General features: G+C 32.8%; 1 protein-coding gene and 1 long non-coding RNA gene across 3 annotated transcripts; both read left to right on the top strand.

Annotated features, from left to right (window-relative positions):
- Positions 1-38159: 38159 nt before the first annotated feature.
- Positions 38160-65652, top strand: LOC127728090 (uncharacterized). 2 transcript variants are annotated; one of them, XM_052235308.1, is made up of 9 exons: positions 38173-38368; positions 53710-53895; positions 56784-56929; positions 58286-58412; positions 59169-59297; positions 60913-61083; positions 62106-62261; positions 64157-64235; positions 65096-65652. In XM_052235308.1, exons 1-9 carry the CDS (start codon positions 38320-38322, stop codon positions 65496-65498), a joined length of 1446 nt encoding a protein of 481 aa, XP_052091268.1. In that variant the 5' UTR covers positions 38173-38319; the 3' UTR covers positions 65499-65652. The 2 variants fall into 2 exon arrangements, with proteins under 2 accessions (XP_052091269.1, XP_052091268.1); XM_052235309.1 differs by lacking the exon at positions 59169-59297 and having other exon boundaries at positions 38160-38368.
- LOC127728173 (uncharacterized) lies at positions 41584-46051 on the top strand. The gene is made up of 3 exons (XR_007994007.1): positions 41584-41738; positions 43312-43458; positions 45813-46051. It is a non-coding gene; the product is annotated as an uncharacterized LOC127728173 (long non-coding RNA).
- Positions 65653-72089: the final 6437 nt, after the last annotated feature.

Raw genomic sequence — 72089 nt, 5'->3', positions numbered from 1 at the left:
CCACATGTGGTACAGGATCTGCTTATCCTTTCAGCACCTGAACTTTTTAAATGTATGGAAACTGTGTAGAATATCGGAAAACATTTTCAGCTCTGCATCGGATTTTGTCCAAATGATAAGGCAGTCGTCTAGATATCTTTTTTAAGAAGTTTCAAATTGCCTGGCCATTTCTATACCGGACTTGTTCTTAATCTCCTGATACAGTTTCTGTTAAAAAAAATACCATCACTAGAGTAAAGATCACCCCTAGTTTTGTTTAAAAGAGGCTCATGTTGCTTTAGCTTTAGTTTTAAGTGTTTTGCTTTTGAGTTTAGAATGTTAATGTCTTTGTTGTTAATTCCGAAATCAGGCTCATCTATCTTTGGTAATGGAAAACGTGTTTCAATTTCAAAATTTCAATACATCTAACCGATGTTGATGTCTTATAGTTAGATAAGAAACAATTACTAATCGGCTACTGCGTCATGCCTTATCACTTGATATAACTTATCAATGTGTTTTATAGGAGTAACACGACGGTTATCACATGTGGAGCAGAATCTGGAGTGGAGTTGGAACCATAGTTTCTTCATAATTCTAATTTTTCTCTTTTTGCTCTATTTGATCCCATGTTTTATTTTAGTTTCAGTTATATAGATGTTGCAGGTGTAGATATTGCTTATTCCTGAGCCTAATCCCTTTCGAGGTGTTAGAAATTAAAGACAGAACTCCCGCCACCAAACGTATCTCATGCTAATTAATTGTAAAATAGTTTGACGCATAACTGTTTAATTATCGTGATGGTTTCTATAAATCAACTTTCCTTTGTAGTAATCAACTTAAAACTCGTGAATTCGAATCCCTATACATCTGAATTGAAATGCGAACCGAAAATAATTTTTATATTTTGCATACGATTTCTGACAAATAAAAGATGTTATTGAAATCCATTGCAGTTGATAAAGCCGTTTAGAATAACTACGTTATTCAACATGTGAGCAAATCTGTAATACTAAAGGAACAAATTTGCCGTGTTATGAATACACATGGATCAATCTGAAAGAGATTTGGTATAGATGGCTAATTAAGGTTGTTCTGACATTTGGAATTTCCCTCTTACTGGAATAAACTGTTTTCGTGTTTATTTGTAAATATATTTTGAATGCAAAATTCTCTTCACAATATACCTGTAAGCATTTCATCTTATTAGTTGCATTTTTCTTTTCTTTTTCAGTTCATTATGAAACTCAACTGACATTATCAATATTTTTATTATGTAACAGAGCATGTAGTTTTGATTTATTTGTGTATATTGTTAACAAGGAGACAGATTAACATAAGCACTTGTTGCTTGTTTCTGAATCCTATTTGTGAATGTGAATATATATTGTATATATTGTCTTGTACTTTTTTTTAAATTTTAGTTAATTTATATGATTTGGAGTTTAGTGTGACGTCCATTTTCATTGAACTAGTACACATTTTTGTTTAGGGGCCAGCTGAAGCCCGACTCCGGGTGCGGGATTTTCTCGCTGTGTTGAAGACCCATTGGTGGCCTTCGGCTGTTTTCTGCTCTTTGGTCGGGTTGTTGTCTATTTGACACATTCCCCATTTCCATTCTCAATTTTATGTATTGTAATTTGTATAATTCATAATAAAATATTGTTTACACTAAAATTCTCGCAACAATTATGGATACTCTTGAATTATGTGACATCGCAAATGGTTCATAGTAGGTACTAAGATGCAAAGATGTATCTAATGGTGTATTTAATTGCAGTGAATAAGTTAATAAATATTTTAACATAATAAAAGTTGTTCTCAGCAAGAAACTGTATTGGTTTTGTTTTTATGAAATGAATAACATATGCAAATTCTCCACAACATATGCATTGTCATGTGATCTGTAGCAATCCGGATCGTTTATTGTAAATATAAATCTGATTAATGTCTTGTATTGTATTATGCTCCTTGTGAGCCCATTTAATGGAAATAAAACATCTTCTTCTTCTTCTATAAATAATGGTACTTGCAGTTTGTCTGCTGAGAACACAAAGTCCCATACAGTAGAAGAAGGATAAGTGATCATGCTAAATATTTAGATTCATTAACACTCTAGTTTTTAAATAGATAGCCTCCTGTTTGGTTGTATATATGAATTACAGTTGACCCTATTGAAATGACCAGCCTCGAATTTTGTCAAAACTGTCAAAGTAATGGCGAAATAGTGGTAACGTGCCAAACTTGCCAACACCTTTCTTCACTTACGGTTTTGAAAAATAATGCACTGAAGAGCATGACAATCCAGTAGACTTAATAGACATCAAAGGTAATAAAGCTCGTTGAGTATTTGCCAAATTCGCCATATTTAGAATGAACCGTTACTATAATTCAATTAATTTAAATGTACATTACATAAAGTGCATTGAAAATCAAGAAAAAGTCGGCTATTTCAAAAGTTTTATGGACCGACATATCTCACGGTTAAAAATCCACTTTAGGATAGAGATTCCGTTATAATACCATTTTATCCGTCTCGTAGACTTTTCCCGTGGTGCAGATTTTTTAAAATTGCGATTAAGTGTGTCTTTCCGATTTGTCATTTTTCATTATCTAACCCAGGAATGGTCATATATAATTTGCTTTACAATGAAACCACAATCTATCACCTCTTATTAAACATCGAATTGAAAATCATACAAATGTACATGTTGAATGATTTGGACGATTTTTAAATGCATGTGCTATTTTTTTTCTTCGATCTTACCGTCTGTCAAAGTATATTTAATTTCTTTCATAACGATCCATGGTCGAACTTGACCAAAAATAGCAGAACAACCAATGCTCTCAAGGTTTTATATTAAGAAAAGTTTAACAGAACTTACAAATCAAATTTTAACGACAATTTTTGACAATACTCAGTTTAACTGTTCATCAAGCGTATGTGTCACAAAATTAATTTAAACAACATTTCACTAGCGTTATTCTAATGAATATATTATTACTTATTATGATGATTTCCAAGCAAATTGTGAAAAATGTTAAAAAAAGATATTTGAAAATTCCCCCTTCTGACCTTAGACCACAATTTAAAAAAAATTGGAACAATTTTAGCACTTAACGACAGGATTTAATCGAAGAGCATAATATTTATCTTCAAAATAAGACCAATATCAGCCATTAGGTTTGTATATTTTTGATTGAAGTTAAAAAAAATTGTCCCAAGAGACAGGATTTAATCGAAGAGCATAATATTTATCTTCAAAATAAGACCAATATCAGCCATGAGGTTTGTATATTTTTGATTGAAGTATAAAACAATTGTCCCAAGAAATAAACATGATCCCCTTAGACGGATAAAAGGGGCTTATGGAAACCGTTCTTCTTTATAGTAATTTGATAATTGTTATGATGTTACGATTACGAACGTCATAAAAAGCATGCTTCGTCAGTGTTAAAATAGGTGAAAAAGGAAAGAAATGTCCAGGTTATTTCAGCAACGCAGAGTTACTGCATTAAATTTAAACATTTTATATTTTTTCCCTGCTCATACTATTAAATTGTTTCTACACATGGTCATGCGGTCATAAATTTATTAATGCCCCAGTTTCCTGATGACTCCACTCAATTCGGTAGACATTTTCGTATTAGAAAGACTAAATAAACTTTTTTTTTATAACTGGGCTATATTTTGAGTTTGGACAAATAATTGGTATATAAATTAATTCATAATTATATTTTTCTTTAACTAATGTTTCTTCCTAAAAATATTCATACTAAAATTCACGTTTTGAATATATATATATATAGTTTTACGTAAACGTAACGCACGTGCCTACATTGACTATCGACTGCATGTAATCAAAACCTAATTTAAACTGCATGTAAACATTGATTTTAATCAATTGGAACTTTGCGTGTTGAGGACACGAACAAAACACCGAGTTTAGCTCAATGTGAACACGACCTTGCTTTGTGAAAAGCCACTCTGATTCAAACAAAAAATTCTTAGAAACTGACATTATCAAAGTGCTTGATTTTTCTTGATAAACAACATATTCATTACGTTCGGACGACGTGTTTTTCAACAAACAATCGGCATTCCAGTTGAAACCGACAGTGCTCCTCTTCTTGCCGACTTGTTTCTTTATTCATATGAGACGAGAGTTTCTAAGGAAGAATGAAAAGAAGTTAGCATTATCCTTAAAGAGGATCAGTTAAGAACAAAACTTTACGACAAAAGAGATGATTTTAGCTTCCCCATTTGGAACGTTCTATTTCTATGTAGCAACATGTCAGCAGCGCCTGCATATGGAGTATATCCAAGTTGATACAATATTGCAGATCTTGCATTTACTATCAATACTTCCTTGATAGAGGGTTGTTAATTACAATGACATTAAACATCACGAGTTGGTTGATCGTAATGGAATATCTGTTTTACAGATGACGACGGATATGCTCTAATTTTTTAACCACTATCTCGTCCTCTTTTCCTCGAATGTGACCTACCGAATTAGACTTATTACCGTGTTTGTACTACATGAGCAACGCGACGGGTGCCACATGTGGTACAGGATCTGCTTATCCTTTCAGCACCTGAACTTTTTAAATGTATGGAAACTGTGTAGAATATCGGAAAACATTTTCAGCTCTGCATCGGATTTTGTCCAAATGATAAGGCAGTCGTCTAGATATCTTTTTTAAGAAGTTTCAAATTGCCTGGCCATTTCTATACCGGACTTGTTCTTAATCTCCTGATACAGTTTCTGTTAAAAAAAATACCATCACTAGAGTAAAGATCACCCCTAGTTTTGTTTAAAAGAGGCTCATGTTGCTTTAGCTTTAGTTTTAAGTGTTTTGCTTTTGAGTTTAGAATGTTAATGTCTTTGTTGTTAATTCCGAAATCAGGCTCATCTATCTTTGGTAATGGAAAACGTGTTTCAATTTCAAAATTTCAATACATCTAACCGATGTTGATGTCTTATAGTTAGATAAGAAACAATTACTAATCGGCTACTGCGTCATGCCTTATCACTTGATATAACTTATCAATGTGTTTTATAGGAGTAACACGACGGTTATCACATGTGGAGCAGAATCTGCTTATCCTTTCGGAGCACATGAGATCACCCAGGTTTCGGCTTTGATCGTGTTGCTCAGTCTTTAGTTTTCTTTGTTGTGTTTTGTAGACTATTGTTTGTCTGTTGGCTTTTTTTTTGTTTTTTTGTCATGACACTGTCAATTTGTTTTCGACTTATGAGTTTGACTACCCCTTTGGTATATCCCGTCTCTCTTTAAAAAAAAGAAGGGCTTAGAAAAGATATTCATATCCACGAACCTCAAACCGTAGAGGAGATATGCCTCTCTCCGAAACAATTAACAGGCACTATAAATAATTCCAAAAATCCTATGAGAGGAAGATTGCTTACATGGTAAAATCGAAGTCGAATGGCTCATAGAGACGATACATGTAGGTAGGCTTAAGTCTTGAATAATTATTTTAAAGTAATGTCTTTACTCGTATTGATTAATTAAATGAAAGTTATGAACACATACTAAGTAAATTTTGTTATTTGACAGTATTGACCAAACAAAAAATAGACAAATCAGCGGTAACCCGAAAAAACTTTATGAAACCCGACATATGTTAAACTATCCTTTTTTTCATATATTTTTCAATTTTTTTTCCGATGGAATTTTACACAAAAGAAACCTGGAAAACTGCAATTGTTATATCCATTTTCAAGAACCACTGTTTTAAAAACAAACAGATAAGAAACGTGCACGTAGTTATCGACTAGTAAGCTGAAATGATATATAATTACAGTAACTGTGAGTACTTTTAGATTAGTACGTTTTATGTCTTGTCAATTTCTAATTTATTTCTGCGACTGGTACCGATCTGATGAATCAAGTGCTTTACAGTTTGTTCTAATGGTGCACTGTTACATAAAAAAATAAAATAACACTCCATAAATCGTATGCGTCCAAAGTAATTGTCTGGATTTACCTTCATTATGAACACTAAAAGCCGAATATTTGAAAGCCGAGGATGTATCAGAACCGAAGCAGGTGAAGCTATATGACAAAAAAAGACTTAAAAATCATAACTAAACCCATCTTAGAGTAATTTGCCTGTGAGATTTGAAACCTAGTTTCTTAATAATTTCTAAATTTTTAAACGGACAATTCAAGAAAGATATGTTATAAATCACGTCATCACCAAAGAACTAGTTGCTGGGCTAATGACAGTGTTATTACCCTCGGGGAGTGAAAGTCCACTAGCAGTGGCATCTATCCAGTGCTTTAAACAATTAAAACGACACTATAGGTATAAATAGTATGCGTCTGAAGCGCTTTTCTAGATTTACCTTCATTATGAACACGTAATGTCACGTCGTTTACATCCTGATCCTTTCATCTTTGTTGGATAGTTATGCAATTGTCATTATTCCATGTCTTCTTATTATATAATACATCTTTCATAATAAACAGATAACATGCATAAGTTCCCAAGAATAAAATGAATAAAATTTAACGCGATTAAAACGAACGATAATTTTTAAATTAGATATTCACATTCCAATGACCAACGGGTTGATTCGGATTTTAATGTCGTTATTTCCAACATAAAACCTTTATCATTTAAACATTTTTGTCATCTTATTATTAAACCTTTTGGTCTACAACCTTGAAAAAATAACGGCCTTTTGATTGGCTAGCAACATCTGACGTTACTTTATCACAAAAATATAGTAAACATCGACCAATTTCATAAGCGATTACTCAATAGGTACATGTATCATCTGGCATTTTTCGAATTTTCGTCTTTGAGCAAAAATAACGTAAGTTCTGAGAATATGCAAGAATGTAATCATCAATAATTGTCGCAAAAAGGTATAATGCATTGTATATGGAAAACCCACCTAGAAGCCACTCTGTTTTTCAATGAAATAGAACAATTTAGTAGAACTGGAAGGCGTAAGAAAATTAATGCTTGATTTGACGAACTTCGTTATGTGATTTTTATGTTTTATTAATTATTTGCTTTTTATTCATAAATTGTAATTCATGAAATGCAGCTCACTATCTTATATCTCATGGCTTATAAAGATATGTATAAATTGCACCCTGATTGATTCCCCACTCATTAATTTACGCGCCAGGTAAATCATGTGACAGGCAGCACATGGTTTTCAAGTTTATACAGGTACTGTAAAGTGGTTAGGCAGAGCACACCTAGATTTTGATGTGAAATGTATTTATAAAGGTTACTCGGGAACACGTGTATTTGTTTACTTTTAACACGTGTGTTTAAATCAAAACATGTTTATGTTTAATTTGATTGGACCATCAGTAAGTTATTACCGGTTTAAGTTATATCAATCATGATAACTTCATGCTAGAATTTTAGCGCTAAAATTAAAATAAGATATCTAGAATTGTCATTCGAGGTTCGCCTATCCGACAGAAAGGTTCGTTTTTTCTTAAATCGCCACTTGGTAAAATGTCCGAATCTTCTCCACGTCTGGAATTGAATGAAGACATACTACTCGAAGGAGATAATAGTTTACCGCCACCTAATATTCATAAAGCAGCTGATAAGTCGTCTGATTTGGTAGATACTGTAGAGCTTTTTAAGACAATTTTAGACAGCAAGTTAGGTGAGTTGAAATCTGAACTCATACAAGAACAAGATTGCCTTAAGAGAAAAATTAAGGAGGACGTCACTCTAAAATTTAAGGGGGAAGGAAACAGAATTCAGTACACCTTTAACGAGGAATTATTAGACACTGTTAATAAACTTTCAAAATTCATCCCTAACTCCAATACTCAAGCCTATAGATTAGTTCTTGACATAACTGATAAGATCAAAAGCCGTAATAAGAAAATACGCATAGCTGATGCTTCCCCTGCTGGTTGGGGAACCGTTAGGGAATACGAATCCAATGCCGTGGCTTCAGATTCTGAAGATGAGAGAAAGATACGACAAGCTGAGACCAGAGCTATCCGTACCTCCAAGGAGAAGTCAAAATCTCGCCAGCAACCTTACCCAAAAAATCCGCCTCGTCAACAACCTGCGGAATCTTATGGTAACCCTGCTTACGCTCAGCATTATCAACGTAATCAGCAACAGCCCTTTCGTGGGAGCTTCGCAAGGCGTGAGCCTTGCTCAATCGACACGTGCCACTACTGCAAGCAACAAGGCCACTGGAGAAAAAACTGTCCTCTTCTCGCCAGTCTCAGGTCATCCAACAGCAACTCCACAACCTACCAGAAGTAGTAAAGTAGGGCCTGAACGTCACTCTCCAGTCATTGTGAATGATAAGTATTTAGACACTATTAATGACCAATTTTCTACATGTTTTGTTGATAACGATTATACAGAATCTTTTTTAGATCAAGTTCAATATTTTGAAAATTGTCAGTCATATGATAAATTTAAAGGGGTGAAAGGTAGATTAGCTTGTCATGTAAAGTATTGGGAAAATATAGGTGCTTGTCCTTTTGTGCTTGATACAATAAAAAATGGTTATGTTATTCCATTTATAGATACACCTTTTAAAATGTACCACAGAAATAATAGATCAGCACGGCAGAATACTGAATTTGTCACAAAGTCAATTGAAGATTTAGTTCAAATAGGTTGCGTAATTAAAGTGCCTTTTCAACCATATGTGGTAAATCCATTGAGTGTTGCTACTCAAAAGTCCGGTAAGAAACGACTTATTTTAGATATGAGTCAATTGAATAAACACATAAAGCGCGAAAAAATAAAATTTGAGGATTGGAAGTTAGCTATACAATATTTTGACAAAGATATGTATCTGTTTAAGTTTGATTTAAAATCTGGTTATTTTCACTTAGACATATGCTCACAGCAACAGACTTTCTTAGGTTTTCAGTGGGAAGGTCAATTTTATTGCTATACTGTTTTAGCTTTCGGAATTACTACCGGTCCGTACATTTTTACTAAATGTTTGAGGCCACTAGTAAAATTTTGGCGTGGAAACGGTATAAAAGTTGTTTTGTATTTAGATGATGGATTTGGCATGAGTCCAGATGAAAATACATGTAATGAGCAATCGTCCTTCGTAAAAAGGTCTTTGATTGATGCTGGTTTCCTTATTAACGAGGAGAAGTCTGTTTTTAAACCTGTTACCGAGTTAGAATGGTTGGGAATAGTTTGGAACTCGAAAGAATACAAATTATCTATTACTCAACGTCGAGTTGACGATTTGATTTTCTCATTGAATGTAATTTTGGCTAAATTTCCCTATGTTACAGCTAGATCTTTAGCTCAGGTTGTAGGTAGAATTATTTCTATGACTCCCGTAATCGGAAATGTGGCTAGAATTATGTCAAAGTTCTGTTACATGGAAATTGAAAGTAGAATTGGGTGGGATATTCCCATTACAGGGTACAAACCCGTCGAGGTTTTATCAGAGTTAAAGTTCTGGTTAGAAAATGTCACCATGATTAACTATCGTAATTTATGTCATTACAGTAAATCTTCTGTTGTCATATACTCAGATGCTAGTAATATTGCCGCTGGTGCATACACCGTTGAATTAGAAAATAAGATTTTCCATAAGATGTGGACATGTAGTGAAACGGTACAAAGCTCCACATGGAGAGAGCTGAAAGCTATAGAGTTGGCCCTTTTTTCTTTTAAGAATAGTTTCACAGGAAAAACTATAAAGTGGTTTACTGACAATCAAAATTGTGTCAAAATTGTTAATTCGGGAAGTATGAAAGAAAATCTTCATGTTATAGCAAAATCTATTTTTTCATTTTGCATTCAAAAAGGAATATCAATTGACATTCAATGGATTCCCAGAAAAGAAAATGAAAAGGCTGATTATATCAGCAAAATGGTTGATTTCGAGGACTGGGGAGTCACACATATATTTTTCAATTTTTTAAATGATATGTGGGGTCCTTATTCGATTGACAGGTTTGCAAGTGTCGAAAATAGAAAAGTTATGAGATTTAACTCCTTATTTTGGCAACCTGATTCTGAAGCAGTTGATGCATTTTCTCAAGTTTGGACCAATGAAAATAATTGGCTAGTTCCACCAATTAATCTTGTGATACGATCGATTAAACACATTATAGCTTGTAAAGCTCGAGGCACGTTAGTTGTGCCTAAGTGGATTTCTGCTGCATTCTGGCCTTTGATATTCGATAAACATCTGATTTATCAAGATTACGTAAAAGATGTTATTGTGTTTAAAAATACTGATGGTATTTATAAGCAAGGTTCGAATAAGAATACGATATTCGGAATTGAACCGTTTGGTTCGCCAGTTTTGGCTGTTTTGCTAGATGCATCTTAGACATGGCCCTAATATATATAGATATATTTTAGCAGGCATGGTCTGTTTGTGACATGGCCCTAATATATATATAGATATATTGTAGCAGTCATGGTCTGTTTGTGACATGGCCCTAGTATATGTATATTGTAGCAGGCATGGGTGTTTATGTTGACATGGCCCTAGTATCGGTAATGATATTGTAGCAGGCTTGGTTTTTTATTTGACATGGCCCTAGTATCTATAATGATATTTTAGCAGGCATGGTAATTTGTTTTACAGTTTATGGCCCTAGTATCTATAAAGATATTGTAGCTGGCGTTGAAATATTTGAATATATATTATATTTTACTGTGTATAGAAATCTGAAATATGCTAATAATTCGTCCTCTGTATATGTATATAAAATGTTATTGCAATTTTACGTTTTTCAGATATTTTTTCAGTAGGACATTGGTCAGACTTTAATTCACAAGTTGCATCTAATAATGATCTCAGCAGTTTGTTCAAACAGTTACCAGAATTCCTTCTTTCGTCCAAGGCTGCGAGTACTCAGAAGAAATATAGATATGCCTTCAATTCATGGTGTAAGTGGACTAGTCAATATTCTTTTTCACAATTGCCAGCATCTCATTTACATATTTCTTTATATTTAATTCATTTGTCTGAAACTGCAAAATCGGTTTCAAAATTAAATGATGCTTTTTACGCCATAAAATGGGCACATAAATTAGCTGGCGTTGCTGATCCCAGTGAAAATAATCTAGTTGCATCTGTTCTTGAAGGGGCTCATAGAAAAATAGGTCATTCAGTTGTCAAAAAAGAACCTATCACACCGCATATTTTGAAAAATATTGTATGTAAATATGCTAATAATACTTGTAATTTAAAAGATGTAAGAATAGCATGTATGTGTTTATTAGCCTATGCTGGCTTTTTAAGATTCTCCGAGTTAGCTAACTTGAGAAGGTCTGATATACAGTTTTCCCCTACTTACCTTACACTTCATTTAGTCAAGAGTAAAACTGATGTATATAGGGAAGGGAAAGATGTTGTCATTTCAAAAACAGGGAATATTACATGCCCGGTAGATGTACTTCAGCGTTATCTAAAGTTAGCTAACATTCCTGAAGAATCGAATGATTTTATTTTTAGATCTATTTGTTATTGTAAATCTTTGAATATATACAAACTTAGAAAGAGTAGTCATATTTCTTACACCAGAGCCAGAGAGTTATTGTTATCTGCACTTGACAGTTTAGGTCTTGATAAAAAACAGTTTGGCTTACATAGTTTGAGGTCAGGAGGAGCTACTGCCGCGGCAGAAGCTGGAATAGATGACCGGTTGTTTAAGAAACACGGGAGATGGAAAAGTGATAAAGCCAAAGATGGTTATGTTAAAGAGAGTATACTCAACAGATTGTCAGTATCTAAGAATTTAGGATTGTAATTTATATTGTTTGTCCCCCCTTTTTCTTTATGTCCCTTTCTTTATCAATCGAAGCTTTCTGTGCTGTCGGGGCGAGCTGATAACCAAAAACTGTGTTGAGTTTTTACTTTGTAAATGCTTTATGTTCGTTTGAAGTATTGAATAAGAACATAAATGTATTTATAAAGGTTACTCGGGAACACGTGTATTTGTTTACTTTTAACACGTGTGTTTAAATCAAAACATGTTTATGTTTAATTTGATTGGACCATCAGTAAGTTATTACCGGTTTAAGTTATATCAATCATGATAACTTCATGCTAGAATTTTAGCGCTAAAATTAAAATAAGATATCTAGAATTGTCATTCGAGGTTCGCCTATCCGACAGAAAGGTTCGTTTTCCCACCCACCCACCCCTTTTATTAAGACTTCATAGGAATGTGAATCAGTATGTTATGTAGAAAATAGTTGATAAAATACATGTATGTAAATCGAAATGATTTTTTCTTCAACTTATAGAACATTTTTCTATTGTAGATTGTGTTTATATGTGATGGCAGCGGTCGATGACAGCAAATTGGACATTTGTTTATTGTTTATAATAAAATAAGCTTTCTGTGCTGTCGGGGCGAGCTGATAACCAAAAACTGTGTTGAGTTTTTACTTTGTAAATGCTTTATGTTCGTTTGAAGTATTGAATAAGAACATAATAGTATTTATGTTATGTTGCGTATACAGAAGTTGGTGTTAGTTTTGCCGGAAGTTGGTGTTTGATTTACCGGAAGTTTGTGTAAATTGTTTGGTAGTTCCGTTTGATCTGAGAAACCGGAAGATATTGGTGAAATATACACCCATCATCATGACAGTGGTTGCAAAGATACTTGTTAATTTCAACTTTATTTTGAATTAGGCTTACACAATTGTGATTATGTAGTAGCCCCTTTTGTTGTTTATACAACATTGTCATTCATTTATGACAATTTCATTCGATGTGTTTGAGCAGCACCGCTCTTCAACACTTTGTACAGTGGACAATTCATTGGATACCAATGACCGTTTGCCCCGCCTTCTTAAATTGATTGACAACCGTCTTTTAAACGTCATCTGGAGACAACTTAAATGAAAACATTTTGAAAATAAAATTAAATTAAAAATAATTTTCAGTAGAAATAAACCACTTCTTCCATTCCATTTCAAAACAAGCAATGCATTTTTCAAGACAATTAGTCAAACACTTTATTTTTTTTAAAATGCATCCCTCTTAAAAAAAAACGAAAAAAAAGTCGGTGCATAAGAAAGAAAATTCCAGCATGATATATTTAGTACTGATCCATTGATTTCATTTAAATATGAAAACAGAGTAGTTGTATGAATGTAAGATTACATTGTACTTGCTTGAAAATATTGCATAAAAGTCTGTAAAAACGTGCCTTTCTTTGTCGATAGAAATTTATACATTTTCGCTACGTGCGTGAATAAACATTTGTAAAAGAGGCAATGCATTTCACACACTAGTCTTAAATGTCAATCTTTACTAAAAACTCACGATGTCTTTTATGAACAAAAATGTGATAGATAAAAAAAAATATGGTTTTTGCCGGATGTTCTTCGATGCAAAAAGATGCGGCCAATTTCCCCTGTATTTTTTTTTAACTTGCAAGGTAAATATCTAAAAGTTGCAAAATCCTACTAAACACTGATTATTAAACAGTCTTTATCATTTTCTTAAATATTGTTTCCCAATTTAAACATCATCTGTCGTTGATAAAGGCATATTTTGTTACAAAACTGCCAATTTTATGTGTTTTTGTAATATTTCGCTAACTAAATTTAATTAATTTGAATCCGAAAGACATTACATTATAAACCTTCTTTATCATGGTGAATTGGTAATAATTATGAACTTTGAACTTATTCTTTGAATAAAGAAAGTCTGTGGTGTTATTTATAACGCAAATAAATATATTTGACTCGCATCGGTCAAACAGATGTTGGGATGTAGGAATTAAGTTTTTTTCGCAAAAATTGTTTGATTTTAAAGAAATATTGGAAGAGAGAAATACATAAACATCCAGTTGCAAGACATTTTTTTTTTACAATCCTTGGGGGGAAAGGATTCGATTTCAAATAATTAGCTGCACATGGTATAAGCATTTTATTTAACTGTTTGTTGTATAAAGTTTAAAGATTTTTCAGAAAGCTTATTGAATTTTAAACAATCATTTTATGATTTAGTATAAGTACAATATAAAATAAGGTGATATGGTATGATTGCCAATGAGACAACTTTCCACCAGGGACCAAATGACCTGATGACCAAAAACGGCCTTCACCAATAAGCAAAACCCATACCAGAATAAGCAAGCCATAGAAGGCCCAGACATAACATAATGTAAAGCATTCAAAAAGAGAAAACAAAATCCTGAATTATGTACAAAACAACAAACGAATAACAAATATGATACACAGCAACGAACGATAACCACTAAATTACAATCTCCTGACTTGGGACAGGCACATAAATAATCAGGCGAGGCTAAACATGTTAGTGGGCGCCCAAATGTAGAATGATGAGGTCACATGTTGAAGAAATTAAAATTAACCTGTGAGAACAAAAACAACAGATAAAAGAAACAGCTATCTAATTATGCAATGCAATCGTGTAGACCAAATATGAAATATCGACAATGACAAATATAACAAGGAAAGTTAACAATCAATCAAAATAAGGATGAATATTTTCATTTGCCTATGCATGATAAAGAGGTGTGTACCTTCATAGTGATGATATATTTCCAGTTCATTTTTCTTAGTATCAAGCAGACTTTTGAAGATTCCGCCTTTCCAAAACTTTTTCATGGTAAAACAATTTGCAATACAAATCAATTTTTTAAACAGAATCATTACATTAGCAAAATTCTTTCATACATACATTTATTATTGATATCACAAAAAATATATATTTTAAATTGCTCTTAAAGAAAATACAAAATTTAAAATTGTATTTCAAGTTATCGCCAATGCCGCTTTCTGATTTCAGACCATTAGAAAATTTGCCTTAAAACAATGAAAAGTTCTGATAACATCACTATTTGCTATATATATGCACAATTCTGAGTGCAAAATTTTCTATTTTCATAATAAAATAAATTTGATGTACAAATGTTTTTCATGGGCTTTAACAATTATCACTTTTTCAGTACATATTTTAAGCTCCTTTTCTGATCCGAAATACAGGATATGCTTCCTCTCTGTGCAATAATTTTTCTGACAATAGTTGTATGGCAAGCAACTGAACTGTAAATCACTGTAAGATTGAATTATCGGACAACAGCGAGTTATGATTTTTCACAAAATATGAAATTATTTTTCACAAACACTGCCGAAATTATTCTTGCAAGTGTTGGACATGTCGATTCATAAACGTTGACTCTTTATAAATACCAGCAGTAACTAACAGGTCAATCTTTCCAGTCCAGTGGTGTTTCGTGCAATAAAGGAAAAACAATATCTTCTTCACCCTAAAAAATCAATTTTAATTTCTTACAAAATGTATCATTACATTCATCTCTAAAGCTGTGGTCACACATTCACGATTTTTACTGCCGTCCTTGACAGGACCATTCCCGATTAAAATATGTCAAAAGTCTGATCAAGATCCTGTGAATCGTGGCTTGAAATTCAAACTTTTAATTAAAATTTGCAAAAACATTTATTGAATCCCGACAACAATCAGATATTGTTCAGGAAGCGTCCAAATTCAGCCGTTTCTAACCGAATTTGTCCCAATTATCCCGTTCTCAATCCGATTCTAATCCGATTTGTATCTTTCGCATGGTACTAAACGACCGAATATGTCCCAACAGCGTCCGATTCTACCGAATGTGATCCGATAGAGATCAGACAGTGAACCGACACTGACGGAAAATATCCGTTAGAAAACTGTTGCCATATTCGGGATGATCAGGTACTGTCGGAACGCAATCCTATCACAATCGGCTGTACCGCATCGCAAACGGCTTTGTCTGGACTCGGTCGTATTGTGATCTGTAATTGTCGGGACTCTGACGTGGGTATCATTGCCTGAATTTCGAATTAAAAACGGGACTATTCCTTAACGGTTTCGGCAAAAACGGTTCGCATTCGGGAAGATCTGGATGCAATCTGGACTCATTTGGCAAAAAACAGCGATGACAAATTTCTCCAGATCATGCACGTCCCAGAGGACAACGTCCAGAAAACACAGAACATTGTTACGATTTTAAAACGATACATCAGAATCTGTCACGACAAAGTCACGCTTATAATCCGACTAGACAAAATCGGCTGAGTTTCCCCGAATGTTACGGGACGCACCTAACTGTCGGGGTGCTTGTCCGACCTCTCCGGATCATTCCTGATCCGTAGGTATCTGTTACGAACGTATACGACTTCGTTAAGACAATGTTAGGACATTCCAGATCAATGAGGATAGTAATCCGACTTTTTAACTTTTCGTGTCTTAGCGCTGTCTGATCTCAAACAGGAGCCTTAATCGGCACTGTTTGAACGCCGCATTACACAAAAGAAAATTCTAAAATAATGCGAAATGTTTTGAATAAATATGAAAAGGAACCTAATATTGTATCTATCAATTTGTATTTTTTATTTAAATTTGGTGGAGGTTTTATGCACTCGGTAGCTGGACATTTCATTATTTATTTTCTTTCAGAGCTGTGCCAAATCATTAACATATGACGACCCCGGGAATAAATCGTTGATATATAGAATGTGTTGCGAGTTACTATTGCCTTGCCAGGCATCACCCCCAAAAAAAACCAACAGAACACTGCAAAGTATATGGTTTTTTTTACAATTTGTTTGCCACGTTTTTAAAATATTTTTTATTGATTTTAAATTTCTTGTAGAAGAATAATTAATTTCAGGGGTGGGGGAGTGAATTTTTTTTATAAAACAATAAAATATATACATAATTGAGTTTAAATCAAGTTGAAATGACAGCAAAAATTTTACACAGATAATATTTTTATTCAAATGTTACATACCTCGAACCCTTAAATCGTCATTTCTCGGTACGGTAGACCCAACATTGCTTTAAGTCGGTGCTACTTTATCCACCAGCAACATATGTCCACAAACAAAACTTCAGGTACATGAGTATTGCTTTAAGACGGTTTACATTTTCTTCATTATGAGCTAGAGCTAGTTTCGACCTTGGTGTCTTATTTCTAAAATTACTTCATTGATGATCTTATCACTACAACGTACTTGTAATATCTTCGTTCCCGTGAAAATTAAGAGTTGTTTAAATTTCAAATTTCATCAAGGTCTCTTCTGTGGATATAAGCCAACTGTCTGACGGGCTTCAAAGTCGACAAGATAAGATGTCAATGTATTCGAGTGAATTTAAGTTCTGTGGTTCTGTGGTTCATTCTTATGTCCAATGGGTAAATGTCTGGTTAAAAATTAATCTTAATTTTGATGTGCCGCATAAGCATCCCTATAAAGTAAGAAAGTCCGTGCGTGACCCGTGACATAAGATATTTTATGCATTTCATTGACTAGTTTCTATTTAAATCCAGACAAGCTAGTAACCTATATCAATTTACGTGTCTGAAGACGAATTAGTGTAAAACATTTTTGTTTGATTTTAATTTCTTAAAATTCTTGGAATCTCTCTCTCTCTCTCTCAAATGTTGAGAAAAAAAAAGAAAAAACTCATTCTGTATGAGAATTTGAAAATTTTTAAATATTTTCAATTCTTATGAAATCACAAAACCTGCAGATTTTTTGTATTTCTTTATGTGGATTGACTAAAAAAGGGGGGTGTACACGACTTCCCAAACTTAATCTACAATTTCATGTTCAACGTTACTCAACACTTTTAATACTGAAACAATTAGAGATATCAATATATTTTTTTTTCAAATATCGAATACTAGTTGCCAACTAAATGTCTAAATATATCAGTTTGGAATATATTTGTCCCCATATTTACAGCTATCTGAACTTCTGAAGTCAGTTTATAGGACCTCAGTTAAATATAGGCGTGGCAATCCATCACTTTTATCCAATCAACTGTCCTTTATGATAAAGATTGGCGTGCGATTGTAGTTGAAACAATGTTATTTATATAATGACATTGTAATAGGTTTGGGACACAGTTACATCATGTACTTTATTGTCGAAGCTGTGGACTACTGTTCAAAATAGAATTGATTTCAACAAGTTGCTTTGTAACCACTGTCATGATGTTGGGTGTAAATTGCCAGAGTTATTATAGCGTAAATGCTATTTATATTCATGTTTCGAAATATGTTTAAAGGGTTGGTCATTGAAATGTGACGATGATATCAACCGGTAGTGCCATATCAGTAGAAAGCTGAAATTAGTGCAATATTAAACGAAGTGAATATATTGTGAGCCATACATCTTATTGATAATACAAGTGTTATACAAGTCCATATTACATCAGTGAAAAGTTTAATAAAGTGAAATTTTAGATTAATTCAATCTGAAAGTATTTGATGTTGCAAGCAACGTCCTAGATCTTGACAAAACAGAGTGTATGGTAGTAGCTGTGATGAGACATTTTGCTGATTTGTTTTAATTTTTACTAACTTACTTTTTAGTTGTGTGTATTATGTTTGAATTGTGACTTTTGTTTGATATTAATCATTCTTTCGTTTGCATGTCCATTTATTTGTGTTCATTTGCATGTTGTAATTGTGTTTAGTTTTGTTTGATTTTGTTCAGTTTAGTTTTAGTAAAATATTATTTTTACTTTTGTTTCTATGAATGTTGGCCAACTGACAATCCGATTATCCTAGTACGTCTTTACACTTGCCAAAGGAAAAATGGCAAACAAGACTAAATCGGAGACTACCTTGGATATGCCATAGTAATTGATATATTTCTATGTTAATATGAAAATGTTTTATTAGTCCCACTGTTAGTTGTATTTGAGGTTTATTGTGTCTTGTGTTGAAAAAAAAACCTAGCTAGTCACGGCCTTTGAAATTGGCAAACAAAAATTGAAAAGAAAACTAAATCAATCTAGACTGTGTGTAGTTAAGAAATTAGTATATTGTATAGCACATTGTTTATTGATGAAGACCGTACGTTAGCCTGTAGATGTATGCTTGTGTCGTCTCATTGACGTTTATCAAACATTTCTCTTGCACGTAAGAACATAAAAACTGCATTCTTAGTTGTTTTCGATTTCCTTACAATTTATTTATTTCTCCTTAGACAATTTCTTTGTTGTAACTGGCGTTTTACATTTTAAATTATACAGTTAATTACATATACAATTGAATTAAATAAATTAAAGATTCAAATTACACAAAGTATTTAATCAAGTCATTTATATTTGCTTTTAGATTCTATATAATTGAAAAGAGGAAACATTTAGTTGAATATCGACAGGAAACGGGAAACTGACACGAAGAATTTAACTGTAAGATGATATTATACAATTTAATTGTATTAAATGTTCAAATTATTCGACATTCGAAACACTTAAGTTTTTTTTCTAGGCTATTCACGAAACTCCATTACCGGATTCGGCAAAACATGTTAGAATTTTTAGTTTTCAATGCTCTTCAATTTTGTTATTGATTTAGCGGGTCGGAAGGGATTGTTCTTAATTATCATTTATTATAATTATATTGATGGCAGTTGACATGAGTTTGTCTTACTGCTTTTAATTGGTCTCGTTTGTGTATTGTCCTGTCCTGCAGGTTCCCAATTAGGTATACTAAAGAGTCTGCTGTCAATTTGATTGTGAAGAGGTCACTAAGGAAACAATTGTGCTCGGGAGAAATAGTGTAGTGGCATTATGCCATTTTTCTTTGAAATTATTGAGTCTACTGTTAAGGAAATATCAACAGTTCTTATTTTCCATCCGGTATTTAAAATATTGAGTCTTTAATTCCTACACTTAATGTGGTACTATCAACACCTTGATTAAAACTAATTTGGATCGTTTAATTTTCATAAATTTTGACAAAATATTAACTTTGACCCTTTGACAAAAATATAAAAATTTCAAAAAACTTGAACCACACACTTTATCGGAAAAATTTCATTGGATATATAGCAGTTTGAAACACTAATTTTGATCATTGAGAAGCTTAATATTTCCTGTAACAATAGAACGTGATTAAAACGTTCAGCTGATTTTTACAGAGTTATCTCCCTGTAGTGTTATGTACCACATATTTCCATTTTCAGGTATCTTTCTCTACAGGAAAACATTACATAAAGACATGTTCAAGGTAAGGAAAATTACAAATTTAGAAAATGAAACAGAAGTTTTACAGGGTAGAAACCGGATATGGAAGATAGTACCATTTGTGTGTTTGTGCACATCGATTATTTGTACCCTTTTGACGATTCTTCTGTACATGGAAAATAGAGACCTACGTATACAAGGTAAAATGTTTTAACCGTCATCTGTGTTTTAAATCAATTGAACAAATCCAAAGAGGTTTAACCTTTTATATTTTCCCTGAATTTATTTCACGTTTTCTAAATTTCTATAAATCTTTAATGAAATTTTCTTAGTATTGTCTTTCATATACGAATGATTTATTTTTGTAAATAATGAATGCCCTTCGATGCAATTATTATTCCTCAAAAATCTGTATTTGTAATGTTGTATAAAGATTGTTTTAAACAGAAGTGTATATAAAGCATTCGATAACAATCGAGCATTTCCATAAAGTATAGTTAGCTATAACTGAAAGTCTCGGGATGACAAAATATGAAACAATTCAAAGAAAAAACCAACGTCCTGATATATATTAAAACAATGAACGAAAAACAAGTATAATACTAGTAGACCGCAAAAAATGAACACTTCTTGATTATCGGTTTCTTGCTTTGGAGAGTAATATTAAGATTAGCGTATAAAACATGTTTGTGATAGCAGAACACCATAAAACGACTGTAAAATCAGTTGGAAAGGGTTCGACTCGTCAGATGGTACAACAGACACTAACAAAAAGACAAAACACACCAAGTACCCAAGATACTGAAAGGTAATTCATATTTAATTTCACCTAATAAATTAACAATATTTTACCATACTAAAGTATTATTTAGTACACATCCAACGGATTATGTGTTAAGGCGTCATGAGCAGGTTGAGAAAAGCATGCATGACCTTGTGCAATGCCAAAATTTAAGTATCGACAGAACGAATGACCCTAAAAGTTAATAATTGGCAAGCAATACATGTTATTCATGTAATCAGATATACATTCAATGTTTGTACACTGAATAGCAATATACAAAGATCTTACTACAATGTTAACCTTTAAGCTTTAATCATCTTGTACGGTTCTAGTAAGTATATCTTGCATATTTTCTTTTCTTTTTTTTTTTTAGAGAAATAAGCTTTATATGAGTTTCAGATACTGTACTACCAATCGGCAGTATAATAAATGTCATTTCTCATTATTTCTTGTTTGGTTTCCCCCTGTTTTCGGTATAATTTTGAAATATTTACATAAAATTAAAGTAATACAAGACAAACTTGGTATACTCCGTGCGTTCATCTGTCAAATATTAATGTGAATTAAGATTAAAATGTTCTCTCAACGACAGTTACGTTATATTCATTTAGATTAAAAGACAACATTAAATGAAATGAATTTAGAACATACAATACGCTTCGATAGACCAACCTCATAGGTTTGAGTAAATAAAAGAAAAACATTGATTTCAAAGATCATCCTAAACCGTCTAAGGTTAACTCTTCCTTAAGCAGTTGCAACCTAGAAGCTGTTTTCTAAAAATTACATTATTTCATGAACACATAAAAAATTAACAACTTGAATCGTTTAAATCATGCTTTTGCCGAAGAATTGTCTCCTGGTAGGATTGAAAACAGTAAAAACAATAAATGATCACGTTACCAATTTCAATGGTACATAACATGTGGCGGAGTTATCTTTCAGTCACATTTTAATTTCGATTAGTTAAAAAACAAAGTATTAGTAGAGGAACGAATTTATTTGTTCAATATGAAAATAAATCATTTGAGAAAAAAATTACGTTTAAGTTTCTAAGGAGGGGGATCGCCCACACTTTTCGTAAGCATGTTTAATGATCAGTCATCACCGAACAAGCAACACGAGAGGCGTAAGAACCAAGAGAAACTATAAAAGCCGAAAAATACAACTGTTTTTGATTGATTTTGAAGGTTTTTGTTTCTTTGTCATTTATAAAATGAAAACTGGCCTGTCTCTTTTTCGAATTTTTATGATGTGAAGAAGGGAGAACCCTGTAACAATAAAAGCTGTTTTAGAGCAGTGAAATCATATATGTGTTCCAGTCCGAATGGCGATAACGTGACTGACTCATCCTATCCAAAAGATTACGCTAACTCAAAAAGGTTTGGATAATGTCATATCTTTTTCAGCTTCCTTACCAACAGCGACTACTCCAAAAATATCTTTTGCCGGACAATTGTCAAATCATATACTTATCTTGGATCTTGCCAAACTATTCAATACGATAAAGTGTTATTGAATGACGGGAATGGTTATGATTTTCGCCATGGATATTTTACCGCAACAGTCACAGGTGTTTATCTCCTGTCAGTCATCCTTTATACCGACCACCTGGAGGAACTGGGTTTAGATTTTGTAAACAAATTTCAATCCGTCACCTTTTTGAACGTCAACGCTTTAATTTACTGATTATGCTTCCAGTAGCACCATACTACCCATTTTACTTGAACTAGGGGCATGGTATGGTTACGTACTCGTACAGGTGATGAAGGAAAGACACTTCTTGGGTTTGGTCCTTACAAGATGAATTCTTTTACAGGAGCACATTGTCAGTTGTACGACAATAAGTGATTAAATGTATCAATTGTCACTAAACAAATATTTACAAAACAATAAAAAAAAAAATTTCAAATATAGTTGTTTTGTTTCTTACTTATAACATTAAAAGACCATGGTTACCTGTTATTGATGTTCTAGCAAAGTCAATTACTACTGTATTTAGATATATGTAACTGAATTACTCAACAAAGTTTTTTGAAACATTTCAACTTTGCATCTGATGTTTTAAATTATAAACCTTGTATCTTTGATGAGTTTCTACCCCGGGAAAAAACGTAACAATGTGGCAACATTAGTTTTTCATTTTTGGACTCCAGCAAGTAGCTTATTAGCATAACGAAGATGTTACAAGACTCCCTCAGGCAAAGTTGAACTTGGATGGATTTGGTTATTTGTTTAGGTCCTTTTTGGTCATATAGCTCTTTAACTCTTTCGGTTCTTATGCATCCTTGGCTTTCAAATATTCGGCTTTGAGCGTTCCTGATGAAAATAAATCCAGAAAAGCGCTTCGGACGCATGCAATTTATAACATGTTGTTTTCAGTTTTTACAAAAGAGACGATTTTTAAACTATATTTTGTAGACAATAGAGACAGATGTTAAGAAAATAGAGGACACTAACGAAAAAATGTCATCGGTTGTGGCAAGAGTACAAGAACATGAAGATCTGCTAAATGATATACAAATTAACAGCAAGGTAATCGAAGAAAGTGTTGAAAGTATAGGGAAGCAGGAACACGGACACCATTGAGAACATCGAAAATAGACTCCTCGCTATAGAAACCGATGACCGATCAAACCACAAGGAAAAGGAAACAATCGAACAAGTGCAAGAAACAATCACAGATTTAAAATGCAGAAGCATGAAAAGCAACCTGATCTTTTCTGGTTTACATTTCCAGCAGAATGAAATATGTGAAGCTAAAATACAAGACTTTTTAGAATCTGAACTAGGGTTAAACTATCGAGTATCATTTGGAAATGTTCACCGCTTCGGCAAACCAGGTCTAAATGGCGTCCGTCCTATAGTGGCACGTTTTATTTACAGAAGAGAACTCGAACACGTCCTTGGCCAAACATATAAATTAAAAGGCAAGCGATTTGGTATTTTCGAACAGTTCCCACCAGAAATTGAAAATGAAAGAAAAGAACTCTATCCAGTTATGAAGAAGGCAAAAAGTGAAACTTGTCCGAGACAAACTTTGTATAAATGGAAGAATGGCAGAAGACAGAGATTTTATTTATGAAAACGAAAACGAAATATGCACTGATGTTGAGGGTGTAACTGTAAACAGTGTGTGTGAATTAGACTTACGTCAGAAAAGGAACAATAAAGACAAATACAAAAACCGTTTTGGGAATCAGGTATTATATTTTTGTAAAGGTAATAATCTTTTTATTATGAATTGCAGAACAACAAAAGATATGGAAGGTAAATTAACATGTCGAAATGCTAGCGTGGTCGATTATTGTATAAATAATATAGCTGTTTTACAAAATTTTTTAAATTTAGAAATACTAGATTTTCAAGTTTATATTCTGATGTTCACTCTCTTTTAATTATATCATTTCAGTGTTTAAATTTATATAAGGAAACATATGATTGAATTGATAATGTTCAAGATGAGAAAATACAGAAATGGGACCCGGCAAATATTGATACTGAAATGATCGCTAATTTAACGAAAGAAATTGAAGACACTAAGAACGTGTCTCAATTTAATATAGGTACATAAAATAGGAAAAAAAGACGTTCGATACTAAAAAAAACCCGTATCTAAAGCTATAGAAAAAAACCAACGAGATACGCAAAACAAACCTTGGTTTGATTTTGTTTGCTCAAAGGCAAGACAACAATTCAGGAAATTTAAACGCAGAAAATGCTTATCTGCACAGTATTGCAACCTCGCAAAGCAAGCGAAAAGCAATTTAGAAATGTTAAGAATAAAGCGCAAAAGAAATATAGAAAAAAAGTCAGAAAAAGAATGAAATTACTGAGAAATAATGATACAAAAAGAATACTGGAAAATTTTGAATAACCGTATTGGCACAAGACAACCAAATATAGATTTTGAAAATATGCTTACATTTTTCAAGGAACTAAATAAGTTAAAGACAGTGTAGCAGATACAATAGACACTCCTCAAGTTCATCGCGATTTCGTTAATAATATCAACGAAAGCCTTAATATGCTTATAACCGAAGATGAAATTTTAAAGTGCGTTAAAAAACTGAAAAACAACAAAGCCTGTTCAGATGATAAAACTATCAAAGCATACATAAAATCTTCCGCTAGTCAGTATATGGGGCTTTATGTCAAATTGTTCAATCGTATTTTTGAATCGGGGAAAATTCCTGAGCCATGGGTAATTGGGATCATTTAACCCTTTTATAAAAAAAAGGTGATAAGTACAACCTTAAAAAGAGCCGTCCGATTACAATTGCTAGCTGTTTTTGGAAAACTATGTACTTCAATGTTAAATGCAAGACTAAATAAATTTTCTGAAGAAACATTGTTGATTACGGAAAATCAATGCGGTTTTCGTGAAGGTTATGCGACAACTGATTGCATGTTTGTTTTGCATTCATTTTTTGAAATTATTAGAAATAAGAAAAAGAAGCTCTTTTGCGCATTTGTTGATTTTGAGAAGGCGTTCGACACTGTTCGACGAGATGCTCTGTGGTACAAAATGCTTTTAAGTAATTTAAATGGCAAAATGTACAACATCATTTTTAGTATGTATCAAAATATTAAATCATGTTTACTATATAATGGGCAAAAATCAGACTTTTTTTCCATGCAAAACTGGTGTTCGACAGGGAAAAATTCTATCCCCCTTTTTATTTTCTCTTTTTTTAAATGACTTAGAAGATTTTCTATGCAAAGAAAATGTTATTTGTCTAGAAACAATAAGCAAAGACATTGAAACAAAGTTAGATATTTATCTGAATCTATTTGCTATACTTTACGCTGATGACATGATCACACTTGAAGAAACTGCGACTGATCTCCAGGCATTTTTAATGAATGTGGTCTTTCTTACATATGGACATATCAAAACTTTTACAATTATGATTAGTTAAAACATGCGATTAAAACAAGTCTCCAATATCAATTTATTCAGACTTGGAGGTCAAATATTAATAACGGTCCCAAAACGGTTAACTATTGCATTTATATAGAAAGTTTCGCTTTTGAGAACTATTTCAATATGCTAGACGATAAAGACGTTTTCACTCTTTGCAAATTTAGAACTGTTAATCACAAGCTTCCAATTGAATCTGGTAGATGGAAAAACATACCCAGAGAAAATAAAACATGTAACTTGTGTAATAGAAATGAAACTGGAGATGAATTTCACTATACTTTGGATGTACATATTTTTCAGAAGAAAGGAGAGAAATACCTTGCCAACATTAACACTCTAAAGTTTAAAGCAGTTATGAAACAATCAAAACTCAAAAAGGTGGTCCAGTAACTTAGATATAAGAAGATGTGGTATGAGTGCCAATGAGACAACTCTCCATCCATATATTGCATTAGATTTTGAAGGAAGCAAGACGCATAACAATGGCAAATAGTAACCATTGATATATCCATGGAATGTGTATAACTTTGCAAAGTATTTAGGACAGTATATAAAGGTTCCATCAATGAAAATTTCGTCGACTTCGGAACACAACACAGAAATATTTGATGTACAAGAAAATATTATAATATTTGATTCCATGTCATTAACTAGGCACATTAGAAATTGCAGCATGGACATCCTCTATCGATTTGGGGAGCGCAGGGTGTATTTTCGGTCTTTCTTTGTAAATAGCCATCGACAAACTTTTAAAAAAATTTCCAACCAAGTGATGTTCATCTACGTTTTGAAGTGTTGATGGTCTTGCTACAATGTCGTTGCTCGCCTTTTAACCGCATGTCGGATTTATTGTATCTCGATTTTTCTTGCATTAGCCTCATGGTTATGATCAGTAATCCCAGACATAACGGTGTTAGAATGTTCATCAGTTCTAAATTTCTCCTTACACGATTTTGCCGTACAACTCCAAGAAATGTCTCCTGACCTTAACGTATTGTCAATTCCGTAAGTAAAGCCATTATACAGTAAGGACTTCTTCCCTTTATTTGTTAGCGATTGTTCTAGTCCTCGTTCCATTATAAACGTATTCGCGTCCAAATGAAACCAAACAATTGAATGGATATTTGCTCAGTAAAATATATGATACGACTTAACAGTGAGTTGTATTTACTAGCAGGGTAAATATACAGGTAGATTTAAAGGTAGAAGTCGCGCAAATGTAATATTTTTTTCTCGCAAATGTAATGTCCGTTAATCCCCAAATCTGCGCAGATGTAATACACCAGTTATAGTATATAAACTTGTATATATGTCTTTCATTTTGTTGAGGATAACCATTAGTAGCCATATGGATGTTGACAATCCTCGTTTAAATAAATAAACAAATAAATAAAGCATTATATAAATAATCAAATAATCTTTAGTTAAATTATTGATATGTATTTTTAAATTACTAATAACTAATTATAAAGAAAGCAAATGGAAATCTTGTGATGTCTATATTTCTACCCTCCACTTTTCCCCGACTGACCGGTACGACAACCCCCATCCCCACTCCCCAACTTACAAGTGGCGTCCGCCGTCGTCGTTAACTTTAAAAAAATTTGCTCTGACAAACAAATCAGTACACTCAAGCTATATTTAAAGGTGTTCTCATTATGGTGCCTAGAAACTCTTGATAAGAATTGATCAATGCTATGTTATATTAGAGGCACGTATTATAAAATTGAAAATGGAAATGGGGAATATGTCAAAGAGACAACAACCCGACCAAAGAATAAAAAACAGCCGAAGGCCACCAATGGGTCTTCAACACAGCGAGAAAATCCCGCACCCGGAGGCGGGCTTCAGCTGGCCCCTAAATAGAAATGTGTACTAGTTCAGTGAAAATGGACGTCATACTAAACTCGAAAACATATAAATGAACTAAAATTGAAAAAAACATACAAGACTAACAAAGGCCAGAGGCTACTGACTTGGGACAGGCGCAAAAATGCGGTGGGGGTTAACCATGTTTTGTGAGATCTCAACCTTTTTCTATACCTCTAGCAAATGTAGAATAAACCAACTCACAGCAATACGCACAGTTAAACTCAGTTTAAAAGAAGTCCGAGTCCGATGTCAGAATAGGTAACAAAAGAAACTAAGCAAAATGACAATGATACATAAATTAACAAAGGACTACTATCAGTTACTGACATGCCAGCTCCAGACTTCAATTAAACTGATTGAAAGATTATGTCTTCATCATATGAAAATCAAGCACAATACCTCCCGTTTGGGGTTTAGTATCATACCATCATAAAATATATGAGAAGAACATAACCCGTATCATGCCAACAACTGGTTTTAGAACAAATGTGTTTATTTCCGATGCAAAGACCCTATGAGTGAATCAATATTAATATCAAAATATGCCATCTTCAATGACCTGACAACAGTATCGTAACTATATCCCTTCTGAATAAGTCTGCTTAAAGGTTTGGTTAGCTTTTGAGGTGTATGCCGACATTTTTGTGCTTTGTAAAGAATAATACCATAAAAGATTGGATGTGAAATACTTGAACGTATAAGATGTTTGCATGTTGATTTATATTTACGAATAATGTCCTTGTACCGATGATAAAATTAAGTAAATGTTTTGACTAGTTTGTGATATCGAAAAACCTGGTGTAATAATTTTTCAGTAATACAGAGATTTCTTTCGTTAAAATCAAATACGTTGTTACATACACGAGCGAATCGAACAAGTTTAGATATATGAACACCATAAGATGGTGACAAGGGAACGTCACCATCTAAAAATGGATCATAATTAACAATAGGAAATGAAAATCATCTCTTTTATCATAAATTTTGGTATTAAGCTTCCCGTTAAAGATATAGATATCAAGATCCAGGAAAGGGCAGTGTTCATTGTTAGTGTTAGCTTTATTTAAAGTCAGTTCAGCAGAATAAATCTCTTTAGTGTACATACTGAAGTCGTCATTATTGAGAGCCAATATATCATCCAAATATCTAAAAGTGTTATTAAATTTTTGTATCAGATGTTGTTTCGATGGGTCTTTCCTGGTTTTAGTCATAAATTGTAACTCATAACAATACAGAAACAGGTCCGCAATAAGTTGTGCTCAGTTAGTCCCATTGGAATTCCGATAACTTGACGATATACGGAATCTCCATAGCGAACAAAAATGTTATCTAGTAAAAATTCAAGGGCAGTTATAGTATCAAAGCAGGTCCAGTTGACATAGTTCTTTTGTTTGTTGTTACTAAAAATGACCTAAAAGAGTTTGAACATATATATTCGCATTCTGACTTTTTATATGTCCATTTAATTGGGTGTGTGAATTTTTTCTTAATGAGATTATGAGGCAAAGTGGTATATAGGGTAAAAAAATCAAACTTTGAACAGATTCGAAATCACCAATATAAGCATGCAATTTATCAAGAACTTCCAAAGAATTTTTGACACTCCAAAAGTAATTTATTCCATTATTTTCAAAGGCCTTATTTGAACAATTTATTACCAGGTTTTTTGATTGTACTAAGTGTACTTGTAAGTAAAATAGACAGTTTAGTAGTGGAACAATGGTTTGAAGAGGAAATAAATCTGTATTTGTAATGTGTTTTGTGCAGCTTCGGAAGCCTGTACATAGTTGGAACTTTCATTGTATTTGGTTCTGCTTGTAAAGAGGAAGCTTAAAGTTTATGTTTGTTACAGATGTCATTTTCCGAATTTGGAGTCAGTTGGAATGTTGGTTTTTATTTTGCTGTTTTACCACTTTACTCGGGTTAAGGAGATGGTTAAGCGCCCAGAAACATGTATAACCCCGCCATATTTGTTTGTGCTTGTCCTAAGTCATGAATTGAGGTTTGTGATAACTGTTGCAGATTTCAACTAAGTAGTATAAGGAAAGTATTATAGCTACGTGCAAGATATTAATGAAAAAAATGTGTATAGTTTAGTTTAAAGTCTTTAGTTCCTGTTTCACTTTACCATAGTTGTTTTTAAAAACTGAGTCATTTTTATAATAGCTATTATACTTTCTACATACTACTTGGTTGAAATATTCAACAGTAATTAAAAACCTCAATTCTTTTCAAATCATATGGAGACTTTATGATCCCGCTAATGTAACACGGATACAACACGATTATATCGAGATGCATATTAATCTACAGGAGCTTGTTCGCTCTCAATAAAAACCCGACACATAGTATATATCGAGAATTTATTATAAATTGGCTATATCAAACAAGAGAACAAATGGGATTTGCTCATTGTTGAAGGCCGTACGGTGACCTATAGTTAATTTCTACGTCATTTGGTCCCTGGTGGTGAGTTGTCTGATGGCAATCATATCACATCTTATTTTTATATTTATACATGTAATATATGATATCACGAGTTTAATCCGTAATAACAAATTATAAAATTAGTGATAACGATTTTAATCCGTGATCACGATTTTTTAATTCGTGGTCTCGAATTCAAATTATACTTTTGGAAGGTCTTAAATGAAAAAACCTATACTGTTTAGTAAGCTCTATAAGGCCACGGCAATATAAAAAGTTAAACGATTCAAAGCAAACAACAAACGGCCTAATTTATACTAAAACAACGATTTCTAAAATATGATGTGTGTAAATTGATACATTTTTTTGTTGTGTTAACTACAGTGCATTAAGGAGTGTTCCTGTAAATGCATTCAACATGTACTGACTAGACCCAGGAAGTGCCTTTCCTTCATAGCCCGCATGAGTGCGTACCCATACCATGTCTCCTTGTTGAAGTAAAATTGGTAGTACAATAGTGCTGGAAGCACGATCAGTATAACCGTTGACGTACAGAAATGTGACGGCTTGACCATTTTTAAGAAGATCTAAACTCAGGTCATTATTGCGGTCTGTATAAATGATGACTGACAGGAGATAAACACCTTTGACTGGTGCAGTAAAATGTCCATGGCGAACATCAAAACCATTCCCATCATTCAAAAACACTTTATCATATTCGATAATTTGGTGTGATCCAAGCTTAGTGATTTCTTTTGACAACTGCACAGCAAAGGCTACTTTTGGTGTAGTCACTGTTGGTATTGGAGCTGGAAAAAATAAACATATTGAATATATATGATTCTCAATAAAGTTAATTGTAGATTTATTTTTTGTCACACTTGGTGATTTACCATATACACAGCTTCTAAAAACACCATTGTTTGTGATTACAGATCAACGTAAGATGTCACTAATCATTCCTACTGTGCGATTGAACAAGTTTCTGCCTTCCGTTATATGTTTACAGGTGCTCATTCGAACTCGAGTTCTTGTAACTCAATTCGTAAATAAACTATGGATGAAAAATTAATTTTTAGAACGACTGGACAAGTGTACAATGTAGACTCTTAAATATTGATCTATGATGAAAACAACGTTGTTTTGACATTTTAAACCAAACTCGTTTAAAAAACCGCAACTATTCATCTAAACTTGGAAAATTTTCAAACAAGAGCCATGAAGCCCTTGAATTGTCTCATTGTTTTTAGTCTTGATCATACATGTAGTTATGTTATCGGACATTAAATGAAAGAATTTATAGAAAGAGTTAACCTATTTCAATGAATGCGGTTATTGATTGTACTTCGGCTTGTTTTCCTTCAGTAGGAAATGAAGCTCGAAATTCGAAGTTTTAATGCTTAATGTGTAAGTTTTATGGTCATCGTTAAAGACCTTTAATTTACAGTCAGATGGAGAACAACAATAAATGGTCTTTTCGTTCGCTATATTGGTTATTTTCTTGGCTTCCACATGATTTGAGTCTAATGTGATGTATCTATCCTTTATCTTTTTAAATTCCCAAAACTCTCTTTCTATATGTAACAATATGTCCCTTTTCAGTATACATATAGATTTTTGTAATATTGCTCATTTTGAAATTTGTGTCTTTGGCAATTCCCATAATTTGATATTTCCATAAAATTCACTGAATATCAAACCGATTCATGATTAATGCTTGAAATATGCAGGCTTTAAATTACCGGCCGGATTTAATATAAGATAATGTTATTTTGTTTCATTTAAAACAAAGTAATCTGACTTGTATTTCCTATTAAGAGTCTTTTGTAATGGTAATTGTCCATGGCTATGTCATCTACTTCCTTGATTTTGTGTTTTTTTGCGTTACGTAGGCTATGTGTATAATTCTGGATTTTCTCGTTGTTTTCGTGTGTTGTTTTGGGTTTCGATCCGGGGTAAGTTTTTTGGGTTGCATTTTGTTTCTCTATTGTTGTTAATCTGGATCTTATTCTACTGTTTTCTTCTTTAAGATTTTTATTTTCTTCCTGCAGCTTTTTATTTTCTACCTGTAGGTTTTCAACTTTTTGCTCCAATCTATCTAAAAATTACCATTCATAGATTATGCCTAATACTCATGATTGAAACTATATGTTAACCTGAAATATATTTCCCCAAATATTACCATTTTGATACCGGATATCTCCGACCATCAGCTTTGACTCTTTATAAGCACTATTTCTGAATTACTCCCAGTTTTATGGAAGTTACTTTTGCCGAAACTTTCATTTTAGGTGTTGAATGATGTTTATTTATATACCGATATGTTGAAGAGTGTTTTGTTTTTACATTGGTCGTTTTTAAATGGTTCGGTCTTCTGTTGTGACTTTTGTATCTTCCAGATGTGAAAATTTAGACTAATTAGCATACATAGACGTCAAGTTTGACAGTCTTTTATTCACACCATATTAGACATGGGATGATTGTGATCTTTGAATACTATACATGCACGTTTATTGTCCAAGATCGCATGTTGACTTCTTTTATTTTGTTCTGTGCTATTGGATTGTGGTCTCTTTGACGTATGCTTAATATCTCCTTAGTAATTTTATATAAAATATTATAATGCTAAATGAGAAGGAAATGAAATAAAATGTTAGTATGTGAGTTAAATCGATTAGAAAAATATCAAAATAAAAAGTTGGTATTTTTTTAATTTTCGATGAGATAACAGACCACCAAAGGTTAGAATAAACACATTTATTCTAAAACCAGTTGTTGGCATGATACGGGTTATGTTCTTCTCATATATTTTATGATGGTATGATACTAAACCCCTAACGGAAGTTGTACTTGATTTTCATATGATGAAGACATAACCTTTCAATCAGTTTAATTGAGGTTTGGAGCTGGCATGTCAGTAACTTCTAGTAGTCCTTTGTTCATTTATGTATCATTGTCATTTTGCTTAGTTTCTTTTGTTACCTATTCTGACATCGGACTCGGACTTCTTTTAAACTGAGTTTTACTATGCGTATTGCTATGTGTTTCTTTTTTCTACATTGACTAGAGGTATAGGGGGAGGGTTGAGATCTCACAAAACATGTTTAACCCCGCCGCATTTTTGCGCCTGTCCCAAGTCAGGAGCCTCTGGCCTTTGTTAGTCTTGTATGTTTTTTAATTTTAGTTCATTTATATGTTTTGGAGTTTAGTGTGACGTCCATTTTCACTGAACTAGCACACAATTTTATTTAGGGACCAGCTGAGGACCACCTCCGGTTGCGGAATTTTCTCGCTGCATTGAAGACCCATTGGTGGCATTCGGCTGTTGTCTGCTCTTTGGTCGGGTTGTTGTCTCTTTGACATATTCCCCATTTCCATTCTCAATTTTATTGGACAGGAAAAGCGAATATCTACACTACTACAGGTCACAGCATGGCATTCAGTAAGACAAGTGTCCATCTTAAATGGTTTTTAATCTCAAGTGAAATGTACTTAGAAATAAGACGAAACAATGACTTTATTCTAGTGAAAGATGAGAGATATTTCAGATGAAAGATAATTATGCAACAGAGAGTGTTAAAATCAGACATAAAAGGAGAAGAAATATCGTATTTGCAGTTCAACTTACCCAGTCTTTTTTAAACAGAATATAACTTATCCTCTTTAAAAAGATCGGCATTTACAAGTGAATCTTGGAGATATAGTCCAGCAAATGCCAACGCCAAAAAGGCAAACATTTTCGTTCGTGTGATTAATAGTTTCACGAACAAAATAATCATGAATTTTTCATTTAGATAACCGAATTTAGGATCAAGTCGATCAATTATTCTATATCTAACATTAGTTTTAATATGGTTGTTGTCGAATCTTATTCCAGATTTGAGACATTGCTATCTATACGCTTGGTATGCAACTTTAGCTTCCTGTCCATGAATTATTCTACAGGCTTATTAAAAACAATAATTATGAAACTCTTTGAAAACGGTTTGGCGATTTAAATAAAACTTGTACAGCTATAGGACAACTTGTTCACCTGATATTTCTAAATCTTTGGTTTTAAAGAATCACGTTAATTTCGATTGTACAATAACATTATTTTAAGAATAACAGTAATCTGAGGTTAAAGAAAATATCTACAACTTCCACCGCCTCGTTATGACTCATTTGTAGTATTCGTCAATGGTCACGTTAGAACAATAATCTTTGGCAAACTAAATTAAAATAATACTTTATAACTTTCAGGCGTTCGAAGAGTTTTTCTGGATTAATCTGCACATCAGGAACGCTAAATTCACACCTCAGTACTAGTATCATATACTCTCAAAATGTAAAGCTAACTCTTGACTTTTAATTTCAGTGACGCCCTAAGTATAAATGGAAGTGAATGTTCCCCATAGTAGAAAAGAAGCTAAAGAAGGTAGACAATAGGTTATGTTGAGAAAATGTACATGTTCCAGCTTAAAGGAAACTACATAATATGCTACTCAGCTTGTTGTTCTGTTTTCACAGTTCATTCGATATGAAAGACACTAGTATATATGTTTTGCGAGTGGACGGTTTTGCGCACGGTAAACCTAGTCCAGACCTGTCACTTTCACCTGTCTGTGTTTGTAATAAGTCTGTTCATTTGTTCAACCATGTTTTTCCGTTTTCGCACTGTAAATTCGATTTTGATGGTTTATCTAAATAAATGGAAGATAAAATTTATCCGTTTTGAACATTTTCCCCTGTGCATGCTAATAACAAATTTTATAACGTATATGTCCAAGAATAGTAAAATTGAATGAAACAATTTACTCGCATTTATTATTTAAAACTGTTTAGAAATCCACGAATGAAACATGTGGGCACATGCATGAAATAAGTTCACCATCTTGTCATTTTCGGAAATTTTAACTAAATAAAAATCCTCATAAAATGCCTTCTAACATACTGTGTCTGTGCTGCATAATGTAAAATTTATAGCTTTGAACACTGAAGTAAGATTTAACATGAGAACCCTGTACCATGTGTTGGGAGAACGGACGAAGGACATGGGTAAAACAAAATTAATGCGACGAAAGTCGCAAAGTGTGTGTGTGTGGGGGAGGGGGGATTAGAAAAAAATAACATTCATTATGTTTTACCTTGGAAACTATACGTGTCAATTAAGTTTGGTATACTAGCCATTACATCGTATGTCAGAACATGGAAGTATTATATTGACAGGAACTCCAACAAACCGATTTCAAACGTTTATAGTGCGATGCCGCAAAATCGTTAAGTATCTGTTAATTAACTTGACATCTTTCAATTAGTCGTATCGATGCATGGGTTCAACAACGTTTTCGGGATACTCGTAAATACGGAATTTACCGAAGTAACCGGATGTATACATAAATGTCAAGGATATGACATTTAACGACCATGCCAATATTTGGCAGTTGACAGTTTTTTACTAGGTTTTCTATGTTAATAAACTATCGTCACTTACAAATATTTCACTAATCAGTATGGACGTGCACGATTTTGATGATGAAGAATTTGAAAAAATTATCGGTGAAGACATTGAAGAGTTTTATTGCTTTTGTAAATCTGAAACTTGTTCAATAGAAAAGATAAAGGCTGTACGGTGACCTATAGTTGTAATCTTCTATGTCATTTGGTCTCTGGTGGAGAGTAGTCTCATTGGCAATCATATCACATCTTCTAATTTTTATATTGAATTCTAATAAATTTCTTGTGTAAGGAAACACATCATGAGTTGTAATCTGCATGTGTAATTGAGGTTTACTGCTAACTTTGACAAATATCTTGTCGCATTAGTTACTGAAAGTCCGATGTCAAATATTTCATGCATTTCAACAAAAACAAAATATTATAAATTTCTAAACAAACGCTGCAAGATGTTTCAGATATGTTAAGCCTTTACAAATACATTTAATTCTAAACTGGTTAATTCTAATGATAAAATTTTAAGAGTATACTGCTTAGGACCCAGCATTATGATAGTTCTTTAAATGCATCGAAATATTTAAAATTAAGCCATTATTTCCCAAAACAAGTCCGTCAGACGTCAGAGCAATCTCGGACTAGGTTGAAGGTTGTTTTAAACTTTTGAATTTATTCAAAAGGTGTACATGTAATCGGTGTCATAACCTGATACATGCTATATGAAGAGGCCATCACGTGCGTATAATTATCCACCTCTCTTAGTGTTTAAAACATTTTCTATAAATATGTTAAATTACATTTTACGATATTTTACGATAGAGAAAACCATAAATATTTGTGTTACACTCGATTAAAGTTTTCAATCTTTAACTTAAAATTTGAGTTATCCGGCACCATCCGGCACACTACACGCGCATCACATTATTTTCTGCAAACACTCTACTTCAGAGTCATGTAATTTTCATAACCGGATATTTCCCGATTTCCTAGTTCCAGTGATAAAAACATATCAAACAAAAATAAAAATAATATTACCTTCTTTCCGAATACAATTAACTTTCTTTTGTCATTCTGTTAAATATGGACCGATTTTTTAGATTGTTTCAGCTGTAGTCTTTAATTATTGAACAGAAACAGGTGTCGTTATTCATGTAGCGATTCGCAATTAGCCACGGGAGTTTCCGTGTTAATTTACATTGGTAGGTAGATAAGACCTTCGATAACAGATCACGTGATAAGATCAGTTTCTGTAAACTATACAGGCGAAGGCGGCATCGCAGATACCCCACAAAGAAGTTATCACGTACTTGAAAAACTGAGTCGGAACCTTTTATTTTCCTAAAGAAATCAGTGGGATGCGAATGTGCTAATTTTTCGTTGGAGTTCCTGTCAATATAATACTTCCATGGTCAGAAGAAATTAATGTACGGTTTATACATATCGGCAGAGACATATATGTGTCTGATATAAGTTTCGCAAAGTTGACAGGACAAAAAAATAACAAATTTACAAAATGAATAAGGAGATATATGGAGAATACATAATTGGACACCAACCCCAAAAAACAATCCCCCTCTTTCCCCCAAAAAAAATATCAAAATACAGTCTATAGCAATAGGCAAGTGTAAGCTTTAAAATGAAGCAAGTTTATATCTTACTTTAAACAAAGGATTGGACACATTTAGGGACTAATTTGGCCCTTAAATTTCACCAAGAGTAAACATTACTTGAGGTCATTACTTATCACATTTATTTTGCATCAGAAGAAAGGCTTTTCAGAAAATTGAATATTATCCAACATTTATAACCCAATTTGACTTTTACGTCTTTAAAGTGGCATCATAAGCGATAATTTGTCAGAAAATTAACTAAGATGGGTTAATGGTAAGAACATTTTGGCTAAATTAACATAGAACAAAGCGTCGCCCAATATTTATTTCTAGTGAATAAATAAACACAAAATACACTTTCTGTTTAAACATCTTTCTGAGCAACGGGCATGCTCTATACTATTATTAAGTCAAATAGTCAAGACAAGGTTTTCATAGTTTCGCCATTTTACTGAAGTTTTCGTCATTTCATAGCTGCCTTAATCATTAAAGGGTAATTTTTGTAACCAAAACAACCTTGTTTTATTAAAGTACTTACATTACATTTAAATCTGAAAATCCGATTTTAGACCAATTTGTCCCCAAATCGTACTTTTTCCTATAAAAGATACAATGCTACAATTTTTTTACTCTATATACCACTTTGCCTCATATTCTTATTAAGAAAAAAATCACACACCTAATTAAATGGGCATTTAAAAAGTCGGAATGCGAGTAGGGTTGTTGTCTCTTTGACACATTCCCCATTTCCATTCTCAATTTTAATAAACGATTCGCGTATTATTTTAAACTCTAGCTGGTCTTATAATTAAACTCGCCAAAAAAGATTTGTGTTTTCCTGATTGTTTGGATAATAACAATCAAAATAGAAGATAAGTATATCACTTTTTTTGTTTTGTTACACATAAAGTAAAGTGATCTGCATCAAGATGAAATAAGTTAGGAATATTTGTTTATATATTTATATTCTTTAATATGTCAGTAAACAACGAGATATACCCATACAGATATATAACCAAATGTCGTTGTCATTATTAACTTTAACTTAGTTTCTTGTTTAAAGTGATAAGTGTTTCCGGATAAGCTAAGTTGACCACAATTGCTTTCGATATTTTTTCTATGAAACGTTCTAAATATTTGGTTTTTATAGTTCAATTGACTGGAAGTACAAACTATCAACTTTCTATGTTTAGATTTTTGTATTGTTTTGGTATGATTAAAATTATCCGGAAACTGTATATGAATATGTAACCAGGAAGAGGTTAGTCATGTCAGAACTACTCGGGACGTTAATACACAATGGCTGGATTCAATAATGTTTGTATGATATTTTTCATAATCTACATTGGTAAGTACAGATATAAAAGTTTCATTTGCGGATCAATTATTTTGAAAAATGGTGTGATGCACTTTTATATCTGTAAATTTAAAACATATATCGTATTTATTTTTAGTTTTTACATTGTTATAACCACATTCGATTCTTTATAAGGGCTGAGCAGCCCTACCCATCAACCTCGAGTCCTTTCTTTAGCCGTCACCGTATTTCATTAAATTTAACGGGTGTCAAAATAAATTTGAAATGAGTAAAAGACATGTAAATCATCCGTCAATGAAACAGCGACCCAACACCACAAAGAACTTGGGGGAATATGAGAACAGGATTTTATTCTAAAATTATGACAGCATCGACGTGACAAATAATGGAAACATTATAGTAGCTCATGAAAACCTGAAAAAAAAAGAAACAAAAAGCATCAAAATTTTTAGGATAGTGTCTTTATAATTCTTGTTCTTTTAGCAACTTATTGTGATTCTCTAGTCATACCAAAAGTTACCGAATCGGCTTGCCTATATGTATGCTTATTCCACCAACAGAGGCAAGCTCAAAGGCAATTTTTCCTAATTTTCAATCTTTGTAACACCGATAACAAATTTACTTCCTTAAGTTAACAATAGATTAGTACAAGTTGTATAAATCGGATGTTCAAATTGACAGGAGACTGCATAATTATTCTTAATGAGAAAACGTAAATGATGACGTATATTTATGAAAATATCTTAATTGTTTGTTGTAAGAATTTAGACTTTAAATCTAAATTGTGTATTCACTGGTGTTAAACTGATAATCGTAACTGGAATTACGACGATCCCAATATGGCGACGGCAGAAATAGGTAAAATATTTTCAGTCATTTTTCTCAAATGTAGACCGTTGTTGTCACGAGTTACTCAGCTGCCAGATTTTTCTATACCATTACATCATATTTGAATCGTTACGGTGCACTATAATTGTCTAAGCACTTAGAAAATTGCCGTCGAAAAATTCGGGATGATAATCGTAACTAGAAAAAATGATAATCGTAATTTCGGTAATAAAAATGAGAAGATAATCGTAACTTGATAGTGTTTGATTGATATTGACACTAAAAACTGTCTATCTCATAGCATATGGTGAAAATATGGTGATGAATAATCAATTAATCACGGAAACATTCTAACATCTTCTGACATTTCTTTTTGTGCATATATGCTTAATAGTTCTAATGTAAACAGCTACATACTAGTATATCATAAAATTGGAATGGGGAGGGGGGGCACAAGCTTCAGGAAATTTGGAAGTGGGGAAACACGAACTATGTTAAAATACAGAAAACTCCAGGAACTAGGAATGATACAAAATACGGGAATGAGAGAAACTTTTAAAATTAAAAAAAATGTCATCATGATCTCTAAATGTTTAGAATTAAAAAGAAATATTGTTTGGTATTTTATTCAAATACGGACTTGGAAACAAATGTCACACCTTTTTGAATGTGTAAACAGTTGTATAGCCCATAAATACTATAAAATGCTTAGCTACTTCATAACCGTCACTGACGTTTCGATATCTCAAAAAATAACTATAAATTTTAACAACATCAATTTAATGATAATATTTATAGTAGAGAAAGGTTGGGATGAAATAAAAAATGAAAACAAAAATTAGCCTTCCTAATTGTCATGCATTTTCCTGAAGCACAAACTATTTGTTTGATAATCTATTAAAGTCTTTGTAATTAAACCAGTTTCGACTGTTTTGATCTACATATTATGCCTTCTGAGGTAATTTATCAATACACATATATATAATATATATTTGTGTTTTTTTAGTCCTTCAAATGCATCGTAAGACTATACGCGCCATGTAGTTAAGGCTAATAAAAACAATAAGCACAAGTAACAAATAAAATACAATAGTAACAATAAACTGGTAACTATTCTAGATCCTTTACCACCCACACTGTTTAAAGAAATTCCTAAAATACATGGGTATTTAATCAAAACATTTGAATTAAATTTTTAAAATCATATATATCAGTGTATCAACTGTTTAATCCGAAAATGCAGTTAAGTTACTGATGGAAAATTTTGTTCATTTCGCGCAGAAATTTAGTATAAACGTTCAGTTAATAGCACCCCCTATTTCCCTTTTTCAAAATTTGTAGACCCATTCCAGAATATAAACAAAAGGGAACTTATGATAAATGAGGCTTGTATAGTACACGGGGGAAGGGGTGGTGTCATTCCTTGCGTGCTGCTGGAATTTAAAATAAACATCCCCTTTCATATATTGCCGAAGACCAAAAATCTGATCCATGTTATAACTTATATATTCATATAGGAAGTAACCCACAGCCAGCCCCGTAATATATGGGATATTGGATAGGGGAGGTTAATTTGCCCTTTTTATTGATTATGTCGATTGGATATATGCGATATTTGAGGCAAAACATATGGCATATTAAAATGTGGAATACGGGACTTTCATTTGGAGCAATGAATTGATAGGATTGCTCTTTTGGGATATTGGATATTGCTAAAGGTTATGCATATTGTTATAAATCGAGATATATATACAAGTTTTGTCCTAGATATAAACCTGTAAGTTGCTTCATTTATTTTTTTTTGTGTTAATGTCAGCGTTTAACTGGACATTGCTGTTTTTACACACAAAATACCATTGAAAAGCTGGAAGACACGTTTATTATTTTTCAGTTACTATTATCCCATAAAGAAATTACGATTATCAAACAAGAAAAATGCCATTGAATTACGATTATCATCCCGAATTTTTCGACGGCAATTTTCTAACCGCTTAGACAATTATAGTGCACCGTTACGATTCAAATATGATGTAATGTTAAAGAAAAACCTTGCAGCTGAATAACTCGTGACAACAACGGTCCACATTTGAGAAAAATGACTGAAAAGATTTTACCTATTTCTGCCGTCGCCATATTGGGATCGTCGTAATTCCAGTAATAACTAATCGAAGGATTTAAATAGAGAAAAATATTCAACGAGTGACCGAACAACACATTAATTCACGAATGCGCGTAGCGCATGAGTTAATTATCAGTGTTGTTCGGTCACGAGTTGAATATTTTTCGATATTTGAATTCTTTGATTAGTTATTCTTTTTATTACATTGGCAAATGGCATTTTTTAATGAAATTAATGTGGAAAATGTAAGGAACTATATCTTTTTTCTACGCATTCACAGTTTGTTTTGATCTAGACTGGTACCCGGCCGTTATTGAAATTCTTGACAATACCGTCCGGTATGGGCTAATTTTACTTTTTGAAATGAACGATCTCGAGCATGCGCAGTTAGGCATTGTTGTTCCTCTACGCCGCTTCGAAGATGGTAGTGTGTCACAGAAAGCCACGGTACAGGTGAGTAGAGTAATTTCAAGTTGCCCAAATTGAAAGTTAGATAACCGAAACTCGCCCGACTCATGTGGCATAAATTTTATGGACGACACTTAATCGCCCACAAATGGGCAGGCTTTTGAAGTGGCCGCTGGGCCCTTGTTTTTGTGTCAAACTCACAACTCTCTAGCCAAAACAATTGAAAAAGCAACTTAGCAAGCTGTTAAAGTGAACAATAAACATGCTGCTCGTTTGTTGTGGGTATTTAAGATAAAAGTAAAGTAATTTACTCTATTTTCCCGAAGATAGGTTTGTACAAGTTGTGTTTTTATGATGTGAAACTCAAGGGGAACTGAAACTCCCTTGCCAGGAGGGCTCAAAAATTCGTACAAAATAGCATTTTGAGGCAGTGATCCTCAAAACACGTCCACAACAGAAGACCTTGGTGTATCTTGGTCCAAGTTTCTCTATGTTAGGAACAATCCTCCCCCCTCCCAAAAAAAGAAGGGGGATAAAGTGTCATTTAAATAGAGGCATGCACAGCTACATCAAGTGGAAGTTGGGACGATAAATTCCATATGTTTGAAAAAAAAGTATTGCAGCAAGTTAATATACCCATTGAACAGTTTTATTTAGGGTTCTCAGGCTGAATGCCCATTGCAGTCTGTTCAAGAAATTTTAACATTTTTCCTTCATATGGTACATCATGTACATGCAAGACCCTAAAAATAATTTCACTAAATTTTTATCAATTTTTACCAGACTCTGATATTGGGCTAGTGGCTTAAGCACAGACTTTTGCAAGGCAAAATATGTACCCCTATGGAACATGTAAACATTTTCCTGTGCCAGTTAAATATCTGGCCTTTTATTTTTGTAAAACAACAGAAGATGTAGTATGATTTCCATTGAGACAAATCTCCACAAGAAACCAAATGACACAGAAATAAACAGCTATATGTCACTGTACAGCCTTCAACAATGAGCAAAACCCATACATGCCTAACTATAAGAATTATTTGAAATTTGTTTACTGAATATTTATGAAACACTTGCCACTGGATATCACAGTAATCATGTCAATCGAATGATACATTTTGTATATTATGATGTGTTTCTATGACTTGCAGAAACTTTATACACCATTTTAATCATCAACTGCCAACTTTTGATATGTTATTTGTCCTTAAATTAAGAAAAGGTTGGGCGAACAACTTCATTATTTTAGATATACCATGTATACACTTGCATATAGTTCCTTTTGTAAATCCAAACTCATATTAAATTTTCTTTTATTAATTAATGTGGGAAATGTGATTTATCAAGTTAAAGCAGTTGATAAGAAATTTGAAAGTGTTTTAAATTTAATCAGTATCTTATGTTCCTGTAAGCCATTGAATAAAATTGGTTCAAGATGTGTATTGATATCAGATCTTGAGTTGGCAGGTCTGAAAATTGTTACTGTTGATATTTCATGTAATTTAACTTCCTTAGATCTAAAATTTGTTTGGATTAAAGAGCTATTTAGTTACCTCACTTTTAATTAGTCTTATCTGAACTTTTTGAAATCAATGTTTATTGTTGAATTGTCTTTCAGAAATTGTCTACCAGTATTTGACGTGAGAGGGCCAAGGTTCCTCACTAGAACATTAGGACCGGTTCTTATTAAAAAGGTCTGACATTCCAGCTAGATCTACATTGTATACCTTATACTGAGAGAAAACACCAGAAACTATTTCCTGAGGTAATTTTAAATAAAACTAAATGGGATATTATATATATATGTGTTTACACTTTTGATAGTAATTTTCAAAATTTATGTACATGTATAAAATTGTATATTTGTATCTTAATTAGTTTATGGGATTTTTTTTATTGAATTTTTTATTTGGACTACAGGCAACAGCCAATGGTTCATTAACATGTTCAGTTTAATCATAAAAAATTGCAACATTGTTACTATAAAGTCTATAATATATATACAGTCAGGGGAATTATTGAAATAGGTTATTTATAAATCACTCATTTAAGTAGCAAATTAAAAATTCTTTGATTTTGTAGTTTTACCAAAATTTTAAACATACAAGTTTAGATTATATCTTATTATTTGTAAAATTGAAAAAAAATGAACCTTTTGCATGTTTTAAGTAGCAAGGTTTATGCCTTTGATGCAATCATTCAGCTGTAAATTCTATATTTGTTGAAAAAAAGTTATAATGAAGGCTTATAATTTAACATAATGAAATATCAAATTCTTAACAGATTTTTCCAAGCAGTGCCAGTGGGAGTATTTTTCCAGTAAAATTCAAGGTTTTAGAGATTACATGTATAATTGTAATAAAATTTTATTGTTCTCGATCAAAATTTCACTGTTCATGGGTGTTGAAATTAGTGGGGGTAATCAAAATGATAATACTTAAAGAAGTGATTTTTTTGGAAGAAAATAGTCTACAGGTATCTACTTAAACAAGTGATTTTCATGTCATCCTAGATTCAGTACAGGGTCATCACCTGACATAGCCAGTCATCATATGAACACAGATGTTGGTTTTGATAATTTTAGCAACATAATTAGCCCCTTGATCATTACTGCTACAACAAAATTAAATCACTTAGCATGCATGCTTAGTCTAGTTATTTATTTATAATACTTAAATAGGTGATTATTAAAGAAAGACAACTCTTACTTCCAACATTTCTGGACAAAATGTTAAAAATGTGCTTGAATCAGTGATTTAAGATCACTCATTTCAGTAATTCCCCTGACTAATATATATATATATAAATATAGATCATGTATATATATATATATATAAAGTAATTATTTCATAATAGATTTATTATATTTATGAACAGAAATGCATTTATGTTACATGTCATCATGTTTTGAAAATTTTGAGGTTCAGTTACACTTCCTACATATTGTACTACATGTAATACAAATTTTTTATACATATGATTAAAAAGAGATGTGGGTATATGCCAATGAGACAGCAACCCAATGACAAAAATCTTCAACAGATATCCATAGGGTACACTACATGTGTAGTATCCAATAACTTCAAAGATAAATTCAAATCATACATTTGGATTCCAGACAATAACTTTAGTTTAAGTGTATGGATCTCTATGAAATATAACCAAAAGGTTCAAATACCACAAAAGGAAGGTTGAGATTGTTTTTGGGGTGATGGTCCCAACTGTTAAGGAAATAGGGGCCAAAACAAGCATTTTTCTAGTTTGAGGACAATAACTTGTGTATAAGTATTTTGATTGCTCTGAAATTGTGCCAAAAGGTTCAATACCACAAGTAGGAGGTTGGGATTCATTTTGGGGGTAACTGTCCAAACCGTTCAGGAATAAGGGGCCAAAAAGGGTCTAAAACAAGCATTTTTCTAGTTTTCAGACAATAACTTGTGTTTTAGTGTATGGATGTCTCTTAATTTGTACCACATTTTACAAAAAGAAAATTTCTTCAAAATGGGAGGGGGGGGGTAAAATTTTTTTGGGGGGGAATTCAATTTTTTTTCCCTCAAGATTTAAGAAATTGTCAATTTTCCAAAGAAAAAATTGGAGTCACAATTTATTTTGCTAATTCTTTGTATATAGTCTGAAAACAGATTTACTAAGTATTGCGCAACAGAATAGTGTATTGCACAACAGCAATAAATCTTCAATTGAATATATATTCAAATCATACAACCAATTTCAAGTTCTTTGACTACATTTATTCTGTGTCAGAAACCTATAATGTGTCAAATATTTAATTACAATCCAAATTCAGACCTGTATCAAGCTTGAATATTGTGTCAATTTTTGCCCCAACTGTTCAGGGTCGGACCTCTGCGGTCGTATCCAGCTGCGCTCAGCGAAGCAGTTTATTAACATTTTGGAATAAAGTTTTATATTAAATTATATTACATTGTACATTAAGCTCTGCCAAATGTACTCCAAGTGGATAAAACTTGTATATTCACAAGTCAGAAAATACTATGAAATATGCAATTTTAGCTCTGTCAAATGATGAAACTTGCATCATGATTCACAAGTCAGCATTAAGACATTTACTTATACAATAATATGTGCTTTTTCTTTCAGGAACATGTATAAACTAGTGAATTTGATGGTTTAACTACCAAGATGTAATGAGAGATGTCAAGTAATGAACAAAAAGAAGTAACATGAAGTTAGACAATACAACTTGAGGTGTCAGGATTTGTGCAATTGTTATTTGCAGATATATAGCTGGATTTTGTCAAAATGTGAACTGTAACACTGGGATCAAATATGTTATTTTTTAAAAAATGATGAAATTGAGAATTAAATTTTCATATCTATTTACTGAGTTTATTGCTGCCCAAAAAGAGATTATTGCCTCTACTTTACAACTTATTTTGTCATAAATTGATTGTATATCTATTGTGACAATAAATGTTGATTATTAGGGCCCAGTAGTTGACATGAGCCCAATACAGTAGTCTCTCTGTTTGTCTGTCTGTCAATACTTCTATGTCATACAATAAGTCAAGATTGTCTCAACTAATTTAAAAAATAAATGTACTAAATGGAAATAAATATAAAAGGAAGGTCCCTTGTGTTTTATGTAAAATTTGGGAAAAAGTGGTAGAAAACTTGGTATTTGTAAAAAAATCACAAATTTTGAGAAAATGTTTTCACAAAATTTGATATACGAGTTATGATATGCTTTTCAAAATTGGTTCCCAGTGTTAAATATTGATTTCTGTGATAATTTGGGGTAAAATTTACCATAAAGACTTATTTTTTTGTCTCGCCTGCGAATGAGAGTCAAAGGGATTACAATCCAGTAACTGCTGAAACTATTTGCATTTAGCTTTATATTCTGTGGGTAGATGACTTTGATGGTTCATACATTATACACAAATACTTCATGTTACGAAGTTTCTGTCTTTCATGTCGCCCTGAATATGCATGAAATATTTGCCACTGGACGTTAAGGAACCAACAATCATCAATCAATCTGTCTTTTATGTGTCCATTCTCCTTGACCACTTGAAATTTTTTAGTTTTATACAACTGCAAATTATGTTGTTGTCGTCGTCCCTCTGTCAAAAACAAGCATTTTAGCTCACCTGGCTCGAAGGGCCAAGTGAGCTTTTCTCATCACTTAGCTCCGTTGTCGTTTACTTTTACAAAAATCTTCTCCTCTGAAACTACTAGGCAAAATTTAACCAAACTTGGCCACCATCATCATTAGGGTATCTAGTTTAAAAAATGTGTCCAATGACCCCGCCTGCCAACCAAGATGGCAGACATGGCTAAAAATAGAACATATTGGTAAAATGCAGTCTTTCGCTTATATCTCTGAAACTAGAGCATTTAGAGCAAATCTGACACGAGTAAAAATGATCAGCAGGTTATGATCTATCTGCCCTGAAATATTTAGACGAATCAGACAACCCGTTGGGTTGCTGCCTCTGAATATTGGTAATTTTAATGAAATTTTGCAGTTTTTGGTTATTTTAAATATTATTATAGATAGAGATAAACTGTAAACAGCAATAATGTTCAGCAAAGTACGATCTACAAATAAGTCAATATGACCAAAATTTTCAATTGACCCCTTAAGGAGTTATTGCCCTTTATAGTCAAATTTTTATACGACCGCAAAAAAATTTTTGTGGTCGTATATTGGCATTTTTCTAGTTTCCAGACAATAACTTGTGTTCTGAAATTGTTCTGCAAGGTACCATACCACAAAGGGAAGGCTTGGATTGATTTTGGGGGTAATTGCTTAAAAATTTTAGGAATTAGGGGCAAAAAAACAAGCATTTTTCTAGTTTCAGGACAATAACTTGTGTGTAAGTGTATGGATCTTTATGAAATTGTACAACAAGGTTCCATATCACAAAGGGAAAGCTGGGTTTGAGTTTGGGGGTAATTGCCCTAAACGTTTAGGAATTTGGGGCCAAAAAGGGGCAAAAAATAAGCATTTTTGTAACTTCCAGACATAACTTGTGTGTTAGTGTATGGATCTCTCTGACATTGTACCACAAGGTTCCATATCACAAAGGGAATGCTGGGATTGATTTTGGGGGTAATTGCCTCAAAATTTTTGGAATTAGGGGCCAAAAAAGGCAAAAAACAAGCATTTTTCTAGTTTCATGACAATAACTTGTGTGTAAGTGTATGGATCTTTCTGAAATTGTACTACAAGGTTCCATATCACAAAGGGAAAGTTGGAATTGAGATTGGGAGTAATTGCCCAAAATGTTTAGGAATAAGGGACCAAAAGGGGCCAAAAATAAGCATTTTTCTAGTTTCCAGACAATAACTTGTTTTCAAGTGTATGGATCTCTCTGAAATTGTACTGCAAGGTACCATACCACAAAGGGAAGGCTGGGATTAATTTTGGGGGTAATTGCCTAAAAATTTTAGGAATTAGGGGCCAAAAAGGGGCAAACAACAAGCATTTTTCTAGTTTCAGGACAATAACTTGTGTGTAAGTGTATGGATCTTTATGAAATTGTACAACAAGGTTCCATATCACAAAGGGAAAGCTGGGTTTGAGTTTGGGGGTAGTTGCCCTAAACGTTTAGGAATTTGGGGCCAAAAATGGGCAAAAAAACAAGCATTTTTCTAGTTTCCAGACAATAACTTGTGTTCAAGTGTACGGATCTCTCTGAAATTGTACTGCAAGGCACCATACATTGTAACACAAAGGGAAGGCTAGGATTGAGTTCGGGGGTGATGAATCATAAGGGGGTTCAAAAAATTTAAAGGGGGATTTTTTTCCCCTTTTTTATACGACCGCAAAAATTTTGCGGTCGTATATTGGTATGATGTTGGCGTCGTCCGAAGACACATTGGTTTTCGCACTCAAACTTTAGTTTAAGTGAATGGATCTCTATGAAATTTTGCTATAAGGTTCAATACCACAAAAGGAAGGTTGGGATTGATTTTGGGGGTTATGGTACCAACAGTTAAGGAAATAGGGGCCAAAAAAGGGGCCAAAAAAATATTAAAGTTGTACCTCCAAAACTGTAGGAAGAGATAGCCAGACAAACAATGTATCATAATCCGGACAGGTGGACGGACAGGGGTAAATTAATATGCTCCTCGACATTTTGTCGCGGGGACATAAAAAGGGCCATTATAGTTGGTGTATTAAATGATTGTTAGGTGTACATGTTTGTCTGGCAGGTTTCATATGACATTGAACACGTGTTCACTATTCATTGGTCAATGTTTAGTTTTCACGGTTTTGTCAGTTAGTCAGATACTACAAGCAACATGTAAACAATATTTGCTGTATGCAATGATTGTACATAAGGTGTCTTTTTGGTATGGTTTATCTGACCTCATTTTCATGGATGATTGATAATGTTAAATGTATGTGATACTAGTATAGTAAAAACTTCATATTACAGACTTCGCCTGTCCGAAGTCAGGAGCCTGGAGTTGGTTTCACAAAAAAAACTTACGACTAAGACTAAGTCTTTAATTTTTGGGGGTTCTTACCTTGTATTACTTTTTTTGGATATTGGGCCCCATTTTTAAATTAGTCTACATTGAGGTCAAAAGGGTCCAAAATTAAACTTTGTTTGATTTCACCAAAAACTGAATTATTGCGGCTGTATGATATGCTGAATCTTATTGTGCATTTAGATTTTTTATTTTGGGCCCTGTTTTCAAATTAGTCCATATTAAGGTTTGAAGGGTCCAAAATTAAACTTTTGATTGACTTCAACTAAAATTAAATTTTTGCTGTTTTTTTATATGCTGAATCTAACAATGTTGTTAGATTTTGGATATTTTAGACCATTCTAGGTAAAATGAATGTCCCAATTCAAATTTTTAAGCTCTTTGACCACATTTATTTTGTGTCAGAAACCTATATTATGTCAAAAATTTTATCACAATCCAAATTCAGACAGTATCAAGCTTGAATATTGTGTCCAAACTTGCCCCAACTGTTCAAGGTTCAACCTCTGCGGTCGTATCAGGCTGCGCTCTGTGAAGCATTTTATTGTTATTTGTTGCTTTATATCTTATTTGTTTTTCGTTCATTATTTTGTACATAAACCAGGCCATAATTTTTCTGAATTGTTTTACATTTGTCATTTCGATGCCTTCAATAACTGACTATTCGGTATAGGTTTTGCTCATTGTTGAAGGCCATATGGCGACCTATAGTTGTTAATTTCTGAGTAATTTGTTCTCTTGTGGAGAGTTGTCTCATAGGCAATCATATCACATCTTCCTATTTTTATATTTTCAACATAAATTTAGTCACAATATTAAGTAAAGCAGGCAAGACATTTCAGTGTCTGCATTCTTGTGTTTAAAAATTAGAAATTTTGTAAAGCATCTTTTTTGTGCTAAGTTGTCAACAAAAATATATAAAGAGGTATACTATGCTATCCAAAAGTGTCACATTCTCAATTGATTATTATGAAAATTGGGAAAAGATTGGAGTAAAAATAAACTTTTGTTGAAAATTTTTGAAGATTTGAACAAACAACTTTTTGCTTCAATTACAACAAAGCTCAAGATCTATGTAAAATGTATACTATAATATTCTTTTCCATGTAATCTTGGTGCAAGATTTGTGGTTAAATTAGAGGATACAATGAAATTGTCTTCTTATGCTAAGATTTCAACAAGGATTGATATGTAAGTGTAGATAAGTATTTCAAAAATTGGAAAACAAATTTAAAATAAAATTGGTATAAACTTACTTCTTGTTTAAAATCTCAAATTTTGAGAAATATCTTCTTGCGCTGGAATTTAACAAAACCGATTTATAGGTACAATTTATTTAGGCCATCCTTAATTGTTCCCAGGGGTCAAAAGTGTGGTAAAACCTTATTTTATGTGAAAAGATGGTAAATTTTGGGAAACACGTGTTTTGATAGGATTTTAATTTCAACAATATATACTAGACTTAAGAAAAAACATATGATACAGTACAAACAACTTAAGGTCCAGCAAGCCTCACTTGGTATAGACACAAACTAAGGTTTTATGTTCGCACACACAACTCCTCTTTTGCAGATCTACACCATGTGTCATAATACTAGAACAAACACAATAAAAACATGCACTGTACATGTGCAGCTACCAATGGGATGACCACTAAATAGAACAAGGAAAAACAATAAAAAATTTTGATGATTTATTTAAAGGTGAAATTGTTGATGATATATTAGAAAGGTGAAAACTGCCGTTATTTGCTAATCTATGGCAATGAGACAATATTGCAGCCGTGATGAAAGGGCCATTGGACCCAAGTCATTTTCAACTTAACTACATGTAGTTGCAATTGATTTCCTATTCATAAATTCATCTCTGGTTTAATGCACATAACTTCAATAACAATTATTGTTAATGCCAAGAGTATCAGGTCAAAACTTGGGTGTAATAGCTAGAAAGGTAACTGTTAGCTTAAAACACAGTCCCCAATCATGTATTTAAATAATTGATATTGGTTAATGTGCAGTAAAAGTAAAAATTGAATGTAAAATTTGGTACTCATTAAGAATTTTATAAGCAAAACAATGGACTCAATATTGTTTGTCATGGTGAGTAGGGGCATCCCAATTTTGCCATAGCGAGTCCAACAGTGGGAAGACAATAAATAGCAATGCCTTAATTGATTATTTTCTGATAATTTTGGTCATTGATGCAAACTTTAGAAACAGTATGTGACAAACAACCCTATATAAAGAAAATAATGAGCTAGCTCCACCTTTATATCTTTCCAACTTAAGATGGTGAAAGGAAAGACAGAAGGGATCAAGATCATTTTTGATATGCATACATAAAATCAAATAATAACAAGAATGTGTCCATAGTACACGGATGCCCCACTCGCACTATCATCTTCTATGTTCAGTGGACTGTGAAATTAGGATCATAAAGATCATATCATAGGGAACTTGTGTACTAAGTTTCAAGTTGATTGGACTTCAACTTCATCAAAAACTACCTTGACCAAAAACTTTAACCTGAAAAACTTTTACCTGAAGCGGGACAGACGGACGGACGGACAAACGAACAAACGAACGAACGAAAGGACGAATGAACGGACACACAGACCGAAAAAGATAATGCCCATAAATGGGGCATAAAAATAATGCACTGTAATAAGGTTTGGAAGTTGAAAAAATTACATGTACTTTATAATTGTCTAGGTGGGATGCTTCAAAACAAGAATAGGCTTCATAATTTCTGGGACTAAGAAACCTCCATTTAAATATTCAAATCACAAAACATTATTTGGTATATGGGATAGGGGTAAAAAAAAAGTGGGGATGTGGGATAATTTGTTTTTTTGAGGGGGGGGGGTAAAACGTGGAAACGTGGAATGTGTCATCTAAGAAATAAAAGCGAGACTTTCAAAATAACAGCGATTTAGGAAACTAGCCACCTACTCATTAATATCAAACAACAGGCTTAATTATGTTGTACCCCCAAGCCCTATGATATCATCGCCTTATGATAAGCCCGTACAATTCATGGTTCATGGATATGCATTATGGAATGAGAAAAACAGTCGACAATCTATTTTTCTTTGTCGTTTATAAGCATATCTCCCCCTGTTATTTATGAGTTTGGTATATTTATGTTTCAATCAAGATCCGACTTCAGTCTGACGTTTAACGCCATTTTCAACTGGTACCGTATGTGGACGTTCGACAAACCGGGAACCGAAACATTCAAGTTCAAGGCCATCATTAGCTCATACCGACCGTTAATATTTGTATATTCCGAAGGCATACTGGATATTTTACGGAGGGAACCAACCTAGTTTTGATCCGACGTTATCGACGTCTTGACAACGCCTATTTTTGTATGCCGTCAGAGAGTGAAATAACCTCGTTTATCTCACATGTGAAATTATTATGGTATTATTACGTGAGTATTTCTGTATTGGCCTTGTTATTGGTCCGAGGCTTGCTGTATTGGCCTGAGGCGAAGCCGAATGCCAATACAGCTGGCCAAGGACCAATAACAAGGCCAATACAGAAATACACGTAATGATACCTTTATTAATTAACTTCAGTGTTAACATTGTTTTATATACCACAAGAGATAAACATTTTTACCTTGAAGTGGAACTATCCAAATCTGAGTTCCGATTTATCATGTTTATAAGCTGCAATATCAAATGATCTGGTGCTGTTTCCAGGCGTCTTTTACATTTTCTCATCTGATGAAATTTTCTACCCTTACCAGTCACTATTAAGTGTTACAGTTCATATTTAGACGCAACACATAAATAGTAATTGGAAAGGTACTGCCATTGCATGTGTAATGCAGAAACAAATTATTTTAAAAAAATGTAGAAGTTGAATATGATTGAAAATGATACAACTGTCCATAAGGCAACTGACCGAAGATTTGAACAATTACAGGTCACCCTTCCACAATGCATATGCCTGGTTCGGGTTGAAAAATAAATGACAGTTTACGAAAGTAAACAGTAAATCGGTTGTACCTGAGGTCGACAAGAAATGAACTTTGTGATAAACTACTCGTTGCCCAAACCTGAAATAATTCAATTGTCTGCTTACAAAATGCTTTTTAAATGAATGTGACCGTCTTTAGCCTGAAATATATGCCACACTGAACGTTTCGGCATGTTTATGGTGAGCAAATGAAAACTGCGTCTTCCTAACGACTGTTTACTTTAAGTTTGTGTTTATCATGACTTTCGATCTAAAAACTAGAGACGTTCCAAAATCCTGTACTGGCCGGATCAGAACTCGGCCAATACAGAAAAAAAAATCAATATTGGCCGAGTTATTCTGTATTGGCCGAGTTGACACTTTTATATTGCATAGGCAGTTTTCATCATATTAAGTTCAATAACAGAGTTGTTAATTAATAACGGTTTTTATTTGACTGGGAAATCAATGTAATTCATTGCTACCAATGTAATAAAAGGGAATAATAATCAATAAAAATATACTAGTATATGACATATCTTTTTTTAATTCATATTCCACAGGTCAGTATATACACATTTCAAATGAAATATTACTCGAAAATAGGGTGTTATCTTCGGTACGTCAGAAATACATCAGCTTTAGAAATTATGATCGAAATGGAGTAAATGCAACTTGGAATGCCGTATCTGATGTTTTAATGTGGATAAAGACTAAAAATCGATCTGTACAATGGATTCAATATCTTGGTAAGATAAAGTATTTATATATAAAAAAAAAAAATACAAACACATATAGAAAATTCACAGTGCAGTATGTTCAATATTACAAGTAATATTCTTCAGCTTTCACAGTCGGAAAGCAAGCCCTTAGAAACGACCGTTGTTGCTACTTTCTTAAGACAACAATGGGACTGATATTAATGCCCGCCATTCTGAAATTGCGTTAATTTCGAAGAAAAAATAAATTGGCGGCAATTTAAAAAGTTTTCTATTTTCTGTTTCATACTTGCCATTGGAGTCAGAAATACATGTCATACATTTTTTATATTCTCTTTCAAATTATTGTTTCGACTTGATGGCTTTGTCAGTTTATTTTCGACTTATGAGTTTGAATGTCCCTTTGGTATCCTTCGCGCGCCTCTCTTTTTTGCCTTTTGTATAAATTGAAAAGCAACTAATAGCTGAAGGATCTGAAAATCAAAAGTGAGAGGAAATTTTCTACATTCTTTAAAATTGATTGATGTAAAGGCTATGTTCAGTGCATTTAGTGCTACATTCCACGCCGTATGCACCACTCTGGTTGTCAAAAGAAGGAAGGAAGGCTTCACTTCACCCAGTTAACTAACAAATCTTAAATACTACTTTACATAAGATTTCATTCATTTGATTAAATGTCCTGATAGGGAAGTAAATTTATTTTCACTTTAGATTTCCGTACCTACTACAATATGGAGTTACCTCCAGTAGATGGCGAATTATAGAACGTATTGATTATAATTTTCTTATTATCAACCATTCAACATTCATCAGTTCGTCTAATCATAAATATATAATAAAATCAATAACAAACAAAATAAATAAGTATATAAAAAAAAATTAAAAATTAAATTAAATGCTTAACTAGTTTTGCGTTTTTCCCCATATCAAAAATACTTAATTAAGTAATTTTGATTAAAGACCAAACCTCTCGTAACCATAGAAGTTTAATAATTAAAAGTCATCCGTTGCAATCAGGTTAATGAATATGCAATTTAAAAAATAAACGACTAAGCATCTTGATTACAAAAAGAAAGGCGGAAGATACCAAAGGGATGTTCAAACTCATAAGTCGAAAACGAACTGACAATGCCATGACAAAAAAAAACGAAAAACTATCAAAAGACAAACACAAATTACAAAACACAACATATAAAATTAAAGACTGAGCAACACGAAACCCATCAAAACCGGGGGTGATCACAGGTTATCCGGAAGGGTAGGCAGATCCTGCTCCACATGTGGCCCCCGTCCTGTTGCTCATGTAAGTACAAACCCGGTTATAAGTCTAATCTGATAGGTCACATTCGAGGAAAAGATGACGGGATTGTGGTTACGGCAATTGGAACATATCCGTCGTCATCTGTGAGGCAGATATTCCATAAAACGGTCGACCAACTCGTGATGGCGTCCGTACAAATTTTTATAAAAAAAAGGAAATACCAAGGGGCATTCATAAAAATCCATATATAGACGGAAGACGGAAAATGCCATGGCCAAAAGAAAAAAAGAACCCCTCAAAAAAAAACAAAAAAAAAACAGTTCACCAAACACCGCATAGAAAACACAAACCACTTCAAAATCAGTTACGATGCCTTTTCGTACCACGCCCTTCATTTGAAGGTGCTAATTTTGAATCGGGAGGTCTAGTGTATTCGACATTATGCATAGATTCTTTAAAAAGTGATAGTATTTAGTTGGTAAAGTCATATAAAATTCAATAACATGATGGAAGATGTACAGTACTGTAGTATATTGAACTTTAAATACTCTTGGAACGCATTATAAAGAACCATCATAACAATGGTTTTATGCATATATAGTATAGCTTAGCAATGAATCAAGGAATACTCAAGATGAAATGATATAAATGACTAGGTTCGTATGTATGAGATCATGTTGATAAAGATTGTTCAATGACTTTTTTCTATGTTTTGATGTGGCCAACATATTGATGAAATAAATACAGTGTATAAAGGGTACGGAAGCGTGTAAGCGCCACACAAACTTTTTTCTATTTCTTCCTATGTTTGCGTTGCAAACCTTTGCGTTATAACGCGACCATTTTGATTTTTGCTATTCATTAAAAGTTTTGTATATTTCATAATGAAAAACTATATTGAATTTACATTTTTACATTTATTATTTAATGTGAAAAGAAGTGTTTTGTAAATATCGCCATTCGCATGTCCGTGTGCCAGTAAAATTTGGTTTTGATTTATTTAAGAGAAGGACCTGAACACATCCCAAGTCACCTTTTTAATAAAGATACATAAAAATAAGGGAATACTTGTGTCGCAATTATACACAAATAAAGAATGATTTTTGTATCAGAAAAAATAGATATGGTATGAACAATTTTCCGTGAATAAAAAGGGAATGGTTTTGAAATTTTCGAAGTACGGAAAGTGTCAAAGTAGATGCGCAAAAAAATATTCATAAAATTGTGAAACGATAAATTCAAATAGACAAAATGATCTGTCGGCCTTAAAATGATTTATATTCAAAAAGAACAATTTTGAATTTTGAAGTAAGAAAGCTCTAACACAGAAAGAAATATAAAAAAGTGTGTGTGGCGCTAATACACTTCCGTAAAAAGATCAAAACTTTAGTTTTTAAGTTAGGTCTCCTTGTATGTGATTCCGAATTTGTAATTCGATTTAGTTTATGTCAAGTTAAACACTGTTTAAACGTATTCAAGTTTGGAATCTGTTGTCCCTCTTCCATCATAGATAACCATCACCGTTTGAAATGTGTTAGGACTGTATAACCCTTTTCGCATTTGCCAGAATGTAATATTTTGAATTAAATGCAGAACGATGGGTATATATTTCTAAAAGTCAACAGCAAGAGATCATGCAAACTTTGTTCCTTTGCAGGTTGTCAAGTGTTAAATGTAACAGCAGAAAAGGAAGCAAATAACACATATTTTCCGGTTGATATCGGTAATACATCATATCGCATACAGATGTGTGTCACCAACTGTAATACGATTGACAAAACAATTGCTAATTTTGGACTGAAGGTACCTTACACTATAGAAGTATAAAATTTTCAATTACAACATTTAAAAAGAAATTATGGAAAACAATTGCAGGTGTAGAATCACAATTTGTTTTCTACTCAAAAATGTGAAAAGGAAGCTGTTTTAATTTTTTCCCAAAGAGGACAAAACACTACACATGTCTTTTAGAAAGGAATTAATAATACGTTTTCGGTAGTAAAAACAACGCTCTAGGTCTAAAAAATGTTCCCTGAAACTGGCATTATCAAGATTCTTATTTGCTTTATGAATGTTTTTTTTACAACAAATCTATTATGTTGGATTCACCTTGATTTATTCTTTTATTCAGAAAAGGGAAAAGTTCATGAAGAACAAAAAAAACCAGCACTATCCATTAAATTATCGTTCTGCTTTTTAAATGCAATCCTTTCCCTGAATAATTCAGTGTGTTGACTATGTTTATCGAAATTGTGCTCCTAACACAAAAACTACTGTAACAGAGTTATGAAGAAGAACAATTGGAATCAACACTACACAAGTTTTATGACCAACATCATGACTTGGTTGACCAACACGACGTGTATGTGTCTCAAAAAACAAGCGACATGTGTTCGCGGTCTTTGATCTGAAGATATCAGATTCTTTTTTCCTCTAATATTGAGGTCTAGTAATCATTCGACGCGAGGGCGCGGTGAATATATTTCATATGATTTTGTTAAGAATGGAGAAAGGAGATATTAATTCCTATATTTCTATCTAAAATGTGTACACAATCGATTGTAAAGGCAAAGTCGTTATTCTTGAAGTTCTAATTCATGACTCGGTAAAATGAAAAAAATATATGTTTTTATCTTTTTTGAATAAAAGTATGTTGTGTCATATGTTTTGAAAGTTAAGAACAGGGGGTACCAGTTGTTCTTGATTGTACAATTTAGTTTCATGAAAAACACATATTCACATATCCCTACATGTAAGCATGACAAAAAAGTATCAGATTAATATATGTAAAAAGAGTAAACAAATGTTCAATTTCAAGAAGTTTAATTAATTAGGTAAATTCAAAATTCATTTTTTTATGTTGTTTCACCGGAATCGGGGTACTTATCAAGTTTATAATCAAGTAAAAGCAAAAAATAAAATTTATGTCTCGATCAATTTGATCAACTTTCCAGTTTAAATTTGTCAACCCTTCGAAAAACTTGGCGGCGAATTGATGCTCTGCACCAACTTTCACTTCTTGAATTGTAAGTAATTTAACCGGAAAAAACGAATAAAATATATTTTGAAATATATGCCAATGAGACAAATAAATATAATGTATATAACACAAGATGGTGCAAATTTTTTAAAAAATGAACAAAGCTTCTTTAACTGTAGGATAGTACCTGTCATTGTTTTAAAAACAAATTAAGAACATCAAATGTTACACATAAATGTCTTGGAGGAATCAGCGAAAACCGTTGTGATAGCAACAACACTTTAATGCTTTACAGCAAAACAGATGGTATGTAGATTTGGTTAAACACAAGAACATCTATTTTAAAACATTGATGGTGTCCTGCAACAAACAGAGTTATGTGGAAAAAAAGACTGAAATCAACCCTACATTAGTTTTACCGCCTCCATAACAAATTCCATGACCGAAATGCCTGTGTCCCAACTCAATAGCTACATGTTTTCTCAGTCTTATATCTTTAGATATCAGAATGGTCGTCTGATCTGTAAATTTACTGTTTATGTTCTTTTTACGATTGCAACATTTTGACTGAATGTGAATTCGCAGGCGGATGATGCATGCATAACAGGAGACGCTTAACCTGTCGACGAACCCGGTCTTGGTCCTTTTGGAGTTCATGCGATTTCATCAGTATTTGCTTTTTATTTTACCTTGTATCTTCTTAATAGATATATGAGATATATACATCGATACACTACTATTGCCTCTAATTGATTAATGAATCACACATGTTGAGTATATATATATATATATTGAAATTTACAAGCAATGCACTTTTTAATACTGGGGACTATGTTAGTAGACAACGAATCGAATGGTGATTCTTTGGCCAGTATTGGGGTGTCAATGATACCCGTACATGTCTTCTAAAGTATCTATATGAATGAGTGCTCTTTTAAAACAACAACAAAAAAATCATTATTTTATCACATTTTGAAAAGTGACTGACACTGATGAAGGCCAAGTATATCACTCTTGTAAGTGTATTGGATAAAATAACTTTATAGTATTCACATTTTCCAGATTATACTGATAATACAACAGATCATGGGAACAAATGTGCAGCAATACAACTGACACCAGATTGCAATTTTACTATCTTGAATATTCATTGTAATACGGACTTACCGTATATCTGTTTCAGATGTGACGGTAAGGACGTCGTTTAAGCTAACATGACTGGTTTCTTATTTAAAACTTCATTTATATGTATTGTCTTTTCAACAAATAATTCGTGTTGCTCGCATCTATACTATTTAACTTGAAAAAGAGAATACTACAGGAACAGTTAATTGTGCTCCCTACTTTTACCTACACCTAGATATCGACTGCGATGTACGATTTAGAATTCAACTCAACTCAACAACAAAAGAAATTACTTTAATTCTTTTATTGTGATCTTTACTTTTTCATTTATTAACACTCCAGCAGATTATATTAAACAGCTGATGTTTGCTATCAGAATTTACTTGATAGAGGGTTTGCAGCTAACTATAAAGTTACTGCACCAAAGACTTTTTATGGTAAAGTTGAAGTCATCGGGGAAAGTTTACGTTCTTCATCCTGTAACCGATACAGAAAACTACGTCAAAAATAACCATGGATATATTCCTTTTGTATTAGTCGCAAAGTTGGATTTGTCTGTCCCTTAGTTTTGCAATGGTTCCTAAGTATCTTAATCACGATCCCACAATAATTTAAGTTAAGGTCATATAGATGTAAAAAGAATGACAATTTTCATTTCTATTAGTATTTTTAAATAGCAGTCTTTTTTTCTCATTTTTCAACAAGGTAACAATCTGATTCAAATTCAAATCCTGTGCCCACGCTTCGCTGACAAGGATCTGATAATGTGCCGTTCTACCGGCCTCATGTTAAAGACCTTTCTCTTGGTTTGTTGTAATGTTACACATCTTCAAAAAAACGAAGGGTCAGTATTGGCCCTCACATTCAGTGAAATTTAACTTTAATAATACAAATAAACATTTGATGATAAACTACTAGTATTCAAAGATATCTGACAAGTATAAAATCAACAAGCTCTGACTCATTAGAATACTTATGATGTCATTGTTACGTCATAATTGCGCACTCTTATGCAGAATCGGTATAATTGCGCCTGATATTCTATGTAAAGTTTGATCGTTTTGCTTTAATATACATTGGCCACATGCAAGGACCACCATATTAATTTGTTAGGATGTGTATCTGATCCATATACATCTTTGTAAAACAATTTAATTTTAGTCGTAGGATGTGTCCAATTTTTTTCAGATGGAAATAATCCTTGTAAATGCACAAATAAAGGCAACAGTAGTATACCGTTGTTCAATAGTCATAAATCGATTAAGCGAAAACTAATCCGGGTTACAAACTAAACCGAGGGTAACACATCAACTATAAGAGGAAAACAAATAAACATCAGATTATCGAGCTAAAAATTGTAAAACATCGTACTTTTGAAGCTTTCATCATTGAGCAAACGAACATCCGATAGATAGGGGGTCTAGTTGATCCAAATTTGCATATTTAAGATCACGATGTCACAGAAGCAAGGGTAAGATTCACGCTTAGGGAAGAAATAAATTGATAAGGCAAATTTAAAGATCTAACATTGTTGAGCTAAATTTGAAACGAATTATATATATATTATGGTGTAAGCCATGTATAACAACGGGTTATCCGATCGAGAATGTCTGTCGTAAAGTTGTCATATGTTTAGATGCGTATATATATCTGTATTCAATAGATCTTTCTTTATTGTCAGAAACTAGAAGTGCACACATTATAGAAAAGCGAGAAAAATGGGTTGAATCCGCAATGGATTGCACGAAAGACATACACAACTTAAGTAATACGACAAACCAACTTAAGGAAGGTACCTTCTGGATAGTGATTCCAAGAAATGAACAATTTCTAATGAAATACGGAGATGCAGGTGAATCAGTGTTTTAATTTGCAAAAAGTTGAAGTATATAACCAATAATTTTGAAAATAATAAAAACAAAGTGGTATATACATTGACTTATATTTAACTACAAGGGAAACAAAGGGGACTAAAAGTTTATAAAATTGTATTAAAGTCACAGATACAAAAGATTTAAAAGATTACTACTGATATACATATATTTCATAGTAGAAATTTTGTGACATAACTGAATTTTGTTTAGAAATATAACTTGTTGGTAACGTTTTTTTCTGTTGTCCTTAGCATGTCCATTATACTTTTTTTACAGGAAGTCAAAAGTTATTGATTATGTTGAATCCTAAACCAAAATTGATATGCATTGTCTCATTTTCCTTACAAGACGCATTTTTAACTTATCTTTACCTATTATCTACTGTGTACTTGATTTGGCCTTCCAACAGTTTTGATTCGAGCTTCACTGGTCAGTCTTATGTAGACGAAACGTAAACGCGCATCTGGCGTACACAATTATAAGCCTGATATCTTTGATATCGGTTTTTTTACTGCTTTTTTTTATTTGAATCTTATTCTTGTTTAACTAAACGAAATTTAAAAAGAGAGGCACACCATTCCAAGGAAACGATCAAAAATCATAAATGGAAGAAAAACAAACAATACCTTGACCAAAAGGAAAACGACGAAAAGACAAACAACAGTTTACCAAACATTGCAAATAAGACTAAATGCTGAGCAACACGAACCCCCACCACAACCCGGGGATGATCTCAAGTTATTTATCAATTTAACATCAAGACTTAGCACATGTGTAGACTCTATACCACTATATATTTCGTGAATGACACAAACAGCTATATATGTATCGGGGATAATGTTTGAATCACTTGCAAGTACAAATAGCAGGCTTTAAAGTAGAAAAGTACTTTAATACTATAACTAAACTATTTTCAATACTAATGCCGATCTCTTATTGTCTGTATAAACAGCGTAGGAACAGTGTGAATTGTCTTTATGCAAATTTATTTATTGTACAGAGTCTACGTGCATAGTGACAACATTTTCGAATAGTATAGTCAGTCCCGTGATAAACGACTGTTTTAACATGTCTTACTATATGATGTGTAATAATACAGATTGGACCAACAAGTCATCACTATCGACAAGCAGTTACTTTTGTTCCACGAAAGAATGTAAGAACATAACTATTATTCAGCTAAAATATTGCCCGTTATATAGGAAAAAGTATAGCACATAAAGTAATATTATAAAGAACTAAACAAAAATTTAATACTAGTACTCAATGGGTCTTAACAAATTCATTATATATATGGCAGATCCGATATTTAAAAAAAAAGTTTGTTTGCTTATTATGTAACGTAATTTGACAAATATGTGGATGGATGGATGGATGGATGGATAGATGGGTGTTTTACATCCATCTTCAGAACGAGAAAATGTGGTTAAGGTATGAATACGAACGTGTGTATGGACTAGACCAATAAGCGGAGACAGATCTTTAACGTGCTAACGCTTACTCATAGAGTGTCAAAAGATGTAACTGAAAAATAATCTAGTGCAAATTTTCTATATTATATTGTCTTACTGAAACACAGATACGACAGACAGAATGTATGACTAGTGACATTTGTTCAACTAATACACCATGATCAAGTTCAATGATAAACAAAATGTGAAAAAAAAACATAATCAAAGATGTTTTATTCAGTTTTAAACAGCATTTAACGTATTTTGAAGCTGGCAAAAATTACAATGTTCGTATACTGAATCCGTTTAGAAGTGAAAACAAACGTTATTGAATTGTACATAATTGCACATTGTGAGTTCCAGTCAGTTTTAAAATTTGGTAGGTTCTTTTTATTATTATAGGTCATATCCAGTAACATGTCTCATAGTAGGTTCTTAGCTTTCAAATGTTGAGGTAGAGCGTCCCTTATGAAGATTGAAGATAAATCCAGAAAAGCGCTTCGGAGAGCACGAGATTTTTAAATAAAGGCAACAGTAGTATGCCGCTATTCGAAATTCATAAATCGATTGAGAAAAAAACAAATCCGAGGGAAACACATCAAATATGAGAGGAGAACAACGACACAACAGAAACACAGCACTAAAATGCAACACGCACTGAAACGAACTATTATATAACAATGGCCATTTTCCTGACTTGGTACAGGACATTTTAAGGAAAAATGGTGGATTGGACCTGGTTTTGTGGCTAGCTAGTTTAAGTGTTGTTTCAATTTACTAACACTGGGTCGATACCACTGCTGATATCCTTAGCTCAGTGGTCAGTGCTTCGGTATTGATATGATTTATACCCTGTTTTGATTCCCTGTTGATAAATTTAGAAAGCAAGGTTCCAATTTCTTAAGGTAAAGTTTTCCTTAGATGAATTTGGCTATTCTTTGTAGGTCTTTTTTAGTCTGCAGTCATACAATCCTGGCTTTCAAAAGAGCGTTCCTAGAAAAGCTCTTCAGATGCACGGAATTTATAAATGTATTTTCCATTTTCATTAAAACGGTAATAACGTCAGATGGACGATAGTATAGACATATAGAGATCTATGTCTCGTCTATTAAGTTCAGACACTGTGACACATTAAAAACATAATGATTTCAGTCGTTCTGTCTTATTGCGTTGACAATCTCGAGTTAAATTAAAGGCGAATTTGTATTTGTAAAGTCGCTTTTGCTTTATAAAACCATGGCCTTGTTTTACAATGGAATTGACATAAAGAAACATGAGTTTATGTTTCTTCCTACTTAAGGTTTAAGGTGGTACCAAACACTATGACTAAAATTAATTTGGCTCGTTTAATTTTCATAAAATTGTGTACAAAATATTTACTTTGACCCCTTGACAAAAATATAAAAATTTCAACCACACAATTTATCGGAAAAAAATCATTGGATATAGAGCAGTTTGACAAACACTAATTTTGATCATATAGAAGCTTTATATTTCCTTAACAATAGAACGTGATTAAAACGTTCAGCTGATTTTGAAAGAGTTATCTCCCTGTAGTGTTATGTACCACCTTAATACTGGTATTATGTGTTTATTACAGGTATACTGTATTCAATCAGTATTGTAGCTGGAATCATCGGAATAAATGTTTTAGCAGTGCTAGTATGTAATGCTTATAGGTAATACATAAAGTTAAAGAAATTGAAGAATGTCATTTTGCTTGTGTTAAGGTGAATACTGAGAAGAAACTTCAAGTTATGTACAAAACATTACTTAAGTCTATTCAATTGTCCTGAAAGTTTTAAATCTATAAATATACAAAGGTTTAATAAGAAGTAACTATTTCCAAGAAGCAGTTTTATATCTTCAAATAGGGAAATCATTTATTGGCGAAAAAAATAAAAGCTTATTTACAAAAACTGATAACTTATTAACTGATTTTGGGGAAGAGTATTTTAGAACATCTTCTTTCACGAAATATGCGGGAGTCCTATTCAATTGCCTGGCGTTTTCAGAATGGTGAATAATTTGGATGACGTTCGTTAACATTCAATGTAATTAACCCCTAGAAACTATTTTTGCAAAAGGTATCTCTCCTGAAATGAAATTACGGATTTATGAGCAAATACATATCTTAACGAATATGATAAAATAGTTTAAGCCAATGCATTCTCGGTGTAGTTTTAATGTTAATTTGAAATATATGATACCGACTAACAACACAGACAACATTTCAATGACGACAGTCTCAAAGATGATCAGCTCAATTTAAAAGTATCTACCTACATTAAGGTATATATGTGTATAAGCAATTGAAATCGTACACGAATTACAGTAATTACGAAATGTGTGTATGAGTTATTTAACTATTATATTTAATAATCAAATAGGCCATAATGGTTTTTCTAAGGAAGTAGCAACTCTTAAATGGATATGATCTACATCTTATCAGCTTTTCAATGTTAGAACATTCAATGTTAATTTTAGATTCATTGCAATACCATAATCATATGTTTGACAAAACTGATTCTTTCTACAGAAATAGAAAGACAGTTCGAATAAAAGAGCGAGCAAATAGAACAGTAGAGGAAATCCAACTGGATGAAATGCCCACGGCTTCAAGCAATTTATATGAAGAACATTTTGATGCCGATATTAATCAAATAAACCATGCGGAATCAGACGAATTCAATAATGCTGAAAATGAAATCAATGGCAGCAAATCTCGAGTTAAAATAGATGCAATAAGACAAAATAAAAAAACAGAAGAACAAGCAGCAGCCGAAAATCAATACAACAGCTTGAATCATACTTTAAGGAAGCCAGATGATGCTGCTAGAAATGATGTGTACGACAAAGTAAAGCCAGCAGTAATAACACTCATCAGGGGAGACCGATTTATTGGAACAGAATATGATTCTGTTGATGTACTCAAAGAGTAACACTAATACACACTTGTCAAAGTTTTAGATATTAAAAGATTTTCGCTATTGGTTTAATTGGCATAAGTTTTTAATGCTAAGTGTGTAAAGAAAAGAAATGATGATGCAAAATAGATTGAATTGACAGGTTTATTTTATTAAATTCAAAAATTGCTTTTTTTTACATTTCACAGCATGTTTTTCCTCTTAAGACTATCAAAAATGATGTTTGAATATGAGCTACTCAATAAGTGTCAAAATGTCAAACTTCACCTACTCCACCAAAACCAAGCTTATATAAATTGCGTAAGAATTGAGCTAGGTATGAATAATATTCATTGAACAGTTTTTATTATCATTACTTTTTCATAATATATTTTTTAAGTAACAACAGTATCATACAGTTGTCGAGTCTAAACACAAGAATATTTGCTGACTTTTGTAATAGACATAAGTTATGTCAAAATAAGTATCTTAGTTTGCATTGTAAAATGAAAAACATCACTTTTGTATGTTTTAGTTACCTTAAAACAAAGAAATATAGAATGCATGCTTTATTACAATAAGAAGACAGCTCATATTTACTTTTCGTAAACAAATTCAACTATGATAGTATAATAGACTGTCCAATTTCAATTGCAGGTCATTTCTGTAAAGGGAGCGTATTCTAATTAACAACATTTCACATGGAAGCAAAAAACACCTTACGAAATCGGGCGTTAATTAACCTCAATTACCCATGCCCGATAAATGGACACCATACCAAAAGCAAACGGGAGCTGATATATATAACAACGTTACTGTTGTTACAGTTTCATTTTCATTTTCGACAAAGCTTACATTGATATTGATGACCCCACTCTCAATCTGTCATAATTTCGGTGGAAATAACAACTTTTACATTTAATGTTATAGTGTACATGATAAAACATAAAATAACTGGTCAAGTTGTCATAAGAATGAGAAGCACACGACATATTCACTTCTCACGACGAAAGACCAAAAGTTAACTAATTTAACTTCCTTATAAAAAACGAAAATGTGGGATGATTGCCAATGAAACAACTTTCGACCAGAGACCAAATAACGTAAAAGTTAGCAACCATATGTCACTATATTTCCTCAACAATGAACAAAACCCATACCGCATAGCAAGCAATAAAAGCCCTCATCATGACAAATGTAAAACAATTAAATTAACAGTCTTACTTTTGTACCAAAAGAATTAATGAAAAACAAATATGGTATACAGCAAAAAACGAGAACCTATGAATTACAAATCCCTGACTTTGGACAGGTACATAAATGGTGGGGTAAATGTATATGCGAGCGCTCAAGTTTGTAACTAGATCTGAGATGATGCTTCTTGGACAGTGGTGTAACAGCTTAACATAAGAACATACTATGGAATATCAGATGACAAAATTTGACTTCTCAGATCGACACAAAGCACAAAAAAACTAACAAAAAGATTTAACACACAAAATACCGTTCTGAGGGTACTCGCATTTACTAAATGCTAGTTCAAAGCTAACAACAACTCAGTGGGAATTCTAGTGAACAAGAACAGAAGAAAATTCACTCTTCTTATGATAGAGTCGAGAAAATAAATAATAAAACAATGCCGGTGACGATTCTAATAAAAAATTATTTCTAAATAACAATTGTACATTTTAAAGAAATAATTTGTTAAACTGTGTTATTAGAAATATACATGCAAATACACGATGTTTTATGTTCAGTATTTACCGAGATAATTGCAATAAAAGCCTGTGAAACTGAAATCTAAAAATTTTTAAACTTTGCTGCATATTGATAAAAAACTAGAGGCTCTCAAGAGCCTGTGTCGCTCACCTGACTCTACTTTGGTTTTAGAAATCATGTAAAGATAGATAAAAATCATAACAGATACCCAAATAATGATTGAGGCCAAATTTTGATTTTAATATTGGTCCCGTTATATAATAAAATATCCTGGTGGCCATCTTGAACAGTAAATCGGCAACAAAGTAGCAACACTTGGTCAGCACTTCATAAGGAACATTCATGCCATGTTTGGTTTCATTCCATTCAGTGGTACTCTAAATTAAAACACTTGTATGTATTTCCCATAGGGTCCTATGTTAAACTAAGCCCCCCCCCCCTAGCGGCCATCTTGGATGATGGATCGACTGCAAAGTAACAACACTTGGTCAGCAACTCATAAGGAACATTCATGCCATGTTTGGTTCAATTCCATTCAGTGGTTCTCTAAAAGAAAACAATTGTATGTATTTCCCATAGGGTCCTATGTTAAACTAAGTCCCCCGCTGTCGGCCATTTTGGATGATGGATCGGCTGCAAAGTAACAACACTTGGTCAACATCTCATAAGGAACATTCATGCCATGTTTGGTTCCATTCCATTTATTGGTTCTCTAAAAGAAGACATTTTTATGTATTTCCCAAAGGGTCCTATGTAAAACTAAGTCCCCCGCTGGCGGCCATCTTGGATGATGGATCGGCTACCAAGTAACAACACTTGGTCAGCATCTCATAAGGAAGATTCATGCCATGTTTGGTTTCATTCCATTCAGTGGTTCTCTAAAAGAAGACATTTGTATGTATTTCCCATAGGTCATTTGTTAAACTAAGTCCCCTGCTGTCGGCCATCTTGGATGATGGACCGACTGCAAAGTAACAACACTTGGTCAGCACCTCATAAGGAAGATTCATGCCATGTTTGGTTTCATTCCATTCAGTGGTTCTCTAAAAGAAGACATTTGTATGTATTTCCCATAGGGTCCTATGTTAAACTAAGTCCCCCGCTGTCGGCCATCTTGGATGATGGATCGGCTACAAAGTAACAACACTTGGTGAGCACCTCATAAGGAACATTCATGCCATGTTTGGTTTCATTCCATTCAGTGGTTCTCTAAAAGAAGTCATTTGTATGCATTTCCCATAGGGTCCTATGTTAAACTAAGTCCCCCGCTGGCGGCCATCTTGGATGATGAATCGGCTACAAAGTAACAACACTTGGTCAGCACCTCATAAGGAACATTCATGCCATGTTTGGTTTCATTCCATTCAGTGGTTCTCTAGAAGAAGTTCAAAATGTAAAAAGTTAACGCCGACGACGGACGACGCCGGACGACGGACGACGGACGCCAAGTGATGAGAAAAGCTCACTTGGCCCTTCGGGCCAGGTGAGCTAAAAAATGAAAAAAAATATGTACTTACAAAATATAAAGATCTTTCGGGTCACCAATTTTCGGAGTGCTCCACAAAGTACTTAGCATGTTGCAATTTCCCAAAATATACTTATTTTTAACATCTAAGTTTTCGAGTACACCGGTCTGCTCCTGTCACATGAACATTCATTGAAATATTGTCTTTAGTGAATATAACAATTTAAAAGTCTGTCTGTGCAGGTTTAAAAATTAAAGATAACTGTATTTTTATAAAGTAGGTTTCTTGTTTCTATTTTTTATACAATTTTAAGAAAAGGACGTCTCGATTTTTGTACATGTATTTGCCGTCTTCTCGATCTATTTACATTCAATGTATACATCGGGATAAGGTCCGTTTGAATTTGCTCAGTAACTTAATTTCAAAAGTGACAATCTTTGCTGCATATCAATCGATTCCTTTGGATTTTTTACCTGATTTTCTCTGATCTAGCTGCATGTACATACAGATAATTAGCATGTTCCAGAGAGGTATACAGTCAGTATAAAAATAAATTGAAGTTTGTACTCAAGGAATTTATTCGCATAGACACATTTCAAACCAATTTTACATCAAGCTCCTATAGCCTGCTGTACTCGTCGTTTGTTATCTAAGGAGGGAAATGATAACATTAAATTGAAGTTTTTTTTTTTCAACTATTTCTATTTTTACTATTTACCAGAACATTTTCCCGTGAATTTATAATTGATAGCGTCCTTGCTAAATCGGGACAAACATTGAAAAGATCTAGTTTTCTGTGTTTACAGGGGAGGTAATATTTTGACACCAGATTTCCCATTGAACTAATCCATAACTAAAATATCAATCAGTACACAAATAATGGATTACTGCATGAAATTACAGGTGCAAGATTTTCTTATCTCTTCTATACCAACCTTAACGCACACTCTGTAAATATATCATTATATTTTATTAAAGAAGACTTGAAATATTGAATACAATTAAATTTAGAATAAAAAAACTTATTACTTTTGACAACTTCGGACATGAGTAAAATATTCAAGTTGACGGTTATCAATTCTAACATTGAGTTATGTTTGTATATAAAATGCAATGTTTACTCAATATACTAGGAAGCAGTCAAAAACCACTAACTTCTTGTTTATAAATTTATAAATTACCAAGAAACTAAGGTTTCAACTCCCTCAGGTAAAGTTGATCTTAGATGGATATAGCTATTATTTTTCAGTCCAATTTGGTCATATAGCTCTTCAACTGTTTCAGTTCTTAAACATCCTTGGCTTTCAAATATTCGGCTTTGATCGTTCCTTATGAAGGTAAATCCAGAAAAGCACTTGACTCATGAAATTTATAAAGTGTTTTTTTTATTTTATTTCCCAAACAATATTATTAAATGTATAGTTCAGTTTGGGAAAAAAAAACATAAGTTGTACATTATTAGTACCTTTTACTTTGAAAGTGTAACAGTGATTTTATATAAAATTTTTAATTCGCTCACTTTCTTTGTAACAATGCAATTTATTTACATCAAGGAACTGTTTGTTTAATTAGTTTCCAACAATAAGGATGAACCTACCAAAAAACATTCCAAGGAAATAAACCCAATTCTTTTCTGTTTCATACACCCACACACTTTATGCAGTTGGTGGTTAAAATTATCTTAAAATAAACTGAACAATCAAACTTGATATGATAAAAAAAAGTTTTTTTTGTACTTACGTAATTCGCACAGCCTTTTTAAGGTAGATCTGGAGTCTTTCTTCATCTTGGATTGTAAAAGTTTTCATTGAATATAAGCTTTAGAATTACAATGTATTTTTCATATTTGTGTCCGGTGTTTGTATAGCAATAAAGGCTATTTTAAAGGAGTTTATTTATTTGTCAACTCGGAACACTCACTAACAATCTGAAACCGAAGCACTTTATAATAGTAATTAAGGTTAATTTTAAAGGAGTTTAAAGATGTGTAAATTCAACCTACTCACTCACAACCTGAAAAACGTCCATAAGTTTCTTGAAAGTTTTTAAGTGATGTGCCGACTTTTACATATCATTTAACTCCGAAAAATAACCTATGTTATTTATACGGAGTGTCAATACACCTTATCGCTATTTGTCCGCCATTACTGGACATCACACAAGTTCCCGTAAAATATTGACGTCATAATAGAAAATGTCTGACGCCACAATGGAAAAGTGATTGTTGTATGACGTCAAAAGTTCGAGCGGGACAGATTCTCGGGTCAAGCGGGAATAGCGATAAGGTGTATTGTTCCGGCTAGCCGGAAGAATAGTTAAAAATCTCTATTTTTCCGGCCATCCGTTTGCGGATGCGCAAATGTTCAATATCAACAGAAGTGTCATGTGGCGCGGAAAGTGTCCCGGATGAGGTGTCGGATTGCAAACGCGCGTATGCAATGGACGTTTTGAGAATTGGAGATCGTGATTTATATTTAAAGATGTCCTAAAGAAAATTAGAGAGAATGTGACTGCTTTGAAACAAATTTCTATAGGACAGACTCAAGAACAATAGCATGTGCACGTAAACTGAGAGGAATAAAGCGTGAAATCAAACTGAAATTGCTGATTTACCCCATTACCTTGACCTGTAATTCAATGGAGGCAAAACGCATAACTACAATTCTCAGGAAAACGACTAAATCAAATATACTAGTATGCATTATTTCTGAGTTCTACTACAACGGAGGTCTATGAACATGCACTTATATGCCTGGATTGGGAATAGTATACCAGGGTTGGGGTAAAACCCCCTTTTTTATTATGATTTATTTATTTTCTCAATAAAAAAATATTACGTTTTTATTATCGTAAACACAACCTTACTTTGGGGGGCAGTTTACATGTGCCTACCTTTTTCTCTTATTTTCTATGTGTTAAAAATCATCGAACATTTGGAATAAAAAAAATCGTGCAAATCATTTGACGACTTCATTGGAACCAAACTTCAAGGAAACGATAAATTCAGGATCTTCTTTAAGAAACATAGATGTCAATTGAAGCCATAAATCAGTGATCCGACTCTTAACTTTTCAGGAAATTCATAGGTAGAACAAAAGGAGAGGCATTTTTGCCCCCCCCCCCTCCCCATTCGAATCCCTTAGATAAAAAAAATCTGAATATGCTGCATACTATGAAGTAATTTGTTTTAGTTAATGAATGGAAACTTTTTGCAAAATTTTTTGTCAAAATTATAAGTGACTTTAAGTTGGTACTTGGAGAGTTTATTCCCATAATAATTCGGTTTTAATTTATTTTTATTCATTATTACTATTTTCCAGAACGTTTTCTCTTGAGTTTATTATCAGTAACGTCCGCTTGGAAAACGTGCAAAAAAATGAATAATCCAATTCTCAGTGTTTCATGTGAGGAAATTTTTTGCCACTATATTCTCCATTGGATC

This window comes from Mytilus californianus, unplaced genomic scaffold (genome assembly GCF_021869535.1).
Source record: "Mytilus californianus isolate M0D057914Y unplaced genomic scaffold, xbMytCali1.0.p SCAF_2, whole genome shotgun sequence".
NCBI lineage: Eukaryota > Metazoa > Mollusca > Bivalvia > Mytilida > Mytilidae > Mytilus > Mytilus californianus.
Note: the sequence above shows the minus strand (reverse complement) of the source record. Positions and strands in the feature narration are given on the sequence as shown.

What these genes read in the sequence shown, in the direction of transcription:
- LOC127728090 (XM_052235308.1), top strand. Translation starts at nt 38,320, where the DNA reads ATGGCTGGATTCAATAATGTTTGTATGATATTTTTCATAATCTACATT. An exon ending in ACAATGGATTCAATATCTTG is followed by an intron (nt 53,896 to 56,783) that starts GTAAGATAAAGT and finishes GTTCCTTTGCAG; the next exon opens with GTTGTCAAGTGTTAAATGTA. An exon ending in GCTTTACAGCAAAACAGATG is followed by an intron (nt 58,413 to 59,168) that starts GTATGTAGATTT and finishes CACATTTTCCAG; the next exon opens with ATTATACTGATAATACAACA.